The sequence below is a fragment of the Vigna radiata genome, chromosome 5 (assembly GCF_000741045.1).
Source record: "Vigna radiata var. radiata cultivar VC1973A chromosome 5, Vradiata_ver6, whole genome shotgun sequence".
NCBI lineage: Eukaryota > Viridiplantae > Streptophyta > Magnoliopsida > Fabales > Fabaceae > Vigna > Vigna radiata.
In genome coordinates, this window is record NC_028355.1 from 30,407,161 (window position 1) to 30,479,249 (window position 72,089).

General features: G+C 32.3%; 6 protein-coding genes and 1 long non-coding RNA gene across 34 annotated transcripts; 4 read left to right on the top strand and 3 right to left on the bottom strand.

The window, feature by feature from the left end:
* Positions 1–5,795: 5,795 nt before the first annotated feature.
* LOC106762378 (BTB/POZ domain-containing protein At1g04390) lies at positions 5,796–16,113 on the bottom strand. Of its 17 annotated transcripts, none has more exons than XM_022781375.1 (10): positions 15,814–16,112; positions 15,509–15,647; positions 14,409–14,916; positions 14,179–14,312; positions 13,656–14,098; positions 12,820–13,461; positions 12,334–12,618; positions 11,776–11,928; positions 8,027–8,558; positions 5,796–7,129 (listed from the first exon to the last, which is right to left on the bottom strand). In XM_022781375.1, exons 1-9 carry the CDS (start codon positions 15,915–15,917, stop codon positions 8,138–8,140), a joined length of 2,829 nt encoding a protein of 942 aa, XP_022637096.1. In that variant the 5' UTR covers positions 15,918–16,112; the 3' UTR covers positions 5,796–7,129; positions 8,027–8,137. The 17 variants fall into 17 exon arrangements, with proteins under 17 accessions (XP_022637096.1, XP_022637094.1, XP_022637089.1 ...); XM_022781373.1 differs by having other exon boundaries at positions 5,796–6,208; positions 7,060–7,129; positions 8,032–8,558; positions 12,334–13,461; XM_022781368.1 differs by having other exon boundaries at positions 5,796–6,486; positions 7,060–7,129; positions 8,032–8,558; positions 12,334–13,461.
* Positions 16,114–23,639: 7,526 nt separating this feature from the next.
* LOC106761274 lies at positions 23,640–25,663 on the top strand. Its single transcript, XR_001375675.2, has 2 exons — positions 23,640–23,798; positions 25,261–25,663. It is a non-coding gene; the product is annotated as an uncharacterized LOC106761274 (long non-coding RNA).
* Positions 25,664–30,764: 5,101 nt separating this feature from the next.
* Positions 30,765–34,136, bottom strand: LOC106762890 (pentatricopeptide repeat-containing protein At1g79080, chloroplastic). Of its 4 annotated transcripts, none has more exons than XR_002668009.1 (3): positions 32,103–34,136; positions 31,206–31,365; positions 30,765–30,971 (listed from the first exon to the last, which is right to left on the bottom strand). XR_002668009.1 is itself a non-coding variant. In XM_014647000.2 (1 exon), the coding sequence occupies exon 1, from the start codon at positions 33,875–33,877 to the stop codon at positions 32,162–32,164; it is 1,716 nt and encodes a 571-aa protein (XP_014502486.1). In that variant the 5' UTR covers positions 33,878–34,136; the 3' UTR covers positions 31,851–32,161. The 4 variants fall into 4 exon arrangements, 1 of the variants encoding a protein (XP_014502486.1); XR_001375843.2 differs by having other exon boundaries at positions 30,969–31,086; XR_001375844.2 differs by lacking the exon at positions 31,206–31,365 and having other exon boundaries at positions 30,766–30,971.
* A 1,462-nt stretch (positions 34,137–35,598) lies between these two features.
* On the top strand, positions 35,599–38,065 carry LOC106760587 (pentatricopeptide repeat-containing protein At5g04780, mitochondrial; the record flags this gene model as incomplete). The annotated part of the gene is made up of 1 exon (XM_022780262.1): positions 35,599–38,065. A coding segment is annotated over one exon (2,160 nt), but the record flags the coding sequence as incomplete, so codon positions are not given.
* Positions 38,066–40,503: 2,438 nt separating this feature from the next.
* On the top strand, positions 40,504–41,007 carry LOC106761813. Its single transcript, XM_014645380.2, has one exon. The coding sequence runs from the start codon at positions 40,565–40,567 to the stop codon at positions 40,823–40,825; it is 261 nt and encodes an 86-aa protein (XP_014500866.1). The 5' UTR covers positions 40,504–40,564; the 3' UTR covers positions 40,826–41,007.
* Positions 41,008–41,614: 607 nt separating this feature from the next.
* On the top strand, positions 41,615–49,410 carry LOC106762145. 8 transcript variants are annotated; one of them, XR_002668015.1, is made up of 6 exons: positions 41,615–42,031; positions 45,756–45,920; positions 46,875–47,035; positions 47,472–47,927; positions 48,004–48,070; positions 48,166–48,273. XR_002668015.1 is itself a non-coding variant. In XM_014645885.2 (3 exons), the coding sequence occupies exons 1-3, from the start codon at positions 41,815–41,817 to the stop codon at positions 47,486–47,488; spliced, it is 387 nt and encodes a 128-aa protein (XP_014501371.1). In that variant the 5' UTR covers positions 41,615–41,814; the 3' UTR covers positions 47,489–48,273. The 8 variants fall into 8 exon arrangements, 2 of the variants coding, with proteins under 2 accessions (XP_014501371.1, XP_022637103.1); XR_002668010.1 differs by adding an exon at positions 49,232–49,410 and having other exon boundaries at positions 47,472–48,617; XR_002668011.1 differs by adding an exon at positions 48,434–49,410 and having other exon boundaries at positions 47,472–48,314.
* Positions 48,443–53,436, bottom strand: LOC106762144 (uncharacterized protein DDB_G0271670). 2 transcript variants are annotated; one of them, XM_022781381.1, is made up of 2 exons: positions 52,079–53,436; positions 48,443–48,576 (listed from the first exon to the last, which is right to left on the bottom strand). In XM_022781381.1, the coding sequence occupies exon 1, from the start codon at positions 53,240–53,242 to the stop codon at positions 52,112–52,114; it is 1,131 nt and encodes a 376-aa protein (XP_022637102.1). In that variant the 5' UTR covers positions 53,243–53,436; the 3' UTR covers positions 48,443–48,576; positions 52,079–52,111. The 2 variants fall into 2 exon arrangements, with proteins under 2 accessions (XP_022637102.1, XP_014501370.1); XM_014645884.2 differs by lacking the exon at positions 48,443–48,576 and adding an exon at positions 50,831–51,964 and having other exon boundaries at positions 52,079–53,435.
* Between the last annotated feature and the right edge of the window lie 18,653 nt (positions 53,437–72,089).

Here is a 72,089-nt window from a genome sequence, read left to right on the forward strand (position 1 = left end):
AGGAAGATTGTTGATAGGGAGAACTTAGCTTCTTTACATATTGGTTTTTAATGATGAATAGGTTAAATGATTGATAATGGTTTTAATCATTCTTGCACAACAAAATGGCATAACAAATGTTTATATCTTTAACATGTTAGAACTAGATTTTTGAATCAATTCATGATGAGTCAATCAAGCCTTAAACAGATCAGAAATCTAGTTTCTGGTATAAATAATCGATTATATAAGTTGTATAATTTGTTAGATTTAGCCAGAATGCTTAGAAAGCTAAATAGGAGCAAATCAGTATGTTATAATAGATTACATAAGTTACATAACCGATTAAAACAGAGAGGAAGCCATAATTTGTTATATAAATAACATAATATGTTAAGAAAGGTAAATGGATGACTAATATGGCTATGTGTCAATATAATCGATTATATAAGTTGGATAATCAATTAAAACTGAAAACATAGTCTAATCCATTACACAGGAAACCTAATCTGTTAAGATTGTTAGAAGAAATAATTATAGGTATAGGAGTTCAAATAATCGATTATATACATGAGATAATCTGTTAAAACTAAGGTGAAATCATAATAGATTACACAAATAATACAATCAATTAAACTGTGTCAGGATTTAAATTTTCTATATAAACCTGACTGGAGACTTGATTCATTAACGTTCTAATTTTCATATACTAATAGATTTTCTGAGTTTTGAATACAAGTGCTCTTAAAGAATAATTCTTGGAGAAATCAAGCCTTATTGGTGATTACACAATAAGATTTCATTAGAGACTAGTTGGACTTCAAAGTTTCTGATTCCATTATATTTTGGGAGTGTGATTTGATCAGGTTCTTCATTAATTTGTGATATTGGATACCTATGCGAGGATAGCCAGGGTTGAGAGTTGGTATTGCTCTTGTGATTTGTAAGAGATTGAGTAATTCATCTCTTGTACTTGTTATTTTGATTTGAGTGATGTGAGGAGTGCAATTGAGAGACTAATAATTGTATTCTTGTAAACTCAAATCTTTATTAGTGGATTCCCTTCAACTAAGGTTGTTGAAGTAGGACTGAATGTAGGCTTGTGATTGCCAAACCAATATAGATTGTTTTTCGCTCTTCTTTATTTAGTTGATTCATATATATTTGATTATTGATTTCAAGATCCAAAACTCATAACGATTTGAAAAATATTTCGAAAAAGGGTTACTCCAATTCAGCCCCTCTTAGATTGAGATATAAGGCCTCTCATTTCTAACAAAAGGGATTAGTAATGCTTAACTTTTCAAGGAATCCTTAATCAGTGGTTGTGAATGATTTATTTTTCTCAATCTTTATGATTTGTTTCTATAGAATCGAGAACCAGAATATCATCTTAGGGTGATCCTTTTTTTTTACGAATGTTCCTATTATACTTGTAGCTTTTAAAGGACGAGAACCAACTATGTAGCATCTACATCGAAAATTCAAATATTGTATATGTCATTAGTTTAATTCTTTATAGGAACCATTTGTAATAATAAACTTAGAAAATGAATATGTTTATCAGCAATTCATTGTTCCTAACTCTTACATATTTATTTATTGTTTCGGTTTGTGGGGTTGAGGCTAACAGTCCTCCAAACTCTGTTCATCCAATTCCTTACCTAGGTCATTGTTCGTCGTTGAATACCCAAAAATCAGACGTCATATGTTAATGAATTCAATAAATATTTGGGTGGGAGGTTGAAAATTTATTCACTTTATTTTAGCGTGAAACCCTCTTCTCCGGTCAAACTTTTCTCGAATGAAGCTTGGCGACCAGCAGATGTAATCTTTTTTCATATTTTCATTTGTTTTGACCGATTGTTTTGGTGTTCTTCTTCATAGGTGCGTTCTGGTTTCTCTCTCACTGGCAACAATACTTTATCCCAACGAACCCACCTTCAAGAAGGTTAGTTTTAGTTTTTGTTTTCAAGAACTTGTTTGTTGTATTGTTGAACTTGTTAAAGTTGTTGAACTTGTTGGTTGTTCATATTACACTACATGTTATACATCCAAGCTTTAGAGTAAAATTGAGAATATACTCAAAACAACTCCAAATGACATGAAAATTTGTTCAAAGCACCAAAATATATGAGAAGCCCCCACAAAAAAGTTTATATGAAAATTCAAAGTCTAAGTATTAAAGTATTTTTGCAAAGTTTGGAAAAAAAGAATTGACGAAAAATAGAAAATGACATTTTTTTAAAATCTAGAAGGAACATCCAACTATGCCAGCTGCCTTATGATTGAAATCTTTTCTACCATAAATTCATATATAATTGTAGTAAATCGGTCAACCAGAGTAAATGTTATGGCTGTTTAAAGATCTATTGCAGTTGATATTTCAAATAATTTTTATACATCATAGAGACCCAAAGTAAGAGCTCCTGGTGTTTTTGCATGAACTAGAGGTTCTAAGGAGTGGTAAAAGAAATCCAACCAAAACCAATAGCCATAGCTATCAAAATCAAAAATCACAAGTTAATACTACTATTGCCATACCTTTTGTGCTTTTACTTATAGTTCATAGTTCATAGTTCATGCTGTATAAAATACCAAAAACTGGATTACATTTGGTGTTTTTCTGTTTTTCAAGTCTTCTAGAATTGTAAAAATAGATCACAATTAAAAAAAAAAACAAAAAAAGTTGATTAATGTCAGACAATGGCAAAATCCGATGTTAATTGACGTCAGAAATATAACAATATCCGACGTTAATTAACGTGAATTTTTTAAATTTGACGTCAATTTAACATCTTCCGATATGATGTCGGTATTTTTTAGACATTAAAGGCCAAAAAACATAGACGTCAAAACCCTTTTTTGCATTAGTGTTGGACACGTACGATCAACCGAATAGGGTACGGATAGTGAAAAAGCAAACCACTGTGTCGGGAGGCAGGGTATTGAACCACGCCAATGCTTCCCCCTTCAGGGACAAAGATAAGGTTCTACACCAAACTGGATTGCTCGCTAATTAGAATGCCATGGTGTTGATGAGCGATCATAGATGCTCGTCATGGTCAATCGACCCATCATACTTCTCGAACATGAAGTACCTGGAAAAACACTAGAAAGGGGTTGAGGTTGAATAGTGTTATAGCAAAACTTTTTACAATGGAGATAATTTAATAGTTATGTCGAGGATTGAAAAGTTTGCGTAAGTTGTTAAACACTCAACTTGTAAGTTCAATTCAAACTATAAGTTCTTTAAGCAAATACTTTTCAAACATTTAGATATGTTTGTTGCATCGTTTTGATAAAACTAGCTCTTAATAGAAAGACATTTGGTGATAAGAGCTTTTGTGGCAGTTAAAGTAATGTGCAACTATAGGATTTGTAAGAGAAGTGTTTAGAAAGAATAAAACAATTATTTTTACACTGGTTCACTCCATTGAGCTATGTCCAGTCTCCTTTAACACCTTAGAGGGTTCCACTATAATCTTCAACAAGATTACAATAGAGTATTCTCACCACTTTTGGTATCCCTAGTCATTCCATGTAACCACCATTATTCTGACTAATACCGAGTTCCATCCACTTCTAGTTGCGCAATATTCTTCACCACTCCTGGTATCCCTAAACACTCCCTGTATCTTCCCGGTACATTTGTCTAGTTGAGTTTCACCCACTTCTTTCCACTAGACAAGCCCTTCTAGCTACCGTTTAACTCCACCAAGTTAAATGTCAGAGCTTCACCCACTCTTGGTTTCCACTAGACAGACTTGTCTAGCTACCATTTAACTCCACAAAGTTAAAAGTAAAGTGTTTAATTCTTTTCAGAATTTACAATCAAAAGATTAGTTACAAGTCCTAAGAGGATAACTCTCGCAGAGGGAATGTGTGCAATACAATTCAATCTAACAGACTCACTAAATATTTCTCTCTTCTCTCTTCTTACAATAGTAAGCTTATATATCAATGAAGCTTAAGAGTGTTTCTTTTCTTGAGCTTTTCTCTCTCAAATATTTTCTTCTAAGTTCACGCGTTTTTGAGCTTTCTCTTGACGTTGTTCTCTTGAGCCTTTTCTTTCTATATGTTACTCTCTTAATTCTCTTTTTGAATAATCTTTTATTTAAAAGCTTCTGAAAAAAAAATCCGTTAGACAGAGCTTTACTTTGACAATTATGTTTGTTAAAGTTAACTTTTGAGAACAAGCTTGTTTTTTCAATACTTTGACAAACGTAGGCAACAAGATTTTTTTGGCATGACTTTCAATAAAGAGAACATTTTATGAATATATTCTTTGTTTCTAACATCCATTTTTGATTTATATAGGATGGAGCATGTGGATGCGTGTAATAGACAATCTACACAAAGTATAGTAGATATGCATTGAGTAGATAAGTCTTTTCTCTTATCACTTTTGTTGTTTTTAAATGTTAAGCATTTACTGACATTTAATGCCTGTTCAGAATAACAAAATGCTTTTTGGTAGGATTTGATCATTTAAATTTTTCACTAAGACTCCAAGCAATTGATGAAGACTTCACCGTTGGATGAAGTAGATTATTTGGCACATGGTATCATCTAGCCTATGTAAACACTTCTTTAAGTTTTTCTCTATTTCATTCAAAGATGTGTTTAGTAAGGTGTCTTTCAACACAAGTTTTGGAAAATCATTTGATACTTTTAGCATGCTTTTCAAAAACGTTGTTTGACACCTTTATCTATCCAAATATATCGAGAGTTCGTTTGATCATCATCTAGCGATGTATAACATTCGTTGCATTTCAACTAGACTTTCATTGACGCATTAATTAAGAAAAATGTTTAATGTTGCGTTTATTCATACCTAGGTGTTTTTACTAAAGCTTTCCTTAAGATGTTTGAACTTTTCAAAGCATTTTCACAAACCTTTTGTATTTTAGTTGTATTGTTATTTTAATGATAACAATGTCATATGCTCATTTTATTTTTGATGTTTTTTAAACTTCAAAACATATGATAACATTAGACAATTAAGTATAGACAATCTTGTCTTAACAAAATATTAGATCCAAACTCCATTTGTCCAACTCTTTGATCATTGTTCGTCTTTCACTTTGTTCGATCATACATATTACCTATAAAAGATACTCTGATACTAAAGTCAATAAAAATTCAACATAAATGTGTATTGAATGAAATTAGCCTACCATAATACTTCAAATCTATATTTATAAATTTTGAAATAAATTTTAAATTAATGTGGACCTAATTACAGCCAAATAGTAATCAGCATACTTTGATTTAAGATAATGATCATCCGTTCTAATTTTTGTTTAAATCTAACCACTTAGTTTGTATTACTCAACTAACCAGTTTCTTAAATGAGAAGTCCAACCCTAGACTGGTAAGACGATCATACAAATTTATATTTTTTTTCCTATATAATTTGTCTCTATTATGAAATATAATGAGTTTATAGTGTGTAGTATATCTTATTATATATATATTTTTAATTTAAATAATTTTTTATATAATATAAATAATTAATGGATTTCATAGTATGAACATCATTTAAATGTCAAAGTTCATAGTGATATTTTAGAAAAAAACTTATTAAAATGTAATATTTATTTTTCATAAAATAAAATAAATGTTACCGTGATTTAGTGAAAAAAACGTTTTATATATTTCAAAAATATTTTGTACATAAGAATATAAGTAAAACTATTGAAAATATGATGTATAATCAATTAGAAAAATAATCTCTAAAAGCAATCCAATCCAATACATACTTGATATAATCTAAAGCCACAAAAGGGGAAGCTATATAGCATCTCGAAAACTATGAAAAATATTTCAACTGCAAATCAATAAAATAAGAGGGATATCTCAGAAGAAGTTCAAAAACCCCTACATACAAATTCAACAATGATACTACTGGTACAGCGCTGAAATACAAAGGATCCCTGAAGCTATGGTGTTGGGATATACTATCATACAAGCTGGAGCAACTAATACGCTAAGGAGACAATGCCTCCAGCAATCTTGGACGTGGTCACAGAGTAGGGCTCCATCATACATGCCACAAAGAAGATCACTTTCAAGTTTTGATGTGTCTACTACAACGTGGCACCTTGGCAGAATTTAATGATGATGAATTTGATGCAATTTTCTGTGAACTTTGCTCATTTTAAGAATACCCTGTTGATGCTTGGTCTGTTTGTTCAAGCCAAGAACCATGACAGAAGCTCAAAGTCTGGCACATATATGCAAGAAATCACATTTCAGAGAAAAGCTGAGAGGAAAATGTTGAGTAGGAATGTTATTACATGGCTGCTGCCAAGAATGTCAGTCAACTGGAAAAGCCAAGAATGTACCCTTTTGCTCCCAAAAACTCTTCGAAAGTGTCAAGAGCTTTAATGGCAGAAGAAGCAGCTAAAGACAGGTCCCAAAATTGTTTTTACTGCCTAGGAAAAGACACTATTTGTTTCGGTCATCATTGATTGTATGAACAAGTATGCCCATTTTGGGACCCTGTATAGGCATAACACTTGCTTAGCACCTCATGTATAAAATTTATAGACTACATGGAACACTGGTAGAGATGATTATGAGAGGGATCCTCTTTAGTGTGAGCAAGTTTTGGAAAGAGTTCATGAAAAGCAAAATAATTTCTTGTCAGTTGTTAAATGACAAGTTACAAAGTAATAATTTACTTGGACCGGGATGGAAAATTTCTCAAAGCAGATAGTTTGCACTACGAATAACTACGAGTACGACAAAAACACTATTAGTTAGAATGTGTTTTCAAAATAAAACACAGAAAATCCTATGAATACAGATGGAGGAAATAATGAATGTGTTTTCAAAATAAAAGAGAGAAATGAGCTTTGAACTAAAGGTTTGTGGACATAAATCAAAGGGCATGCATGGCATGGCATCTTCAACTGCAATTTAAATCCAAGAAAGCACCTCAATAAGAGCAAAAAGGAGGGAACAAATATAAATTGACTATTGTGAATTATTTTTAAGGAACTACTAAGTTATAAGAGCATTCTAAATTGACCAAACATTAGAATTTTTCACGAGCAAAAAGTTTTCTCTAACCTCCACCACAACAAATTGTTTTACTTGCTTTGAATCATGGAGCAAGCCACATCCCAGGTCCTTCTGACGCCTACAATCAATATATAGAAGAGACCAACAGGTATTAACAAATCACCTGATCATAAACATTTCTTCCACTATAGCTTATTTTTGAATTTAAAATACCATATAAATGAAATCCTACTAACACATCATTTGAAAACAAAGCAAATTTTCCCTAATAATTAAGGTACTAAAACCGATGCACTTAGTGACTATGCAAATGAATCCCCACAACCTCTCTTCAACCTCCCACCTCCCTACTTTGTTTTTCTTATCTACTCACCCAGATAATTTACTGGTTCCTTTCACTTGCCATGGGATAATACTATAATTATGCTTCTGTCCATGATTTCTACAAGGACTTTCCCATCAGTGATGTGTAAAAGAGATTAATCAATTTTGTGCCCTGTTTGAGCTACTTTAGGTCATTATTTTCTCTTTTTCCTTTTTTCTTCTTTTGACAAGGAAAACCCTAGACCAGATGTATCTTCTTCCTTTCTATCAATTTTTATTATCCAAAAATGTTATCAAATAAGAAAATTGAGATTAGGAAAATGCCTTAGAGTATTATGAGTTTGATGAATTACAGAACTTAAAAAATGTTTGAATAAAGTAATCAAGAAGTTACATAAAATGGGAGTACTTTTGCTTTTCTTTCAATCGTTTTAATAAAGAGGGTATAGACCTGTCAGCTCAGAAAAACCAATTAACAAGGACAAAAGGAAAAATAAATATTTTCAAGGAAAAGGAAGAAAGAATAGCACATGGTATAGAAAATCTTTAATGTCCCTAATCAAGCAGAATTTTCCTTTCAGATTTTAATGAAAAAGCAGAAAATAAAAAGTTAAAGGATTCATATCAAAATTCTAGAAGTAATTTTAAAACCTTGAAAATTAAAAGTAATGTGACAGAAAGATCAGCATACCATACTTGACAAAGTTTGTAGCTCCCAAAAAAGTTAGTATATGCCTCCAGAATCTCTTGCACTATGAACCATCTTGAAGAGTGTTGATTCACCAAAAGCAATTTTTGCTTCTTAGTTAAGTTGGATAGAAGCAGAATAAATCAAGTCCACTAGTGCATCATCAAATTCTTCTAGTTCACCGGAATCTCGTAATTGACGATATGAAGGAGCCATGAGATTTGCCGCAATATCAACTAACTTCCACAGAGAGAGATTATAAGCCATTTTGATTATTCTAATGGACAACCGCCAGGAAGAATCAAGACAAGACATAATAACATTAAAGCAAGCTTTCTGAATATTTTCCAAAATCCAGAACTCAGCAAGCCAATAAAGCTCCACATATGGTTGTAGATTAAATAGCTTTTCTTGATCATCCATATTATCCCACAAGCATCCAGATGGAGGACCAGGCAGCTCATCAGAATAAAACCACTGCACTAGTTTAATCAATGCTTGCCAGCTAATATCAACTTTTATTACTTGTGAATGACTGCAACAATGAATAAATAACATTTAAGAGAGACCCATAAGAGGCAGACTCCAAGTATAGAAGGAAACAAAAATTAAAGCAAAGAGGCTTGCAAAGTGTCCCATTAGAAATGAAAAATTCTCACACCTGATTTGCAAGTATATCCTAGACTAACTTGAGAATTGAAATGAAGTTAACATAGAAGAACATAACAAGGTACACCATCATGACAACAGACATGATTCCACGTTACTTCCAACCAAGGGATCAAGAACACCATTAGTGAGTTTCCAACGTAAAGTTACAATATGCTTGTGAAGAGAAACATATCAATCTCTTTTAATTCTTCAAAGTTTGAAACATTAGGGTTTAGTTTTAGAACCTATATTAAAGGCTAATTCTGCAGAAATAAATAGACAAAAATTAATTGCAGAGTTTTTAGGGTTTTAATTTTCCTCCTTTTCTTTCTATTTTCGTCTTTGATGTTGAATAATTGAGAACTAAATCTCTCATCAAGATCAAACAATACGAATTGAGTTCTTGCACCGATCGTTCTTCACTCTGAGTTTGTTCTTCTCTTCTCTAATTTCAATTTTGTTCTTTGTGATATAATTTGCATTTCTGAAATTAGAATTCAAATTAGGAATTTATTGAATCTTGATTTGATAACTAAATATGAATTGGATTGAATGATATTGAGATTTAATTAGTATAATCAATTTAGTCGATTGATTGAATTGGGTTAATTGTTCAAACTTGAATTGTATTAAGAAGTGAACTTTAAGCTTAACTTAACCTCACAAAACTAGCTTGTAAGATGAGATTTGAATCTATTATTATATTGTAATTTGACCTTATCTCTAGTAGATATGGAACTTCCAATAGATTGAATCTTTAGGGAACTATGATTTTCAAAATGCTTGGTTATTTGAATTTGTGGATTGATCGGTTTCCTATCTCTTGATTTTGCTTCAAATCTCCTAATTTGTTTTCCAATTTTCATTTTGCATTTTAAATCCTTAAACCCCCAATTTTAATTTGTACAAGAAAAATATTAAAGATTGAATACAATTTAATATGTGTCCTTAGGGAATCAACCTAGGTTGTGCTCTATACTACAGAATTACATAATTTAGAGAACCCTAGTATCTTTATTTCACCTACAACAAGTGAACTCATACCCTTACAAGAAGATCCTATAATAACATGTAAAACCCAAAAACCCTATTACACCTTTGACATTATGAAGGATTGGTCACTCCACCACAGTTCCCACCTTAGCAAGATCCATGGTCACAAATACTACCTATTGTTTCCTCACAAAGGTCTATTTCTTCTTGTTGGCTACAAAGTAATTATTCTGCAACAATTGTAACAATTGGTGAATGTGCAATAAACACACTTGTCATTCCTCGCTGTACACAGATGTCATAAACAAAATGAACACACGAACCTTCTCAAATAAGTTTTAAAAATTTGTATGTTGAAAAGTAGTTGGAGCATTCATCAAGTCAGATTCATAAGTTCTAAATGCCATTTTATGCATGTCATGTTCTCACACTCGAGATGATAACCAGATTTGAGATCCAAAGTTGAGAAATAACAAGTTTCATTTAATTCATCTAAAAGTTCACCCACTACAAGAATCAGATACTTATCAGAATTATTACCTTATTAAAACACACACAACCAAGAAGTGTCTTTTTTCTTAAGGAATATCACTAGGCTGGAGAAAGAATTTGAGCTATGTCAAATTGCTCCAGGTTGTGGTAAATCAGTAACCTGTTTATCGATATCATTTTGTGAAGAAGCAGAAAATGGTACAAGCTAACATTCACTGGCCAAGTACCGACTTCCCTTTCAATCACATGCTCAGTATCCCTTTTTGGGGTAACCCATCACCTCCTTCAAAAACCCCGGAAATTCTTCTAAAACATCCAGGAGTTCTTTCTGCTGAAATGAATTTTAGTTTGGATCAATAATTGCCATAGGTACATTTACAACTCATCCCCCATTTTCAAATTTCCATCATTGAGTTCCTTCAACAGCCTATGGAAAGATTTTGGACCCCTACACCATTAGTAGAAACCCTAGCAGTAAAAGTTGACTTTCATGGTGCACAAATTTCAAAGTCATTTTCCCCCAATTTCAAAGTGGACTCTGGTCACATCCAAATCTAGCACTAAGCCTTTATAGTGATGTCAATTCCTTGCAATTGAATGCTAAGATTGAAACAAATACCTTTAGTAGTAACCCTGTTATCACCCAACCAAATTCCCATTGTATGAGTTGAAACAACAAGGATCTTGAGAAAAATCGTTACTTATGGAGAAATGAAGTTATGCAATGCCCCACCATCCACCATCATCATTACTATGATTCCCTTCAATATTCCTTTTCAATCCACATAATTGTTACATCATCGAGGATACCATGAAACAACCCACATTGATTCAAAGTTCTACACTCAAAATCTTTCTCTACTTGATGATCATTCCCCCCAATAGCCAAAATTTCTGATGTATTTGTGACCTCTCGTCATCTCCCAAAATTAAATGAAATTGCATCTTAGGCCACTGGTGTAAGGGGTGAAACTTCTCACCACAACTTGCCCAATTCAGTGAGTAAAGACTTTCTAAAATCCTATGTTGATGTTTTGAGTGAATTCTCTAGAGTTTACCTAAGCCTCCAAAAACTCAACTTTGTTTGTCACTTTTGGGGGCAATGGGAAATTGAATCCAGTAGGTTGGACCAATTAATAGAACTTCTTAGAAAATATAATGAAAAGGGAATATTATTCAATGAAAAACAGAGCCTAAGCTCCTTACAGCAAGACCAAAGTGTAAGCTCCTGACAGAAGAAGAATCTTCTCTCCCAACACAATCACCCAAAAGCGTAACTAACTCCCACTATCCCACATTCTCCTATATTCCAATGCTACACTCCCTGAACAGAAATTGCCAACTCAGCATACTTCTATTCCACTCTATATTTCACCTACATTATAGTCAAGTGTTCTATCAGCCTTGAGCAGAGTTTAACCAAGAACAGGTTACATAGATGTTGGTCAACAAAGAAAGTAATAGACAACCATGCACGTCTGCCTTTTGAGTTTATACCATGTACACGTTCAATTTTCATGAGCTAAAGTTTGAATAAATAGTAAAGCTTTTCATTATGCATAACATAAATCAGAAAAACTGTAAGATCAATTATCAGTATCTTGATCAATAATTACCTTTCTTGCATTCCTGACCGGAACAAACCTTGTAGATAATCACAACCAGACTGCAATATAACTTTGTGAACATGCATATGGGGTACTGTGTCAGAACAAATATCGCATGTCCACCCAACAAGCTCATTTGATTTAGCTCCCAATATTATATCCCTGAAAATAGATTGAAAAATCAGAATTCCTCTCCCAAACTTTGAAAACAAATGTTGGCAATCTCACTGTTACTATTCCTCATTGTATAGAAAGTATAAACATTTCAATTACCCAAAAATCACAGTCAACAAATATTAATCAATAAGAAATCTCCAATTAGTAAATTTAATTGCCTCGCTATATTTGATAATACAATTGCATTTCGCAACTGTATCCAACTTCAACAGTTTTCGGAAAAGTTAACTCATTTTAAAAGCATTGAATGAACCTAACAAACTATTAAATTGAAAGACTGCTATATAAGTATGTGAGTTAAAGCACAGAATTTTGTTAGAATGCAAGATTACAACAATCATGTGCAATTTCAAGATATTTATAAGAAGTTTATCAAGAAGCAAACCATACGAAAAACAACTTCCAGCTAAACCAAAAGCTGACGTAAGATTAAAGTTGGGGAAAGGTAAGCCCCATTTAGGACGCTGTCTGTCAAGCATTTGGAACAAAGGCTGTAGACTGCAGCGCTTAGCAAGAATTTTTAGCTTCTTTGCTGTTTCTTCACTGGCATGTAAGCATCCCGAGTATACATATTCCAACAACAACACCAATGCTTCATAATCAACATGAGAAGATAATCGAACTTCTCTCACGGTCCCTCTGACAAACTCATCTGCTATCTCTTTAGAACTCTTCCTACAGAGCAACAATTGAGGAGGCACTAGTGATGGACATCGAACAGCAAGAATAGCAACATGAACACTCAGAGATTCCCCATTTGCTAAGACAAGCTTCATATCTGAGTATTCTTCCTTATTGAGAGATTTTCCGATCCTTTTGGCTAATTCAGTTGGGAAACCATAATATCCAAAATAAGTTAGAATATAAGAAACATACCATCTCACACCATGACTGAAAGAGTTGCTTTTATAGATCTCTTGAAGTTTGCTAACAAACTGTGGTGTAATGTTTGTCACCTCTCCAGAAAATTGCTGAGGATTCTCTTGTAAAAGGTCACACTGATGAAGAATTTCTGTTAAGGCCAACAAACTATAAAACAAGAGAATGTTGGAGCCTTCCCAATCTTCTTTATCAAAACAGCAACAAGACCTTTCATGTGTATGCAAATGAGGAGTAAAGCTTTGCCTTTCGATATGAATGTCATTATTTAAGCATCGTTTCAGAAGAAGAACAATCACCTTTATCCCTTTGCTCTCAATGATACATCTTCGGTATTGTGGTAAACTTGAAAGACAAGTAAACCCAATTAAATTAATAACCAGTTGAAGTTTATCAAATGAACCATAGCTTTCTAGGGATGATGTATAATCTAGAGTATGTAATAAGCTTTTCAAGCATGGCATGCCTTTCACCTTCAGTACATCTGATAATAAGAATTTAGTGTGTGAGGAGATGGAATTACATGGAGAATGAATCATCATTAGAACAGTCCTTGATACTGGTTCACTTTGAAAATGATCATCAATATCCTTTTGACAAATTCTGCACCATTTTTCAAGTGTATCCACAAAACTCAAGCTATAGAGAAAGGGAAAATTAGAATTAGTGAATTTGGAGCACATCAACCGGTTAAATAAAAGGTCAGCTGAAAATTTTCAGAAATATAATCAACAGCAATAGCAAGAAACTGAGACATAGGATATGTTATTATATTGATGTTTATACACATGTTAAATCCATCAAGAAATGATAATGGAAGGAATACAATTTACCATGCACATGTAATTAGTAACTTGATGCAGAGCTCACTACCACGAGTATAAGGGTATAAATTTTCTCCACAGTGAATTGTAAGCCACCCAAGAATGTCCCACAGATAACTCCTACGACCAAGATGATAATTGGCTTTTAATCCCTCTTTTGCCATATATATTTGTTTTTCCAAAGCCAGGACGGGTTCAAACAATTGGTCTTCAATATTTTCAATCAGAAGACTAAGAAGGACTCTATCAATTCCTTGTTTCCAAAAGTTGGTATGATGATCACCTGCCCAGCGAGTTATTAGAGCCAACTGGCATGCTTCCACTGACAAAGACCCATGGTTGTTTCCAAACTTTTTAGAAGTCAGCCTAGTTTCTGTCATTCCACAAATTATGGCCTCAACAAGAGCATCACCACACAAACCAACCACTTTTAAACAATTATCTTGGGATCTCTGGACAGATAAAAACCAATCTTTGTTAGGAGCAATAATTTATATTACAGTGGTCATCTTGTAGAACAATAAAATGTTACCAATAGGCACTGAGCAAGCCTAAACCCTTCTATCCGAATAGCATGAGGGTTTGATTTTCCCATTGCCTGCACAAACATTTGTGGAAATATTTCTTCATCCTCTATAAGTCTTCTTGCTGCAGAATCACATAAAGCTGGTAACAACAATAGAAATTAGTTGGTCCAGAGAATAGATGATAACAAGGAAAAGTGTTTTGGTTGTAATGGACAATAGAGTGGTATTTTAATACCTATTGACGTGTACAACTTTAGAAGTGCAAGTTTAATAGAACTATCTGTCTTTGTATGGATGTTTGCTAAACCTTTCATAAGTATTACATCATTACAAACAGAGAACCTAGACGGAGGCCAGCGCCATAGTATAGTGCTCAAAAGTAAAGTCATCTCTTCGAAATACTCAATTTTCTTTACACCTTCAGCAAAATCCTTTATATTTCCAACAATCCGAAGGGAAGCCTCCGTTTCTTTCAGTGCTTCCATAACATCCTTCTCATTTGTAGCACTCAGATTTGAGATTACAAAATTCAAAGTGGTAGCACAGGGTATAGCAACTTCTACTTGATGTGAAGATAGCAAGGATGATAGACAATAAACAAGATCCAACATATGTGATTGCAACAACGGATTAGGCAGAACACTAACCAACTTCACTGCAACATTTGACGCCATGCTTAATAAAACCTCATTTTTGCATTGAAGAATCCATAATAATGCTCCTAAAATATCAGGAAGAGATTCCTGAGGAAGTAAAGCAATGCAGGAAAACACATTTCATTGTTATTGAATGAAAATACAGACCAATTTATCTATAACAAATCATTCTACTCAAATTTACCAGTAGGAATTTACATTAGTAACTATTTCCAAAAAGTATCAGTTTGGCTTGTGAAAACATTATCTGTTTTCACTGTGTCTACTGTTTTCAAAATGCAGGATACGTAAAAACAACTTTTAAATTATTTTTTGTTCTTTTCGCCTTTCCTTGTATAAAGATCAGAAAAGTTAAAATAAATATGAAAACAGAATTCTGTTTTTCTCAGACCAAACTGCCCGTGTGAAATCCTTTCTTCGATTAATATATTTGTTTATGCTAGTAATAATTCATTGTAATTAATTTTCCGACGTACATATAATCCTAACTTCGTAAGTATGCTGAGTGAAATTGACTCAAGCAAATTCATAAAACGATCTATAAATTCCACAATCTCCACAGGTATGCACATTTCATTTAGAAAGTCCGATGAACAAGCACAGAAACTTCTAATTCAGGTTCGTAGGTGCTACTTACAAGACTTAAAATCCCGAAAACAAAAGGAAGAAAACTATACACCTTAACAACAGCATGACGTGCTGCACGTGCATCGCCCGATAAGGAATCAAGAAAGGCACCAATTGATCGTAGTACATTTTTCTGCACTTCAATGTTGGCGCACTGCCACCTCCACCTATTTGTCTTCTCATCAAAATGTCTGTATTCACAAAGAATAAAATCACAACCAGAACAACAACCCCCAACATGAAAAATACAATTCAATGACTTTGGGCCCCACTTCGTCAAAAACCAAAAAGATAGAAAATTTAATGAGAAAAATGACGGAATAAAAAATTAGAGGCAACTGGGGTGCGAGTTAAGACCTGGTGCCAAGGTTTAGGGCGTGGAGAAGACGGCGATGGAGGTTCTGCATATGCGAACTGATGTAGCGATCGTTCTCTTTCTCTTTGTCTCTGCCGGATTTCATGGTCTCTTCCTACTATGAGAGAATTCGGAAAAAATAGAGAGAAAACGAGGATCAAAGTGAAAGAAGAAATTGAATTGTGTTGTGTGTGTTGCAGAAAGAAGGTGTAAGTTCAGCTCTGAAGTTTGAACACCGCCACAAACTCTCCTTCTTTACAAACTCTGTTACAAACTAGAAAGATGAGAAAAATAAATAAATAAAATCCTAAAATGTCACAGTAGAACAAATATATTTTCGTAAAATATATAAAATGCCTTTTAAATAAATAACAGATGAAAAAGCATATAAATGGAAATGAAAAGTAAATATTTTTAGGAGTGTTCCTCCCTGCACCTCCCCCTCTTCTTCCTGCACCTCCAAAATTACTTTTTTACCCTTTTATCATTTAATAAAGTCAAACATAATTAATGAATAATAAATGATATTCTAACTCCTAACTGTCAACCTCCCTAATCCTTGTCTGATCAGTATAAACCTTACACCCCTTTACCCTCTTCCTGATCCACATTTGAGTTCTACAGAGCATTTGAGCATTTGAGCTGTTACCTTCACTTGAGTTACTTGAGTTACTGTTTTATTGAGAACAAAATAGTATTTTGTGTTTCTACTGGTGATTGTGCTTGTTATTGATCGTGGTGGTGGTGTTGTTTGCTGCTGGTTCGGCTTTGGACATATAGGAGAGGAAGAAGGAGCTCCCAGGTGAGTGCATTTTTTAATTTTGCCGCATTTGGAGTTGCCGCATTTCGAGTTGCGGCAGATGCAAACCGCATTTCGAGTTGCGGCAGATGCTAACCGCATTTCGAGTTGTGGCATATGCTAACCGCATTTCGAGTTGCGGTTCTGAAGAATTCATTTTTACATAGCCGCATAACGAGTTGCGGTTTTCACATAGTCGCAGAACGAGTGGCTGTCCTAAATTCATAAACAAAAATAAAAAAAATCAACTAAAATTATATATATAATAAATAATATACAAAAATTATTTAAAAATTATATACATAATAAATAATATACTAAAATATAATTTTGTGATAATAAAAATTAACTAAAATTATATACATAATAAATAATATACTAAAATTATTTACGAAAATATAGTTTAGAATAATAAAAATTATTTCACTCAATAAATTAATTAATAGTTAATCTAAAATTTTATAAACTTAAAAAAAAAATTAACAAACAACCTAAAAATTAAAAAAACAACGTTTTCAAAAAAAAAAATAGGAAAAAAAAAGCACCAACTGCTAAACCGCAGTCTCAGCTGCTTTTGCCCCAAACGCAGTTTGAAGTACGTTTCCCACCCAACGCTGTTCGAAGAGCGTCTTTGCACACCGCAGTCTGATCTGCGTCTCTGCCCTGCACCCCCCAAAACCAAACCAACCGCAAATCGAACGGCGGTTGGTTTCAGACGCGGTTTGAACTGCGACACTTCTTAACCGCTGTTCCATTTGCGGTTCTATAACCGACACCCCCAAAATGCAGCCGCCCTTCGTACTGCGGCTTTTCTTAACCGCACTTCCATTTGCGGTTCTATAGCACGGTTTCACAAGCAAAGCAAAAGAACAGATCAAGAAGATGATTGCAACTTGCAGCGAGATAACAGCGAGATTGCAGCGAGATTGGCAACAGCGACACAGCAACGAAATAGCATAGGCAACAATGCACAGGAGAGCAAGAGGAACAAAGGGGTGTAGGGTTTTCTGTGTGAGATGCGGCAGACTTATGGGGGATAAGAAACAGAGATAATTAAAGTGTTTGACTAAATTAAATGAGGGATAAAAAGGTAAATTAAATGAGGGATAAAAAGGTAATTTGGGAGGTGCAGGGAGAAAGGGGTGAGGTGCAGGGAGAAGCACTCTATTTTTAGAATGTTCATGAACGAATCATCTTGAAAGCAGATGTGTGAACTACTTGTAATCATTGCAATCATATTATAAATAATAAAAATTTAAAATATTTAAAAAATAATAATTAGAATTTGATGCAATGAATAATCTATAAGATTAATATATTTGGAGGTATTATTTGTATAGTTTTACGTCAATTAGGTCCCTCTATTTTTAAGTATTTTAATTTAATTTCTGTTTATGAAAAATTAAAACAATAAAATCTGTGTCGTTAAATTCTTTAGATCGTGTTAAAATTTAAGTTTGATGGCTAGGTGAACTGACATTTGAAAACATGTGATACATAATACGTGGACTTAAATTGACATAATGCGCAGCCACATGTCAGCACTCTTTTCTCCCAATTAGGGTTTCAGATGGGGTGAACACTCCTGCTCTAGCACCTAGTCTGTCTTCGCGAAAGGGTTTTGCCTCTTCTCCTCTGTGGCACTACGAACAATTTGATGGTGTTTCAGGCGAATTGAACTCGTCCTGGTTCTTGGTTTGATTCTTGCAGGTTTCTGGATTTCAATGTGGAGGCGCGAGAGGAAAACGTGAGAGAAGATGAACTGATGAAATTGATTTGGTGCTCCTCTTTGCAAGTGCGACACAGAAACGAATGGATTTCATGGATGAAGGTGTTGTTGTTCGATGCTGGTGCGAGCTGGTGGTGGTTCGCTAATGGCGGAGTGGTGCAATGAAGGTGGGTGTTGCAATGGCTTCGAGTTCTTGCGTGAGAAGTAATGCGATTCTGAGTTTTTGGTTTGGCTTTGCAGGTCCAAAAGCGATGTCGACACTGACGCGTTTTTGCTTCGCGATGGAAGAGAAGAGTTGTGATTTTGTTCCTTTGATTTCCAGGTGGAGAAGATGAAGATGGTGACGGTGGCGCATCTATTACCAGCGGCGGCGCATGTGTTAGCGGTGACGCATGTGTTAGCGGCGGCGACTTGCGCTATGGAGATGGTTGGCTATCAGTGAGAATGGCATGCGAGGAAGATGTTAGTGTCCGTGGAAGAAGGTCGCAAGAAGCATGGTGGCTTGAGGTTGCTCATGGTGCTGGCACTTGTGGTGACCCGTTCTGCAATGGCGTTGATGGTCGTGAATGGTGATGACGGTGAGATCGTGGCAGTGCTGGATGATGCAGTGACTAAGGTTTCTTGAAGAGAAATTAAGGTTTGTCTAGAGATGATGATGATGATGACATGGTAGGGTGGTGATGTGGCAGAGACTTTTTTAAACTTTTTTAAATTAAAAAATCATTTAAGTCTACCTCAGACAACATTTTTGACGCCCTTCAGAGAATTTAATAGGAGAGACTTTGTTGTTTCAATTTCTCATAATCAGGAACCAAATCGAGTTACTTAAAAATAGAGAGACCTAATTGATACAAAATTGCATAAATAGAAATCTCTAAATCTATTAAACCATGTACTAACTAAAATAAATAAATCTGCATGATCATTGTTTGTATCACTGTATAAATCAAAACAATGTAGTATGTTATTTAAGCATGTAAGAACAATCTAGAATTTGACGTTGTCATAAAACCCTTCTAAACTATTATTTTTAAATAAAGAGAGTGAAATGTATAAATTTTTTAAAAATACTTAAAAACATTATAAATTTTTTTAGAAATATACTAATTTAGAAAATTAATTATTTTTTAGAAGTAATTAATTGTTTTAAAAACTAACCATTGAGAAAACTAATTATTTTAAGAAATAATTAACCCTTTAAAAAATATTTTATTTTAGAAAAATAAAGATTTGAAAACGTAATATATATTTTTAAAAAAATTCTTAGAGAAAAAATATGTTTTTAAAATAAATTTAAGAGAAAAATGTATTCTGATGAATATTTTGTTAAAACAATAATATTTAGACAAGTGATTAATTATTTAGTTTTGTGTTCTTAATATTAATTTATTTATTTTATAAATAATTAAATAAATTCGGTAGCTCCCAAACTGTACTGTAAGGTATAAAATATGTAATATTAATGTTGATATTAATGTTGATTTTTCTAGTTAAAAAACAGAAAATTTTGAAATAAATAAAATAAAAAATTAAAATGAAAAAACAGATAGTTAAAAGATTTTTTAAATGATTCCTAAAAATTTATACTTTACAAAAAGTAATACTAAAATTAATTTCTTATCTTAGGTAATACCCGAATTTCTCTGCATAGCGTATGGCCAACTCTATTCCACGTAAAACTATACTACTAAATCGTAAAACAATAAAAATTCTCATATATTTAAACATCAATTTGTTAAAATTTACGTAAAAATTGAAACAACATTGTTTAGATCAAAAACTCTCTTTTACTACGACTAAAGCTACAAAAATAATACTCTCAAAAGAAATCTCACATATAGTCGAACCACCGTTCACTCTGATGCATTTTGATTGTGATTTCTTTGTTGCTTTCATTTCTCAAAGTGCTATGATACAAGTTCAAGTTAATTTTGTATGAGAAATAGGTTATAAAAAATCTTTTATGATTATTATGCATTGATATTTCCTGTGGGAAATAGTTTATAAAAAATCTTACATGGTTATTGTCCATTTTAATTGATATTTTCTACCAATAGGATTTCAATACCCATAGACAGCGGTTTCAGAATCGAGACATATACAGACGAGGCAAAAAGGGATAGGATTTTGTCTCCGTTCAATAGTAACCGAAGCAGTAGTGTTTTTGTTTTTTTTTAGGACTTTACGCCTCGGTTCCTTCAGAACCGAGGTAGTATCTTCCACCTCCCTTAATGGCCTCCACCACCACGGACCTTCCCTTCATAAGCATTCCATCGAAAAACTTCACCAATTCATTATTAAGTATAGTAAGTTTCACATAGTTTGGTTGTGTTCTTTTAGATTTGAGAGGCATGCATATGATTGGTGGTATCAAAGGCAAGGTGATGTTAAAAATGGTATCAAATCACTAATTAGAGATTGGAATGATCTAAGAATTGCATGAGAAGAAAATCTGTTCAACCTACTTTCAAGAGAAATCAAGAGCATAAATATGAAAATAGAGAACTCTTGGAGAAAGATAAAGAATCTATTAGAGGTGAAAAAAAAGTTCTTTCTTAAAGAGAAGAAGTTTGAAGGGAAACATGAGAAGCTCTTAAAAGATAAGGAAAGTAGAGAAATTGAAAGGAAGAAAGAGGAACAGATACAACTGCAGAAAAAGTTAAAGAGGAGGAAGCTAGAAGAGAAAGGGAGGAGAGAGAAAAGAAAGCTAAAGAAGAAAATAAGAGAAGAGAAATGGAGGAAAGAGAAAAGAAAGAGAAAGAAGAAAATGAGAGAAGAGAGAGGGAGGAGAAACAAAAGAAAGAGAAAAAAGAGACTGAGAGGAGAGAAAAGGTGATGGAAGAACTCCTACTTAAAGATGAAGTATTACTCAAAGCACCTCCTACTCCCCTAATCATAATTGATTTAAGAATTTTAAAGGGAGTTTTCCAAACTTTGAGTTCTTATCTTTTCATTAATGATTATCATTTCTTAATTTCAACCTTTACTTTTAAAAGTCTTTTTACCTCCACTTTCACTCCCTATTATTTTTAACTCTTCAATAACCTTTGAAAAATCACTTTTTGAGTTGTTGTTACCTCACAAGTTACAAATAACTTAAGGTGAACAAAACGATTTTTATAAATTAGGTCTTATAACTTTTGAACAAACTAAAACAAGAGATGTCCAATACTTCAAGTGTTTTGAGAGAAGGAACAATTCTTTTGAATGTTCTCCCGAAAGAACATTGGTTTTAGAAGATCAACACACTGGAAGCTTGATAACTCTCATTCTTCACCTAGTGAAGAAAAGGTTTTAGATTCTGCAGAAAAAACAAATTTTCCTAAGGAAAATCTTTTAAAAAATAAAAGGCCTTATTTATTTCTTCTTTTGTATATGCTTTTATCACTAGAACAACTTTTTGAAATAAAGGCCAACAATCTTCTTCATAAAACCTTTTCCAAAAACAAAAGGCCTTATTTCTTTGTTCTTTTGTTTAGGTCTATTCTTTTAATAATACTCCTATTTTTCATTTGTTGTAAGTACATTTTTCATCAAGGAGGAGATCATTAAACCAAAGTTATGCTTCCTCAAATATCTTTTCGATCTGAGGGCAGATCGTTTCCAACAGGGGGTATGATGGAATTCGTTTTGGGAACTATTTGGAGATCCATGAAGGGAGCATCAACTTAAGCTAAGGCTAGGAGATTGGAAGAAGAAAATGGAATTTCAAGCTTGTTCTTGCTTTCCCTTAAGCCTTAGAAGACATTGGACCTCTCATAAAGAGCCATGGTCGAAGAAGATTGAAGAAGAAGATGGAGCTTCAAGGATTCTACTCCTGTGGAAGATTACATTTTGGTTTTCTTCTATATCATAAAACACTTTTTGTAAACATGTAATATAGCTCATTTTTAGGCCTTGTATTTGGCCAAGACACTTTGTTTAAACTTTGTTTAGAAGGTTTGATGGCTTTAAGAGTTAAAAATGGATTAAAAATGGGTTTTGGAGGGAGTTAGTTGTAAGGAGCCTTTGCATTAAATGTTTTGACCAAGTTAGTTACAAAGCATAAGGCTCCTCACATTTAATGCTTAGGCTCCTCATTTAATGTTTAGGCTCCTCATTTAATGATGAGACTCCTCATTAAATGATGGAAAGGCTCCTACATACTCTATGTACTATAGCATTCTCCTTCACTTATAAAAGGAGACACACCCTTTTGTAATCCTTAGAACTTGATTGAATGTAAAGTCCATTTGCCAAAATTTCGAGACCTATCTTCTTGAGTTCTCACCTTATCAAATTGTCTTTTTCTAGGCTTTTTCATACCTTCTCCTTCATGGTTGGCCTAACTTCGTAGAAGGACATATCTATCAAGACCATACAACACCAACATCTTCATCTCTTCATCTCTGTTTTCTTCCACTACTTTCATTGATCATCATGGAGTCCACCCTTTTGAAGAAGCTTCCTCAACTCATCATAGACATCATCTTATGTTGAAGGAGCCTTTTCAAAGCAATCTTCATCAAGTCTACTTGTTGTACCTAGTAAATCGTGGTTCTATTTGCATATAGATGTTTCCTATGGCATTAGTTGTTGAAAAGAGAGTGGTGACTCTCTTTGGTATTGGTTGTTTAAAAGAGAATGTCCTCTCTTTGTCAAATAGTTGTAGAAAAAAGAACCGTATTCAAGTGGTGAATCTTCTATACTGAAGGAATAAATGTTTGTCTTATGTGATAGGAAAACATGTCCGAAATTAGAAAAAAGATGACTGGAATCTATCTATAAAAACTTTAAAACATAAGAAGATAAATATTATTTTTTATCAAATAAGTTGCGTGAAGAGAAAATATCGATTAATGTTGCATGAAATACATGTAGTCCTTCACGTCAAAGCTCGACAAACAAAAGCAAAACAAAGAAAAAAAACATTGATTTAAGTTCTAAGCTACTTAATAAGTAGAAAAGGATAACAATAGTACCCGTGTTCCATACCTTGATGATAGTGTTCTATCTATTGACATTCTTTGTTATTTCTTAGTTTTATTTGACTCAAGAACGATTTATTATTAATCTATTATTTGTTTAACATTTAATGTAATCCTGTTTATGAATTGTGTAATAATAATAGTAAAAACAAGTTACAATTATTTACTTTTTATTATTCGTGAAAGGATTTTATTATTTACTTTTTATTATTTTTATCATACGAAAAAATTGAGGAAATTCTCAACTCATCTCATCCAATATCTTTTTTCTTTTTTTCACTTTGCCTAGAATATATTTTTATTATTACAATTATGCCCTCACATAACCCGACCCTAGCCTAAAGAGAGTTAGGGTTTCGCGCTTTTCGCTATAAATACCAAAACAGGGGTTTTTATCGCCACAGGTTTACATTCAGGGATCATCTTCTGGAAAAAATCGACATTGTTGATAGAAAAGCGTGAGAGTTTCTGTTGTTCAGGATGAGAGCTAAGGTTAAACGCATTTCCTTTCATTATTCATGTCTATGTAATGGTTATTTTATTTATAATTTACGTGCACTGAGCGTTTTAGGATCCGAGTATAATCATGAATTTGTCTTTGTTCTCAGGAATTAGGATGTTTCTTTCGGTTATCTGATGTTTGATGTGTTTTTTTGTTCGATATTGATTTTGCATCGTCTTTCTTTTTTCCTTTCTGAATTGCTCATGTATTCCTTCTAAATGGACTAATATGATATATGCAGTTTGTTGTTGGGAATTCGATGCACTGTTTGATTCTCGAAATTGAGAAGAGCATATCGTTCGTTGGTTTTGGTTTTCGCAAGTGCCTTGTTGGATATAAAATGAATTGCATCAAGTATCTCATTTGAAATTAATTAGATTAGTTTTGAATTTTGATTCGATTGGACTTGGTGTTTTTCGATACATGGGTACTGTTTCCTGTGTTCCCTTGTGTTACAACTTCTGAATGCTTGTCTAATTGCACAACTGACAGGAATTTTGTGTAGTGAGTCATTAAGAGGCCGATGAAGTTATGTTAATTTCATGAGGAACACATTTAGGTTAAGCAATGGTTCTTGAATTAACTAGTGAACTTTGTTTTATGCATTTGCTGTCAAAAGCACCTGATTCTTTTACATGTTTGCTTCAAATTTCAAAGCAGGGTAAGGGAGTGTTAGAGAAGGTATCATTTTAGTTAGCAAAGGGAGGGGAAAGAAAATAATAGTATATACTGTAATACAGTAATTCCTTTTAACAAAGGGGAGAATGATAGTTTTGTCAACAAATTTTGTGAACACAGTTTAGTAATGTGTAGATCTTTCTTTTTTTTCCCCGTAAATACGGATGTGGAGGGATTCTAGCTAGGATGTCAAAAAAATATAATAAAAAGAAAATTTTTATGGTTAAAATATCTTGATAAATATTTTTTGTAAATATCTGCGGATGCATGCACGGATTTGGAAACATGTATGGAGCTGGATATTGGATATTTATCCAGCCGGAGGTAGCGGGGGACTATCCGTCAATTCTAGCCCCCCCCCCCCCCCCCCCCCCCCCCCCCCCCCCCCTTTTTTCTTCCATCTACAAACATTTTAAGCCAAACCATGTAAAACTAATAGTTCTTCTACTCTCCATTTTCACTTCCACGGAAAAGTGATTTGTCATTTTGTGAGTGATAAAGGAAGGAATTTAACTCTTCTAAATTGTGTGAAATCATCACCTTTTTTTTTTTTCTTTAAGTTGATTCTGTGACTGCAGAGGAGTTATAAATCCTGAAGGGGATACTGCGTTTATATTGGGTAAAGGCCTATAGACATTGCTTCATATGTACTGTAAAAAATTGATCCGTATCATTCTGCACAGGATATATATGTACTTCATCTACTATGGCTGTTGCAACAAGTTTCTGTTTTGCCCATTTGTATCAGACTAACATAATGTTGCTATGTATCAGTGGAAGAAGAAGCGCATGAGGAGGTTGAAGAGGAAGCGCCGAAAGATGAGACAGAGATCTAAGTAGGTGCTTGAGCAGGAGTCAGATGAGCTTTCCTTCCTATACCTAGTTCATGGCATTTTGGGTTTTTATGGCTCCAATGATCTCGAGGTCTAGTTGGGAGGGGAGGCATATCTCACGACTCAGTTAGCATTACTGCATTAAGACTATTGAGTGGATTAAGTTGTTATGATGAGTGTTTTATCGTACCTAATTATGTACTGATTTTGTATACTTCTTGGTTTATCCGAATAGCTTATATATCGTAAGAGTTTCCTGAAATTTGATCATTTTATAGAGATGTTAAAATAGAGTTGACTGTTCAGGCAACATAATTTACCTATAATTTTTAGCTTTTATTTTATTACCAGGTTTTTTTTTCCTGGTCCATTGAACTTTTCTCTTCTATAAAATAGTTGTTATATTTTTTAAAAGTAAGAAGTAGCTTTTTTTTACATGTATTGATGTATTGCTTATATATCGAATTATCGTATTTAAAATTAAAATTAATTTTAATAATATGATTTAAATTCTGACTAAAATGCCAAAATTTTGCAGCTGGTTCCAGCACTATAAGCTTTGCACCTGCTAATTTTTCACACATGTGTCGTATTTATAGGTTACTTAAAAGATGGTCGTTTTTAGTTTTAATTTATTTATTATTTTGAAATTTCTTAAACTTTTATTTTAATAGAAGAGTATATATGGTCAGGGTTGCTTTGGACTACTTCTATGGCTTGGCATAATTCAGTACTCTGTATTAAAATTACAGATAACCATACTATATTATTCTTAAAAAAACTAAACTGGTTTTGACTTAAAAACTAATTAACTAATAGTTTAGTTTAAAAAAATTAAACTTTACATCATTTCAGTACAGATAACTGAGTGAACCATTGAATTTTTTTTTCATAGTTTTCCTCTTCTCTGATCATGACACTTTCAGTTGTCTCAGTAATACTTTTATTTGATTATCTAACTTGTCAACTATGGTTGCATCATTATATTAGAGTGAAAACAAATGTGTGTATTCCACCTTTTTGTTCGTGTTAGCACCCTTTTATCTGTTTCTTGAATATTGGTATGTTGGAAGGTAATTTGAATGTGTGTAATACTTCTAAAACACTGTACTTAAACATGGTCGTTCGTGCAACGAGCACTTAAAAGGAAGACTTTAAAAGGATTGAGCAGAAACAGGAGCATATGATGAATTTCTTGACTAGGGCAGTTAATTTTTTTTTTATTTGTTATCTGCCCTATTTTGATTTGTGATTGAAAACTTCAGTTGAATTTATACTTTAGTTTAATATAATACAATTTGATAGGATAAAACATAGTTTAGTTCAGTATAGACTAACTATGTTTTGGTTCAGTATAGTTTTTAACATTCAGTGCAGTTTATTTTGTCCAGTCTTAATATTTCAATCAACTTCTCTAATGGAGTAGAGTAGTCTTATGTAAGACTTTAAAATTATTATAAAAACAAATTTGTAAATTGTTTAAAATTCTTTAGAGTATGCTCTGATTAAGCAAAATTTATCAAGTTGCTTAGCAATGATGTTATACAATATGGATTATAAATTGCATTTTTTTTCTGAAAGTAACTCAAATGAGAAATGTACTAAAATAATATTTTATTTAGTTGATACTTTTAAGATAGAAAAAATATTTATTTTTTCATATTATCTAAGATTATATTAAGATTAGGTGTTATGTTTTTTCATGTGAATTTACTCTAAAGAAAAAAAAATCTTATAAGACGCATGACATAAACTAGGATATGTATATATATAACTCCTGAAATAGAATTAAACTTATATATAATTATAATTGTTTTGTCGATAAATTATCTTTTTTAGTATTTTATTTAAAAAATATCAATTTGGTATCTTTATTTCTAAGGACTTTAATTTAATTTTTTATAATTTACTAAAAAAATGTGCTGTATTTTATTTTATTGAAAAAAATCAATATAATAAAAGTATATGCAACCCAAGAAAGGTTATATGCAAAGCAAAAACAGAGACCGAAATTTCGATTTATCCGAATGGAGAATCTAGTCGGTCACCCAGGCTTGACGAGAACTTCACAACTATTGAAAATTAAGGAATTTAGATGAGATATTGAAGAAAACAGAATATACATTGCGCGTTAACCTTTTCAGCTTAAATGTGTTTCTTTTAACTTTTAATAAAAATTAGAATTAGTCATCTTCAAAATTTTTGTCTAATTTAGTCCCATAACTTTAAAAATGTATAAATTTAGTTTTTTTAACCAAATTTTGTTAACTTTATTTGATATTTTAAACGTATTTTTCAGTTAACATTGAAACAAAAATGGATCAAACAGTGTAAACAATCCAAATACTATACTTAAAACATCAAATAAACCTAATAAAATTTAGTTAAAAGAACTAAATTTATATATTTCTAAAATTGGAGGATTAAATTAGGTCAAAATTTTAAAAAGAAACTAATTCTAATTTTAACTGAGAGTTAAGGAGCAAAACCATATTTAACCTTTTCAATTTAAAGATAAAAGGCGTGTAAAACTTGAACATGTTTCTAATGAAGCTGAACAACGAAAGGATTGAGCTTAAGAATGGTACCATTACAGGAGAGAGAGAGAGAGGGTTTATACATTTCAGAAAAAGTAACTTGATTGAATTAAAATCAAGACTAAAAATATATTTAATTTTATTTTTAAATATTTATAGCAATATTTTTTTATATTTCTCACTTAGTAATTGCTTGCATCAGGTATAAAAGGACATTCTCAGAAAACATTTGATTCCTAACTATGTCATTTAGAAAAACACATGAAAATAAAAATAATTTCAATTTCAGATTCCTAAAGTTTTTATTTGTAGTAAAAACACCCATCTAAGTACTACTTTTCCAGACTTAAATAAGACCAGGATCTATTCCTTTACAATTCAACATGAAGAAAACACATTTCCAAGGTTTATATTCTCAAATATTTGAAATCCTTAAAATAAACAGTAATGATATTTATAGTAATTTTTTTCTGTTGACAAAAATAAGCCGATGAAAACAATTCTAACAATCCTAAATTTGTGTTTTGCTTTGAAAAGTTTAAGTTCTCAAAAGACATTTAATGATATATTTTACATAACCTTTAACTTTTTTCATGATATATTGATATCTATAGTGTCAGGGAGGAACATAAGGACAATGCGTAGTACTCCTTCAACAAACTGAAAGTTCCAAAGGATTCATATAGAGAAAATAGGAGCAAGAAAGATATGTTCGAATCGATCATTTCATTATTTACGATGCCAAAAGGAAAATTCATAAGCACCGGCAAATAATGGAAAGTAATAAATAGTGTATTCTATATATCATCAGATGCTATCCAAGCTGGCCTGTTTCTATTTAGTTATAAAATGGTTTGTCACACTTTAAAACTAAGCTATTTTTTAATTTAATATATTTTGAATCAAACAATTCAGTTATCAGAAAATAGGTTATGACCCACCCAATCCCATATAAGTGAGAGTTAATAAATTTATAATTATCTTATAAATAGTATACTTATCAAGGTAAATAATTCACATTTATTTTTTACACATCAATTGTTATCTAACGTACTTTACTAACTTAAGTGTCAGATTATTATTTGTAGGCACACCACCATCCATCCAGGGAGGACGAGCACCTATGAGAGAGCGGAAGGAAACTTACTTTATGTATAGAAAATTGAGGAAGTTCATGAAGATCGTCTTCATAGGGTACATTCGGTTCTGTAAGTACAACTCACGCCCATGTGGGGTTGATATTCTGTGAAGAAAGAGAGACCTCGACATATGCTCCCTTCACTAGAACTAGTTGTTGAGACAAAATCGTTTATACGTCTAAAAACTCTCATGTTTTAAAGTTTAACCAAATAACATTAAACGAAATAAAAATATGAAAATACCATAGGATGAAACATAAGACTTAGGCTCAAGATCCCCAACATAGAAAAACCTTAAGAAAACACTTAGGATTGTAGAAAAAAAAAAAACTAAATCAAAACACCCAGATGCAACGCTAAATGACTATCACGTCAAAATCACAAAACATTTACATCAATCCAAACGGTACCATGAGTTAAACTGTTACTTCGTCTAACGATGAAATTCCTACTCAATGGTTGGTATTTTTAGAAGAAAAGCTAAATTGTTAAACGCTACCTCTGGTAGAAAATTGAAAAGCACTTGTTGTTTTGAGCAAACATTAAATGACATTAAATGTTCAACGTTCAAAAACAACAAAAAGTGATAAGAGATAAGACATATTTGTTACATGCATAATCTATTCTATTCTTTGTAGATAACCTACTCTACACGCATCTACAAGCTTCAATTAAAATATCAAAAGTATACGTTAAAGATAAAAGAGATATTCACAGAATGTTCTTCACTTGAAGCGGTGTATGAAAGAAAGTACAACCTACTTTAAGCAATGATTGTTGTACATGAAGAAAAAGAAGAAACAAGAATCAAGGCCAAGAGCTTAGTCTAACAGACATTTATTCAAAGAGCCTTTAAATAAAAGATAATTCAGATGAAAAATCAAGAGGATAACATACAACGTAAATATTCATCCTTTGAGAAGCGTTCAAAAAGAAAAGCATAGAAAGAGCTCAAGAAAAATAAAATATCTAAGCAGAAAAAAAAGAAGAAGAAGAAAAAAAACAATACTCTTGAGTTTCATTGTAATATTTGCTTAGTGATTGTAAGAAAGAGAGAAAGAGAAAACACACAAACACCTGCGACTGTTTAGACTGCATTGTATTGTAATCATATCCTCTCTGCAAGAGTAATAGTATGAACGACTTGTAAGCAATCGTTGATTGCAATTATGAAGAGAATTAAAACACTTGTTGAACTCGGTTGAGTTAAGGAAATCTTTTGTGTAAATGAAATCTTATGTTTGATTGATCATAAATATAATTTACGACTCTTCCCCTTTATTTAGATTTGAATTAGAACATTTTTGTTATTTTTTTAGTAGAAAGAGAAAAATTTGTAATTAAGTAAGCGAGTGAGCCAACCCGTTTAACCTATCAACTCGTGGTAGGCCGGGTTGGATTCAAATTTTTTTAACTCACTAATAAGTGAGTCAAGTTGAATTGACTCACTAATTGGCCAATCCGTGGTGAGTCGAGTCGGCCGGATGATCCATTTTGACAATTACTTGAAATGGTATATTAATTTTTTTTCCTATATGTAGTGAAGTTGGAGTATTACTGAGCAACCAAAAGAAGCTTTATATGTTATTGATCAATGTTGCTTTTGATGGGTCAGGTTAGGTCATAACCTCTTGTTTTTGTTGGCAACAAAAACTTAATTGTTCCTTTCATTTTTTATTAGATTCACTTGTCTCCTTATGTCCATGTCTATAATGTTTGTAACATTACGGACCTTCTTTTTTGCTTTAGGGCTTAACGTTTGTCCCAAATTAAACTAACACTTTATGTTTATTAAAAAGATGTTCCAGAGCATTTACAATGTTCGACTAAAAATAGAGTTAATATGGCATCAGTAGAAGTTAATTCATATGACAACTACAGGTTCTAAGCCCCAACAAACACAATTCTCGTTGTCTGACCACTGTGAATCTTTACGAAATCCACCAGGTTTGAAGCCACAACGAACCACCACGAGCCTGCATCGTTGTTAACCATCAGTCTCTTACCACCGCGAACAACGCCTGATAACTCTTTTGACAAGTATACCAAATCGCTCCAAGTAATGAAAAGAAAGTTTAGATTATCATTCTCCTAAAAAAATTGAGTTACGTTATCTAATTGAAATTATTTATCAAAATCAATTTAATAACAATGGAACTTTGATTCATGCAAACTAAAAGTAATTAAATTAACAAAATATTAAAACTTACTAGTTTGTAAATTACTGATGAGATGTATTTCAAACTCTCTTAACAATTGTCTGATATGGAACCCACACAGGGTATTGTACAGTTCAGTTTCTTGTAGATCAAAGGAGATAGCCGAAGAATGATAGAGATGGTTACGTGTTCTAACATTCAAGCTTGTTAACTGTAAAACAGATATTAACCATCAACATAGTGTGAAATGATGGTTTATTGGTTTCCAATATGCATTGACAGAAAGCATTTGAAGTTTTTAAATTTTAATGTGTTCGGAGAATGTATCTAAAGAAAGGGGAGAAAAAAGTATAAAGTAGTAACATTTCTTTTGTCCTTGCTGATATGACAGCTTATTCATCTTTTAAGCAAGTTCTCTCTATATTCATCTTTGTTGGTACAGACATTTTTTTAATGCTTCCTTGTAGCGCTATCATTCTTCTAACTGGTTCTTTGAACAACAAAACCTGCTCTACGAATGTTTTTTTTCACATTAGTTATTTCAATGAAAGGGGTAAGAATTTGGATTACTTTTTATGTGTTATTTCTCGACTATGTCTTCAAAATATAGTGATGAACACTAATTTTGATGTTTTATAAAATATATTAAAGAATTTTAATATATGTGTATTTTTAATGCTTGTAACAAAAACTCCAGCAGGAAAAGGGGTAATCATATATTCATATGGCAATAAAAATGGCATGGAAAGTAATTTGTAACCAAGAAACAAACCTACAAATGGATAATACAAATCATTCGAAGAACTCAAATTGCTAAAATATGTTAAATCTAAAGCAAGGGAGAGAATGCAATCAGCATTATATTATCTGCTTGAGCCTTTTCATTATTCATCTCTAGACACTATGTTCAATCAAAATTTCAAGCATTTGGTAACTTGTTTTACTTACCTAATTAACATCTGAAGGCAGTCATAGGCCTACCTACTTTCTGTTAGGGGTATATGTCACTATTCTGCTGCTATTAATTCCTTGAAGTCGAATTGCATACAAAGCCTTTCAACAGTACTTTGGCTCAGAACCTCCTTCCCACACAACTCTTTCAACAGGTCTGCAGCTATATCTGTCTTCTCTTCAAAAGCAAGTCCTTCCACAAGAATGGTATAGGTATTCTCATTAGGCACACATCCTTTGTTAACCATCATCAGAAATATCTCTATTGACATGTCTGTTCTCCGAGCTTTGCAAAATCCAAGTATAAGTGCGTTGTAGTTATCAATATTAGGAACGTGTTCATTTTCTTCCAAAATACTGAATACCTTAAGAGCCTCATCTAGCATTCCCTCCCTACACATTCCTCTTATCATAGATGAATAAGTAAATGAATCTGGAGTAAATCCATATTTTGTCATTTCATATAACATCTGAAAAGCTGCATATGTGTTCCCTTTCCTACACAGGCTTGCAATCACGTTTTTGTAAAAATCATGGATAGGGTTGCTTTGTTTATTACTCATGCTTTGGATTATAAAAAAAGCCTCCTGCACTTTACCTTGCTCACACAGCATTGCAACAGCGCAATACGTTCCATCATTAGGATTACAACGCCTGTGAATCATTTGGTCTATGCATTGAACAACAAGATCCACTTTCCCTTCCTTGCAGAGTCGTGCAACAATCGGATTATAGCTAGTAGCACTCACCTTGAATCCACTCCTTGTCATTTCATCCAAAACCTGAAAAGCTTGTTCTGTTCTTCCGTGAAATGAAAGTGAAGTAATCAATATGTTGTAAGTGACCACCGAGGGAGACTGGTCCCTTTTATCCATCTCTGCAAGAAGTTCGTTAGCTTCCTCCCATCGCCCTTCATAGCACAAACTCCTCAGCAAAATGTTGTAACTCACAACACTAGGACTGAACCCTTTTGCAGGCAATTCCCTGAAAAGCCTGATAGCTTCTTCAGTTCTCTCTTCCTTGCACAACCCAGTTAACAGCACATTGTAACTAACCAAATTAGGCTCTCCACCCTTGGCAATTATCTCATCAAGAAGCTTCATGGCCTCATCCACTCCCCTTTCCTTGTAAGCCGCTTGGAGAAGGAAAGAAAATGTGAATGCATTTGGAACCAAGCCCTTCTTTCTCAACTTATCCAAAAGCTGCAAGCTCTGCTTCAAGTTACCATGCATGCAAAGGCCTTTAACAAGAGTGTTATAGGTAACAGTATTAGTTGGAAGACCATGCCCCTCCATCTTCTCAACCAACTGAAGAGCATACCCAACATTGCCTCTCCTGCATAAAAAATTGACCAAGTATGTATAAGAGGCTGCATCAGGTATAATACCTGAATCAACCATCATATCCATCACCTTAACAGCCTTTCTAGCTTTGTTAAACTTGCAAAGATCATACAAAAGCTGAGTTGCTTGAGTCACCTCTGGCTTTTGGCCCTTACCCACCAAATACTCTAAATGGAGAAATGCATCATAGACCTTTAGCTCTTTGCCCCTAGGGTCATTCCTCCCACCTCTCCAATTGGGGAGATTAAAAACCGCATCTTTTGGGGTAATGGCAATCTGGGTCGAAGCCGAAACCCTAGAAAAACCCTTGTTCATGGAAAAAGTGTGGAGATTCGGAACCTGGGAGTGCAAGAAACCGCCACAAGTGGGTCGTTTTGTTTTGGGGGATAAATTTGCAGCTGGTGACACAGTATTCAGAAGTGAAGCCATGATTGAAGTAGGAAAATGAAGTATAACGATGGTGAATGAGTCCTAGTTGATCATGTTTTGCAGATAGAACAAAAACTAAGAAACATTGTGGACAGGTTCTGCTTGCAATAGGTATGTTGAAACTAGTTACAGTGGATACACAGTGATGTGTGAAGATTGATTCTTCGCGAGAATTAACAAGTGAGAAAGTGAGTGTGAAAGGGAAAGAGAGAAAGGTACCAACAACTGAAGATTTTCATTCAATAGCGTCAGCTACGTTCCCACCACACCTACGTTTTATCGTGTTATCCTAACACAAATAGTTATATGTTTTTCTTTGATAATGTTAATTTGAGAATAATATTTTAGAAAATATTTTAAGTTTTGGTTCAAATTATTTTAACATCAATAATAATAATTATTATAAATATTAATATAAACTAATAACAAAATAACACTAATATTAAAATTAAAATGTTGTTAAAATATCAATATTTTTTTCAGATAAAAATAATTGTTTTATTTTCACATTCGACTTACTAACTTTTTTTCATGGTCAATTATAAAAAAAACGAAATACTTTTATATTTATTTAACACATGATATAAAATTAAAATAGTTATAAAATATAAATTTTTTATATTAAAAAAATAAGTAAAAAGTTAGAATAATATTAAACGAGTATGAAAATTTTAGATATACGAGAGAATAGTTTTGAAGAGAAAATAAATGGATTGTATGAAAATAGAACAAATATAAAAAAAATACTAAAAGAAAAACATAGAAAGAATATATAAATATATTAAACATATATTTTATTTACGAAACCAATATTTAAATACATATATAGAATAAACTAGTCTCTAAGTCACTAAATTATTTTATTACTAGTGATTAGGCTTTTAAATTAAAAAAAATGCAGTAAAATTATTAGTTTACGGGAGTTAATTTAGTTGGATTAAGGTTACTTGAAACGATGATTAGTAGCCAATGTAATATTTGACAAGTGTTTATTTAAATCATTAGTTTTTTAAATATTTGTTATATCCATTGAATATAATTTTTTTCAAAGATTGACTAGTAGATGTAAACTTTTAAAGCTTCTTTTAGATTATGTTAAGTTAATTTTTAATTAAAATTCATTCTCTTTTTTATTTATATGTTGATTTAAAAAAGCAATTTTAATAATTTAAAGCAAGTTAAATAGACTTGGAAACTTGTATAATTATTCTTAACAGAAATCAACATATTATTTACTAATGCTGTAAGAGGTGTATCTTTTTTAATTTATTATATTTCTAATAAAATAGTTAACCTTTTTAACGTTTAATTTTTTTAATTTTTCATGCGCCAATGTCAAGTTTGAGACAATTTAAAAAAGAAATCCAATCAATTTCAATTTTTAATAATTTTAAAATTATCATTTTAACATACGAAAACTTATTAGCTTATTCTTTTTATATTTAACCTCATAATTATATACCAAAAAAAGGATATGCAGTATTTTAAGGAGACCCTAATTCTCACTTATGTCTTTATATTTATTTATTCATTTTAAAAATAATCTTTTCTTAATTTTTTTCTCTACAAATTCTTTTAACAAAAAGCAATTTACCTTTTCAAAAGAAAAAAAGGGAGCTTAATAATAGAAGAATATTAGAAACCATTAAAATTTACCCGACCCGATAGAGCTGAATCCGAATACAAAAAATGGATCCAAATGAATGAAATGAAGATTGTGACTGTGTCATGTGTGTAGGCTCTGTTTTGCTACCTTTGTCACTTCTCGCTCTCGTAAAACACTTAATCCTTCCTTGCGGAAGCAGCCACCTTCAACAAAGGTGGCTCCCTCTGTGCGCACTAACCTCCCATCTCACTTGGGTCACAGTCTTGTTAAGGCAGCTTTGAATGTCGGTGATTTAAGGCGTGCCCAACAACTGTTTGATAATATTCCTCAACCAGACCCCACCACTTGTTATACATTAATTTCAACTCTCACTACTTATGGATTTCCACATGAGGCTTTAAGGATCTATGCTTCGCTTCGGGCACGTAGGATCAAACCCCAGAACTCTGTGTTTCTGGCTGTTGCCAAGGCCTCTGGTGCCTCTGGTGATCTCTTGAGAGTCAAGGAGATTCATGATGATTCCATTCGATGTGGGATGATTTCTGATGTTTTCTTAGGAAATGCATTGATTCATGCCTATGGGAAGTGTAGATGCATTGAAGGTGCAAGACAGGTTTTTGATGATTTGGTTGTGAAAGATGTGGTTTCTTGGACCTCCATGTCTTCATGCTATGTCAATTGTGGATTGCCCAGACAAGGCCTAGCTGTTTTTCACGAGATGGGACGGAATGGGGTGAAGCCTAATTCAGTGACAGTGTCTAGCATTTTGCCTGCGTGCTCGGAATTGAAAGATCTGAAGTCTGGAAGGGCTATTCATGGATTTGCAATGAGAAATGGGATGATGGAAAATGTGTATGTCTGCAGTGCTCTTGTGAGCATGTATGCTAGATGTTTGAGTGTTAAACCGGCTAGACTAGTTTTTGATTTGATGCCTCATCGAGATGTTGTGTCTTGGAATGGAGTTTTATCGGCATACTTCACAAACAAAGAATATGAGAAGGGTCTTGCCCTGTTTTCCCAAATGAGGAGCAAAGGAGTCAAAGCAGATGAAGCTACATGGAATGCTGTTATTGGGGGTTGCATGGAAAACGGGAAAATAGAGGAGGCAGTGGAGATGCTTAGGAAGATGCAAAACATGGGATTTAAACCTAATCAAATTACAATTAGTAGTTTTTTACCGGCTTGCTCTCTTTTAGAAAGCTTGAGGATGGGCAAGGAGGTACATTGCTATGTCGTTAGGCATTGGTTAATTTGGGACTTGACAACCATGACTGCGGTGGTATACATGTATGCTAAATGTGGTGACTTGAATCTTTCAAAGAATGTGTTTGATATGATGCACAGGAAAGATGTTGTTGCTTGGAACACGATGATAATTGCCAATGCAATGCATGGAAATGGAAAAGAAGTACTTTTGCTGTTCGAGAGCATGCTTCAGTCAGGGATGAAGCCCAATTCTGTTACTTTTACTGGTGTTCTGTCTGGTTGTAGCCACTCAAGGTTGGTAGAGGAAGGACTCCAGATCTTTAATTCAATGGGTAGGGATCATCAAGTGGAACCTGATGCTAATCACTATGCATGCATGGTTGATGTCTTCAGCCGTGCTGGTCAGCTTGATGAGGCATACGAGTTTATACAGGGAATGCCTATGGAGCCAACTGCCAGTGCTTGGGGAGCACTTCTTGGTGCTTGTAGAGTTTATAAGAATGTGGAATTGGCAAAAATTTCAGCCAATAAATTATTTGAGATTGAACCCAACAACCCTGGAAATTATGTTTTATTATTCAACATCCTTGTCACAGCCAAATTGTGGAGTGAAGCTTCAAAAGCGAGAATATTGATGAAAGAGAGAGGAGTTACAAAAACTCCAGGCTGTAGTTGGCTTGAAGTGGGAAATAGAGTTTACACTTTTGTTGTTGGAGACAAAAATAACATGGAGAGTGATAAAATCTATGACTTTTTGAATGAGTTAGATGAGAAAATGAAATTGGCCGGATATAAGCCTGACACTGATTATGTTCTGCAAGATGTTGACCAAGAGGAAAAAGCTGCTAGTCTTTGTAGCCACAGTGAGAGGCTCGCTGTTGCATTTGGGATTCTTCATTTGAATGGACAGTCATCTCTACGGGTTTTCAAGAATTTGAGAATTTGTGGTGACTGTCACAATGTCATTAAGTACATTTCTAAAATTGTTGGCGTGACAATCATCGTTAGAGACTCCTTGAGGTTTCATCATTTCAGAAATGGAAATTGTTCTTGTCAAGACTTGTGGTGATTATTTGAATCAGGCTGTTGTTCTTCTCAGAACTTGTTGGATATGATCTTTAAATTCTTTTAGGTTCAACAGCGGTTTGGTCCGCCATTATGCCCATGTCAGATTCTTAGCAAAAAATCAAATTCCTCTCAAGAAAATGCTTCGATGAGGTTGCTTGCACTGTGCATTCATCATGCAGTTAAAACAATATCGGAGGACCTTTTTCTGATTATTCTCCGTATTTTGTGATGAAATATGCTGATTGCTTCAGTTATATATGGATAGAATCGAATAGACTGAATGAATATAAGTTGATTGCTTGTTGAAATAAGTTCTGTGCCTGAACTTCCACTTCATTGAAAGCCACCTTAGAGTTGCCTCTATGGACGGATGGCGTGCAGTGAGTACTCTCACCATTGAAAACTGCAATATTTTTCTTTTGCTAGTTGCAACTTGCAACACCTCTTCCCAGCTTCATAATCTTCATGCAGAGTGGATGATATTTTCAGAGTGCTTCCAAACCAAAAAATCCCTCCTTCAATCAACTTCTTTTCATCTAGAAGCATCATACTAATTGCTCTCTGATCCTCACTTACCAAATTTAATAGGGGTCAACTGCTAGCCTCAGCAACAGTTTCTTGACGCCTTTCTTGCTCCACCTCATATTTACCCATATCTGCAAGACATATATCACTTCTTGGTTACAAAAAATATCCAGCAAGAGAAGCATACCAACACTTAATTAGTGGAAAATTCAAGAGTTCAATTTGCAGTGATTTATAAACCCAATGAAAAGATCTTTCACAAATTTGTCATAGTTGGAGGCTTACAAGGAGCCAAACTGGAAAAATTTAGACACATTTGTTTGATTGTCTGTGCCACTTCTATAAAATAATGCAGTAATATATATACAGAACTAGTGCAGAAAAGACATATTATGACAGGTAAAATGGACGTATTATGACAAGTGTTCTAGCATTGCCTGAACTTTGTTTTTGAGTGATTTTTCAATTTTTTTCCTTGGATGAGCAAGTTTTCTCATCATTGGTGGTGTTTAGTCCTTAGACGAGTGACTTTGCTCATCATTGGTGATGTTTAGTACACTAAAAGACACCTTTATTCTTCAATATTAGAGGCTAAAGCCTAGACATGTGGTTTGAACAAAGGTGGGTCAAAACCATGAGCATTGATGCCCAAGTTATGCACTAGACACCACCAATGATCAGGAAACTCACTCATCCAAGGAAAAACTTTGAAGAAAATCACTCAAAAACAAAGTCTAAGAAACCTTGAAGAGTCTAGTTTTCCTAGCTGGGGAGCCACGTTCAACTTTTTGTACAACTTTCCAAAATGTCTCTGATAATTGATTATAAGGACCTTGTAATCGATTATCACGGCCTAAGTTGGACACTAATGCTCATGGTTATGACCCACCTTGGTTCAAACCACCTATTTGGGCTTTGGCCTCCACAATTGAATGAAGTAAGGTATCTTTTGATTCATAAACACCACCAATGATGAGGAAACTTACTCATCCAAGGACTAAACACCAATGAAATTTAGTACCGAGAGAGAAAATAAAAATGCTAAACATTGTTAGATTATAGAGTATACCCTTGTTATTTAGGAATTCTCTTTTAGACTTTACTGTTATTGTATTTTGATCTTGAAATTGGAATATTTGATTTGGATTTCTGAGATTTTTTGTTCTTCGCAATTGGAAACCTTTGATGATGGTGGTGTGAGATGGAGCGGTGAGCATTGATGGGTTGCGGCCCAACTGACATAACAATGGTGAAAACAAAAACAAAAAAACACAAAAAGAAAAGAAAAACTCTTCTAGTGTCTCGGAGGCAAAAGCACACACTTTTTTACCTCCGTTCATAACTCATTGTATATGAAAATAACCACTAACGGTTTTTTTACTGCTGATAATTGATTCAAAATTAAAATTTAAGGTTTTAAATTTGAGAAATTATTACTGTTATTTAAAAACTAAAAAAAAAATATTTTTACTTTTAGAATAAATTAATTTAAAAACAAATCAAATGGATAAAAGAATAAAAGAATTGTTTAGATAGACGAATTTTTAGGTGAGTGTTTAAATGTTTTTATTATTAATAGCTATATATATTTATATATATATATATATATATATATATATATATATATATATATTTTAAATAATATTATTTTAAAAACTGATTAAGTTTGACTTGATTGTATATATTTTATCTTTTTATGTTTTTATTTTATATATATATATATATATATATATATCTAGGGNTATATATATATATATATATATATATATATATATATATATATTTTAAATAATATTATTTTAAAAGATAATTTTAAATTTAATTTAATTTGTATTTGTAAATATATTTTTAAATTTAATTTTATTATATAATCAAATAATTAAAAATTAAAAAATGATAAAATTAAGAATAAAAAGTAAGTTAAAATTTAACTTTTAAAATAGTAAAATAAATATAAATAATAAAGTAAATTAATACTAAACAGTTTTTTTTTTCATAATAATTTTACCTCTGGCTAAAGTTTTCCTAAACAAGGTTAACCTAACATCTCTGGGTTTTCTAGTTGGAGAAAAAACTCACTAACATTCTAGTTTTGTCCTTCATCCACCACATGTCACCATTCACTACATCCTCAACCTTTGTCACACACACTTGTCGCATAACCATGCAAAGAGAAAGCCACGTATCACAGCAATAAGGCAATAAAGCCACCCAATTCACCATCATCATCTCTCATCATGCAAATCTTCAACTGAATAACAACAGAGTTGAGTAAAGCAATAATGGCGAAGAGCAAAGATGACATAAAGTATGCAACAGCACAGGCAAGGCTTTCAGAAGATGAAGCAGTAAGGGTGGCGTATGTCAACGGCACTCCCCTTGAAGGGGGAAAGATCTCTGATTCTCAACCAGTTGATATGTTTGCAAGTGCACGCAATGTTGCACCAAAAGATTCAAACGCTGATAATAATCAATCTCAGATGCAGAAAAGTCGCAGACCAGAAGAAGCTTCTTCTGCAGAATTCACCAGGGATAAACTCTGAACGCCATTAACGACACAACAACCTTAAAACTTTACGTGTGTGTGGTTTTGTAGTCTTTCTTGATCCTTTGTTTCTTTCTTTTTGGTTTTGATTTTTCCCAGTGACGTGCATGGCATGTTATCAACAAAGAATGTGATGACTTCCTAAGTTTTTCTAATAAAATAGAGGTTTTTTTCAGACTATTCCATTTTTTTTCTTTCATATGATGTTTTGCATGCTTGTTTGAAAGCTTTCTACATATTGAAGAAGAGTGAAAAGTCATCATATATGGTGAATTCAAGAAGAGTGCATCAATTTTTATATAGTGTTATATATAGTGTTACTTTGATAATGTTATGGGACGATTTTAAATTAAAAAAATATTAAATTAAAAGATTTTTTTTTAAAAGAAAATTAAATATTTTTTTAATTTGAAATCGGGTATAATTGTTACATGTGAATTATCAAAATGGTATTAAAAAATTAATATTAAAATATCATTTTCCGTGAATTTAAGTCTGCACTCGGGCTTTGAAGAGAAAAAACAACAAAAAGAAAAAGCTAGAAAAAAAGCTAGGAAGGATACGACTTATCGCGTCAACTATATATTTCTTTTATTATAATAATTAAAAATAATGTTTATCACAATTATTAAAAAATGAGATCTAAAGTAAATAATTATTATAATTTTATTATATTTTTTTATTATAGATAATAAACTTGAATTTATAAAAATATATAAAGAAAAGATAGTAAAAAGTTTATATTAATAAAAATAAAATCAGTGAATAGAAAAAAACTAACACTATTAATAAATCAATAATTTTTATTGATAAATATAGATTATAGATAATAAATAAATAAATTTATTTTGGTTTACTCGAAAACCTTGTTTATTTTCTCTTTATTAATGCACACCGAGACTTGAAAAAGGAGAATAATCAGATACAGGCTTTTCTCACTCCTCCCTCTCCGTCACACCATCACTTACCTCCGTTAATCGAATCACAATGGAAACTCACGAAAACGACAGCGTCGTCATCGAGGCGGAGCCTTCCACTTCCCACGCTCCCGACGGCGAAGATCCCCTCCGTCAGAGCTCCGAAGTGTTGGCGAGAGGCTTGTCTTCCATGCTCTCTTCCGTGATTACTGATTTCGATTGCAGAGCTAACCAAACTCTCCGAAGCCAGGACCACCTCTCTTCCGTCCTCGATCGTCTCACTGGAGGTTTATCTTTGTTTCTTCTTCTTCTTCTTGTTTTTTTTTTTTTTACAACATTGTGCCAGGTTTGTTATTTGTCTTTGCCAACGATTCAATTTACAAGCAGTGCATTGCAAGTAGTTTTATTTTTTCCCTTTATTTTATTATCTCTATAGTTATCTGTTGAATTGGTTGAAAATTGGAGTTAGTTCTATGGTTGGTTATAGTTAGTTGAATATGAGGCTCTTGTGTATCAACAGGGTCTTGCGTTCCCTTAAACACGTAAGTTTTGGTATGCACATTTGAAATATATTTGTTATACAAAATGGTCAACCTCTTAAAGTGATCTCAGTTTTTCCAGAGATTAGTCCTTAGCCCCTGCACGAGGATGCCCTGGTTCACCCAAACAAAATTATCATATAAGGCTCTTCTGTGTAATTGTAGTTTTCTTTATCTTTTCAATTCATAATACTTTTATGATATTGCCATTGCTTTTCTGATTATTATTATTATTTTTTATTTGGGCGTATTAGTTTGAGAGTGAGTTTTGTTATGGCTTTTGGAAATTTAACAAACTTTGTTTGTGATTGGGGACATAGGCCTAGAGCATGCTTGTAACAGGTTCTTTAGGGTTCGGGCAGTCCATAAAATAAGCTAATCTAATCCAAACGTTAAGTCAGCTTACTTGGTGAATTGAGGTCCATGTCAAATTGCATGTATATTGTTAGTGAACTGATCAAGTGAATTGCTCATGCGAAGAAATTCCTTGTGTTCTACTTACTATATGAAATTGTGAAGTAGTAGCTCTAGTACTAAACTGTAACACTATTGTGTTCAACTTACTAGTGTCCCAAAGAAGCTCATTATTGTACGGATGGAACTAATACCAGAATATGCACTTTTGTGGATATACAACAAACACAGGTGAGGTTTTTCTCATGGTTATCGATATCAAATAGCAGCACATAACAACCATCCTCACAAACACTGTATTGAGATAGTGGATTGCAGGATCCCAATATTGATTCAAGGTAAATAATTTATACCACACATATATTAATACTAAAAAACAAAAGATTAAAAATTCAAAGATATTTATATTTAATAATCGAAAAACACATTCTTAAGCTAAGCACATTAGTTAATCAGAACAAAAATCAAGAAATCAAGTGTGATTTTCTAAGCAGATGATACTATTATTGCTTCAGGGTGAAATTGAAGTTTTAATAAAACAGAATAATTAGGCACAAAACACAGATAGAACAGAAGGGGTGATCAGTAGACTAAGGAGTACTTAGGAGGAGGACACAAGAGAAAAAATAAACAGGGTTGAGTGACAAAACAGAAGCAAAAAAGGGCAAGAACCTTAAGACTTTTGTGAGAACTGAAAGCAATAAAGGAAGTGCACACGATTGATGAAACAGAGTATGTATAAAACAGAAAAGTGGGTAAGCCTAGTCTTTGCTGAAAAATGCTTGGCCTGAAATTAGGGATGTAAAAAATGGAGCCAAACAGATTTTAAACGTCAAACCTGAACCAAAAAAAAGTTAAAACTTGATCAAACCAAAACCGTAAAAGGAACAACTTTTATTGTGGTTTACATTGGTTTTTTCACTTGCTGTTAAAACTAAACTAAACCAAACCACTCCAATAATGTGCTTATATTATTTGTAGCATTATGTAATGGTATTTTGAAATTATGAATGATAATATGTGGGTTGGAGAATAACATTGACTATATATGACTAATTGATTGTGAATGGTTCATTACATACTTCTTCATATTTATAATGGGTGTTGAGGATCTTACATTGTCCTGAGATATGGTCAAATTATGTCAAATTATAATATACAACTGAGGTGCAATATTCACCTTTCAAACAATTTTGAGAAGTTAAATTAAGCTTAAAGTCCACTTTTTAAGAATAGGTTTGTGATGCAATTATTATCATATGTTTCCTTCTACTTCTCTATTACTTATGGTTATGTAAATAAAATGTTCAAGGGTTAATCATGATTCAATTAGTTATCAGATTCCACACTAATTTGTTGGTTGTTATATTGAAGATATTTCAAAAGTCAATTTGTACCTATTTGAACCGCAAGAGATTAGTTTGTTTTAGTTTGGATTCAAAACTGCCTTCAAATCAAACCATATTGAACCCTATATACTTTTATGTTTGGTTCAAATCATTTTTTGTCTAAAAACCAAACCATGAATGACCCCGCTAAATCCAGCAAGCGCTTGTTGATTTGTGTCAAAACAGGCAAGAAAGCAATTCATGTTGCATGAATAAAGCTTTGAACAAGGTTTCTGAATACCATCCCTGACGCACAGTGAAATAATGGAACTCTGTAATCGGTTTCAGCTCTTACAGCCACTACGGAGAACTGCTCCACTATTTTGATTCTGTAGTGACCAAGGCTGCTCCATATTGCCACTGCAGTGAACTACTGACTATTACTTTGCTATACGGTCAAGAGAGAGAACAGTTGATCACATTATTTTTCTTGTGGTTCTTAGGTTTGTCTCTCCAGATGCTTTGGAAACGTTGGAAACAATTTAAACCTGAGTCTTGAGCGAGAAAAGTAGGCACCTTTAGTACTTGATCATAACTTTTAGCCTCAATCTCTCTAACCTTTATATTTTGGAAACTTGGAAAAGCCTTGAAGAGAAGAAAGTATTGCTTGTTATTATAAGTATACTGGAAGATGGAAGAATGTGCAATTCATGAAGATGCATTGTCTAGTGTACTGGAGGTGCATGGGATTTTGATTTCTGTGGTTAGACTTAGAGTTTTTGTTTGTCGCATAGTATCTAAAGTTGCACAATAGTTATAGTCTAATTTTATGCATTTGCTTGCTTTAGTTGCTATTGGAAGAAGAATTTATCTGATGCAGCTGCTAGATACAATTATTGGACACTCTCAAATAATGTTTGCATTACGATTCTGTTATTAATTTAGCATGATGCATATACTGAAATAAGCAAGTTAAGCCGGAAAGTTATATGCTCCTGATGGGCTAATTGATTCCAGTTTTTTCTTTCTTAAATTACTGTTTGCAACTGACAATTCTGTTGTTAATTGGGTTTGATACCTTTGTTTAACCCTCTTATAAAATTCTTATGTTGGAAACAGTTATGCCAATGAACTATGTGGTCCATATGGGCAAAATTCTGTAGAGGGTTGATTTCATAGCCGGGGGGGGGGACGTTTTACACAGAAAAGTTGAGATCTATTTAAATTAATGTCTTGGTTTGAACATTTATTTTAAAACTCTAGAGAAGACTTCATTCCATGTCAGTGAAAACATCTATGGTATAGTGTAGCATACTTTTTGAAAGATGCTTTGCTTAACCTCCATAAAAGAGTGTTTTACTATCAAGTGTTGAAAACAGAGCGTGAAAGTTATATGTGTATAAAGCCAATTAGATATTCCACTGACTTTAAAATGTAAAATAAACTACACTCCTCCCAAGATAACTAACCTATATACTTGTCTGCATTATGACAAAATTCTAGTGCTCTTGTAGTCTCCCTCCATGTTGTCTTCATTAGCATGTCAAACTTGTGGCTATGGTATACAAGTTTTTCCTTTGCTAACATGCTATAATTTCTGTTCAGTCCTTCAGTCACGCTTAATCTTAATGCCCTAACTAAAGATTCTCCTATTACTTTAAGATGTCTTAATTTCTTATTACCCTAGGTGTCCAGTTTGCTGACCTGAAATTCATCTTTTTCTTTGGCAGAACTTGATCAGTTGCTTGAAGATGCACCTTTGCCATTCATAATGCAGCATGCTGCCAAGATTTCCAGTGTTAGGAAAAGAGTTTCATCCCTGAATTCACTTCTAAAGTCCATACAAGGGCGGATTGATAATATAGATCGCATGATATCTTTTGGTACTGCTCATGGTATAGACATATCTCCAGAGACTTTATTTCATGGTTGTTTTCTAATAATTAGTAACTTAGTATTGGATTTTTTTTTTGCTTTTGCTGGTCTCCGCCCCTGTGTATGCTCTCTCCCTTTAGTCAGTTTACAGTTTTATATCTCTGTGCAAAGTTTAAATAAAATTTGCACTCAAACTTTAAATAAAATTTGCACTCAAACTTTCTGACCATTTTTGTCAACAATCTATATCCGAAAGGTTCTAGATGAATTTACCAGTCATTGTTACATATTTCATCATGACAAAATCAAAAAATAAAATTTGCACTCAAACTTTCTGACCATTTTTGTCAACAATGTATATCCGAAAGGTTCTAGATGAATTTACCAGTCATTGTTACATATTTCATCATGACAAAATCAAAAACTGAAGCATGTGAGATTATAATTTTCTTCCTTAGTAGGGGCAAGTGACTCTGGTCAAATGATTTCAAATATGTGCTATTGTACTGCAGGAATTTTGTTTTGCTTTATTTAAATTTCCTTATTATTGTTATTAATATAATTGTTATATTTGCTTTTATAATCTCAAATAGCTTGTGCCTCTGTGCTTGTGTTAAGTTGTCCGAGAGTCCAGGTTTAGCTTGTCAACTGTCAAAGTGTAATCTTCTCGGCTATATTTAAACCTTGGCTGCAAATTTTTCCTCTATTAAATGAATTAGTAAAAGCTCTCTTCCACGTAAACACCACCGAAAACTAATACTTTGTGCTATATATATTTGAAGTTAATAGTTCGTGTCTTTCACCACTTTCATGCAAACAAGTTATAAGCTGAACTACATCAGTTTACATCACTGTGTACGACTTAAGGATTCCTCTTCTTAGCCTAGCTCATAGCTCTGACCTGGTTTCCTCTTTGTTGGAGAAAGCTCCCTGACAACTTTTTCTTTACTTTACAATCGAGTTTTATCCTTTAGGCTTTAAGAGGAACTGTTGAATCCACATACACTTGCCATGAGAGAACTGGAATCAATCACTCTAGCTGGCATTTTCCAGATCAATCATGGAGTCATTGTGATAGTTATCTTATCGAGCAGACCACAAGCATCACGGCTGTTCTGGCCTGATAAGGAAAGTGGTCAGTATCCACTGTATGCTTAAATCTGCTTCTAGGGCCACTGAAGATTTTGACAACCTTCTTAGTGATGATATCTACTGTAGCTTGAGCTGATTAGGATTGACTACTACTAGACAAATGATCAGAAGTCCTAGCATGTGACAATCTGAATTGATAACTTGCCAAAGTGAGCGCTTTGCCTTTTTAGTTGACAGGAAGGTCGAGCTTGCATTTTGCATAAGATTTTTCGCAACAAGCAGACAAGATAGTGATTTTTTTTTTTATTTACAGTGGCTAGTAGTTGGATAAATAGTTGTCAAAGAACTCCGAAGACTAAAACGAGGATGAATGATTTGTACTCCATTAGTTAGCCTTGACTTAATTAATAATATGCATACTTCAACCTTCTTTTGAATTCCCATTCTTATACCAACTTATTTTGTGTGCAATTTTGCAGAGAAAAACAACCAATGAAGTTCTTGGTTAAATGTCGTCAGAATAAGCAGCTTCCATTCTTCCCTCATGTACTTAATATGTAATGTATCCTTGAATTGAATTCTTATTGTCAAGCACATACCAGCTTAGTGCCAGTTAAGGAGTAAGGATTTTAGAATAGGAATCCAGTAACAAGCTGTATTTGGGTTACTTTTGACACTTCGTGTTCAAAGTCTCTAGTAAAAATTCATTTCATTCATTAAGGAATTCTTATTTTAAACTGAAAACCTGTCTTAAATGATAAATTTTATATTAACAAATATAAGAATTGGAATATTCTATTACCTTCGATAGTATTTACAAGTAGTCATTTTATTTCAATTTTATGCTTGTCTATACCTATCCCATTCCCTGCTTTTAGGAAATGGGGGAAAATGAAGAAAGCAGGAAGCCATAGCATGGTGGGGCTACTTAACAGGTTCCTCATCTAAATTAGCATACGTTGTTTCTTGGTAATAAATCGGGCCGTTTGATTCATTGAACGTGTGAGACAGAGTCTGCAAATGCAACCCAATTCCATCGAACTATTGGCACCTTCTAGACCATCTAGATGCCTAGAAGGTGATATATAGTTGTAATATTTTCAAGACGTGCATTGTTTATATATAAATACTGAAGATTGGAACGATATGGTGACACATGCAAAATTTGCCTAGCATTACCAGATCTTATTTCCCGAAGCAAGTGGCCAGAATCATGCCTTTGTTTGCTGTTGTCGTTTTGCTGCACCACTGAGTGAAGTAGAAAAGGAAAGAAAGGAAATAACATAACATCTCAGCTCCAACCAAAGGTTCTTCTGATTGAGGTACAGTAAAACCGTAAAAAGTTGTCCAATGCATGCAGTACTAAATTCCAAAGGGACCCAAGCCCATTGCAGTTTTTATGACATGCGCTAACATAACAACAACAAATTATCCTTGACAGTCCAGCTCATGAAGATACTGTGATGTAACTCCAGTAGTTCACATGCCCCCACACTGTAGTACGGACTTCACAGGTGGTGGTAGCATTATTCTATTTCTAAAACATCCATCCTCTCACCTGCTCTTCAATCTTACAAGGGGGACCTGCAATGTTGATGAAGATGAGGACAGAGATATGTTCCCAAGTCAGTCATCTCTTCCTTCAAATTTCTTTCATGTCAAAAAGTAGAAGGACTAATACTAATAATTGAAATGAAGTGATGAATGGAGTGATTAATTTAATCATATGTTCCTTCTTTTTTAACTGTTTTATCTTTCACTATACAGAAATTATTTGTTATTTGTGTCTGCCCTTCTCATCTTTAGATTCTCATCCTTTTTAGCCGTTAGCATTTTAGCAACAGCACCCTCCTTTTCTCATCCCTTTTGTGCACTGACCCAGTGACCCACTCCCTATGCAAGAGAGAGGGGAGGGACGGGGGAGGGGGTTGGGGTTGGCAGTGATGCATATGATAGGGTAAAAGGGATTGGATGAGGGGGAATCTGTGCAGAGACCCAACTGTACATAAGCACGTTCTCTCTTTGATGCCCCAAAACTCTCCCATCAGCCTTTTGCAGGCTCCCTTATTATTCAACAAACATATTGTTTTCTTTATGAGACACAGAAAATCAGAGGAAGGAGATCATGCTTTAAATACACTCCCTCCCTCCTATTAAATAATACTACTAGGTCTACTAGTATTTAATTAATGTATTTAATGGTAGGGCTTTCATTAATTAACCTGAGGTTGCTTTTCAGCTGATTTAGCTCGCAAGATAGAGATGATTGCACCTATCCATCCTCATCTCCATATAAAGCAAAAGAGAGAAAGTAATGACAAAGTTGAGCTCAGTAACCAAAACAACCAAACTATTATAAGTCACGTCATACAATCCTGACCTCGCTGGCTGGCTTGCTGGCTTTCGTAATGAAATTAATTAAGAATACGAATAAACTAGCAAAATTGGCAAGAATCTAGGGGTTATTTGGACTTAGGGAATACTACTAAAATTACAACCACATGCACTTCCCTCCACATGAGAAAAGACACAAGTAGCCTTGCGATGCTGCATTGGGACACAGTAAACAGACACCGGCAGCGTGACTATAAAAAGAAGTGTTGGTAGGTGCATCCATTTTCACGTTGTCACAAAGCCCAAACTCTAATGGGAACAAATGTGGTATTATAATGGGGACTACTCGCTTAGGACTGGTCAACACAGCTCACCCATATCATATCATATCAGATGCATCAAAATCCGAGTATGGACGAAAAAGCCTATAAATATATAAAAAGAAAAAGAAAAGATGAGCAAGATGGCTCATCATGCCTGCAATACTGCCTAGGTAGGGTTTTCAGGTTTTCACGCTTTTCTTCATTTCTACACACTATGGGGTGCAATAAATTGCTCCACTCTCCACCATTGCATGCCATGCACCCTCTATTGTCACATTAGTTTTATGTATCAAAAAGCAATATAGTATCAAACCTTATAAGTTATATTATAACCACTAAGATTTTTTTTTAATTTCTTTGTTGATGAGAATTAATTATTTATATGGATATGGACGAAGAATATTCTTGGAGCACTGTGTTATATGGGGGTGGAATAGGTATAGCATGATGTGCAACGGCTTGAATGGGAAAGTGTCGAATCAATACAGAACCCCAAACCCCCAGGGCATGCGCTCATGTAAAAGATAGAACACCACTTCCACAACTACAATTGAATTTTGTGAAAAAGCCAACACAAGTCTATTGTTTACCCAATTAATAACATCGAATTAATTATGCCAACAACAATTATTTTTCTTTCAATTTTGAAAGGAAAACATCTATACCTCACCCATCGCTTTACTCATTCCTAGTTGAACGTAAGAGGTCTTGGTATTATTTTGTTATAAGGACAACAGAAGTTGTGAAGCGAATTATATAGAGTTTAACAAATAAAAGTTGCCTCCACCATTATAGACAGTGATGCAGACAAGATTCATTTTACTTATTTATTTATTTAGAGAATTAAAAGTGATCACGCTCTCTTCACATGGGTTTTGGCTTTTATGGTGGCTAATATAGCCTGAGAGTATGACAACATGTTAGCCACGTGATTATAGACCATTCCTAACTACTAAAAAATTTAAACAAGCATCATTATTTTATATCTCCTTGGTTGGTGCACTTTTGGTTGCCGTTGCTGAAGAGTTGTTTGTTTGATCGCAGCTTGGTACTAGTGGAGTACAAGATGCGTGTGCAAAGGATACAGATGTATATATATGGATCATGAAGTTTGGGATTCGGAAATGGGAATAAATGGATCATGAACCGAGGCAACTAAACCGACAGAGGGTCCAATCTAATTAGGAGTTTAATCCCCAAGAATATAATTTGAATATGACCAAGACCCGTGATAGTACCACGGAACTAGAACCATTTACTAACATCATAAAGGATGGATGGAAAAGGCGAAGGGGTCCAAAGCCATTCAACTTTTCAACATATCCCTTCCCTCAATTATGCACTTTGCTTATACCAAATATCAAATTGCTTCTAGCAAACAGGAAATGGTCCTACCATATCTAATTAACAACGGACCCCATCACCTCCATGACTCATATCGTTTCATCCATCATCAAGTGAACAAAAAACTTCATCCAACAACAAACATAGATCACCCAATTTGAGGGTGTTCTGTTCCACCCCTCCATCAATATCTCGGACGCACACAAAGGGCAAATTTAATAGTGAAATCATGTTAGATTATTCATTCAAGCATCATAATCCCTTCTGGGAAACTCATTTCATCTCCATGATCAAAGTACACACATCTTGATTAAAAGAATTAAAAAGATAGTGAGAACAACACTGCCCCCACCCTATTGAATCTTCCATAAAGGTCACACACTCAGCTTCAGGTGTGGACCACCCCCAAACTAATTCCACCTAAGAAAAATAAAACACAATATCCGTACACCACACATCATAGATTTAAAAATAGACCATAATTGGTCACTTAGATTTAATTAAAACTTCACTGTAATAAGGATTGGGATCAGACTGACGTGCAAATAATAATTCAGCAGAGCTGGCGCCTCTGTTTGAATTTTTGGCATCATTTCCCAAAACCCTTTACAACATAGAAAAAAATAACCACAAAACAAAATCCACAAACAGACACGAGATAAACTCAACATGTTACCCCAACAGATCTCCAAATATTTTAATTAATACTACTAAAAAAATCACTTTTTACTTCCAACTATCAAATTCAGAAAAACAAAATAACAGCGCCGTAAAAAACCAAAGAGCTCACTGTTTCAAACACAGTAACGGGATCTTTTATCAATTATCATCATGCTGAGAAAACAACAAAGGGCATCTAAAAATCCATCGAACCCCACCTCGCGTATTTACATTAATCATCCTAAAACTTTAACAAAATCAAATTAAATGAACCAACCAACCAAACCCCCAAATCAACACCGTGCCTCTTCCTGCAATATTTCCATTCCGGGATTAGATAAAAACAAAACAGAGAGAGATATGGGTTGATCAAGTGGCAAAAAGGGTGAAAAAAAAACCAAAAAAAGCCTAGTCAATAATGTTACCCTTTTTTCTTCATCTAAAGAAGGGTATTTACGTCAATTCCGATTACTCCTACCACTTTGGTGATGCCCCCTGCTGTTACTCCCCGTCGTTTCTTTCTTCTGCGGCGAAGAAAACAGTTGCCCGAACCCGAAAACAGAACCGGATTTGGACGCGCCGCGGAGGGAGCAAACGGGGACGTTGAGAACGGGCGTGACTCTGACGTTAGCGGAATAAGAACGTTCCATGCCACGGTGCTTGAAGCGGGGCCCACCGTTGAAGGTGCTGGGAGAACTCGAGCTTCGTTCCAAGCTCTGGAACACGATTTTGCCCGAAGAGTTCATTCTAGGGCTGTCCACAGAAACGCCCCTACACCCCACCGTTTCCGGTTCTCTCCGGATCGGACTCCTCCCAGGGCGGGAAGGCTGATCCAAAACGGTTTTGTTGGAGTCAAAGGACCCAGCGCGCGGTTTGACTAATCGGATTCTAGGGTTAGGGTTTCTGTGGATCGAGATCTGGCTGAGGTTAGGGTTTACATTTGAGGTCATATTGGTGTTAGGGTTTGATTTTTCGGAATCGAGCGAGAGGCGAGGGAGGTCGTCGTGGTCGTGGCTGGACGAGGAGGATGAGAGAGATAGACGAGAGGAGATCGATAGGGATTCGGCGTCACAGGAGTTGGTAAGAAGTGGGGCGTTTTCGGAGCTGGTAGAAGACGACACCGTTTTGCGGTGTAGGAGGTTTTTTAGAGATTTGGAAGTAGTGGAAGGGGAGGGTTTGGTAGGGGTGGTGGTGTGGTAGAGTTTTTTTAGGCCGAGGAGGTCTTTCCAGCGGGAGGAACAGCGTGGGGCTTTGGGGGAGAAGACATAGGGGTCAGTAGCCGTAGTGGCGGCAGTGGATGAAGGGGATTTGGGAGTTTGAGGGGAGATTGTTGCTGTTGCGGCGTTGGTTAGCGTTAGGGTTTGGAAGGTGGTGGTGGTGGTGGTTGTGATGGTTGGGGTTTTGAGGTGAAGAGGGACAAGTTTTCCGTCGGAGAAAAGCTGGTCGGCGGGGAGCATGGTGGCGGGGGAATCGAGGGGGAACTCGAAGTCCGGTTCGGGTTCGGATCCTCGAGGTGAGAGCCAGGGAGGGAGGTCGAGGAAGGTTGTTTCCGGCGAGATTGCTATGTTGTTGACGCAGGCAGAAGCCATTTTGAGAGGATCATGCAACGGAGTTTTTGTTTTGTGAGAAGTTGCAGAATGAATGAAAGAAGAAGAGGTTAAGGTTAAGGTTAAGGTTAACAATGGTGGGTGGCAGAAGAAGACGTATATATAACAGTTCTCTCAGCCTACATGGAAACTAGGGCCACGTGTCACCCTCTTTTTTCTCTCTCCCCTTTCACCACAAAATTAAAATATTCACTTCATCATTAATACTAAAGTTTCTCCTTTTATATTATTACAATCCAATTCCACACACTTCTCTTTGTTTACATAAATGAACCTATTTATTTATTATTTATTTGCAGAAATTATTTTGAGGTTGAAGCTTATCTCATGTTTTGTTTGATGAGTCAATTTTCATTTCCAAACCTTGTCCCATTGCTCTTATCCTCTTAAGCCCATTTCTTTTTAAATAAATATATTTCACACATATTAATTTTTTATATTTATTTAACATTATTTTTTTTACATCTTATTTTTTTCTTGAAAAAATATAAAAATTTATTTTTTTACTGTATTTTATCTTTATACTGTAAAATATGTTATTTTATCATTACTTTTCTTTTTTATATTTAATCAATTAATACAATATCATTTTCAAAGTTCTATCTAATATATTTTCTATAATTAAAAAAATATGTATAAATAATATTAATAATTTACAATTATCTTGAAGTCATGTTAATTTAAAATTAATTCAAATATTTAAAATACTAAAGGTTTTAATTAATATTTAATTTCAACATTTTAGTATTATTAAAAATGTTACAGCATTCATATTTATGACCAATCAGTAATAATAATAATTATTATTATTTCAACATTATTGTAGCATAACTATAACAAAGTAATGAACAATGATATTTAGGGTGAATATAAATTATTTTACTTAACACCTGTTATTATTATGGTATGTTAAAAATAATAATTTAATTATTATTAAATAAAAAATGTGTGATTGACTATTATTATTAATTTAACTTTATTTTGTTAATAAAATTATAAGTCTAGTATTAATTAAAAAATAGTATTTAAAAATATTCAATGTATATTAAAGTTATAAATAATATTATAAATATATGGATAAATATGGTATAACATTATAAATATATTGTTATTATTAAATGTAATTTATTATTGATAATAATGTAGATATAATATTTATTACATAAAATAAATATATTATCAAAGTTACATTAATAATATTAATTACATATATTTTAATAGTGTAAGAATTTAGAAAATAGAGTATTATAATATATAAGTGTATTAAAATTATGAAATCGAATATTTTATTTTAAAATAATATTATAATATGAATAGAATTTTCTAAAGCTCGATTCATTATCTAAAATATATGTATTTCTCTAATACATTATCCTCTTTGTTTTCTCTCACTTCTCTCCAATCTTTTTCACTCTTGGATCATTTGTTCGACAATAAAGAAGTTTCTAGGTGATCCTGGCGTTGAGGGTTACAATTCCTATCGATCAATTTCTTGATTTGAGTCGAAAAGTTCATTTCTCTTTTTCTTGGTGATTCTTGACTCTTGATCATGCAATGGATTCTGTTTGCATGTATCAACTAGTCTTCCTCTTTGATTCTTTACTCCATCTAGGTCCTAAGATTGGTTTGCTATCAATAATCAGTGAGTTATAGGCTTTCTTAGAGTTTCCTTGCGATGCAAGCATCGATCAGGGTTTTTGTAGAGTTATCCAAATTTCTCTGAGGTAAGGGAAGCTAGAGTTGCTTTGATTTAGAATTTGTTGTGTATGTATGATGAGTATGTGAGTAATGAGCTGGTTGAACTAAATTTCTGTTTTTAAGATATAGGTGATGTGTAATTTAAATGTTGTAGTGTGCCAATTGATGAACTGTAAAATTAAACTTGATTGGATGTTGTTTGATCTGTTATACGTGGTATGAAATGTTAGGAAGTTGTAATTATGTTGATTTTGTTATAAATAAATCCATATGGTTATGGTTATAATAAGTTTTAGGAAGTGGAAAAGTGAAAACGAGAATTTAGGGTTTAGTGTGCAATTGGTCCGTGGGGATGGTTTTGGTAAGTCTAAATTGGACTGGGTTGAGCTCATAAGTTGCTCAAAAATGTGTCAAAAGTAGTAGAATTTGATTTAGGTCCATAAGTTGATGAATTTGATGTTTTGAAGTAGAAATTTCTTAGGAAACACTTTAGAATGAGGTTAGAAAGGTTTAGACACACTTAGTCAAGTATAATTAGGTATATAACACAATATAGGAGGGTTAGAAGTTGGGAAAAATAATTGGAATAGGTAAATTTATGTAATTTACGTAATTCTGCAGATTTTGTGTTGCATATTATGCAGACTCATTGAGCGAGTAGAGTCACTCAACGAGTGGTTGTAGAGGTTGACTCACTGTCTGAGGATTCGCACAACGAGGAGGTGCGTTGAGTGAGTGGTTGAGGTCTGAGAGCACTGTCAATTTAATTTGATCAGCGAATGAGTATGCTCAGTGAGTGAGTTAGGGGTCTGGACCTCTATCTGGACCTTCGTATAGCGAGTTGGGGACGCTAAGCGAGGGGTTGAGGTCTGGTACCACTAGTATTTGAATTCGCTTAGTGAGATTCGCTTAGCGAGTTGGGTCGCTAAGCGATTAGTTTGGAGGTTGGGGCACTATTAGTGGATTTGCACAGCGAGCTGGGTGGCTGTGCGAGTAAAGTTTGTGGTCGCTCAACAAGTGTATGCATTGAGCGACTGTCCCAAATCATCATGTATTCTCTTCTTATTTGTTCTTTAATTGGTTGGAGTGATGAAATTGATTTGTTTGTGGATGATGTATGACTATGTACGAGTATTATAAAAGTATCAAAGTAATGTTTATTGTTCCAAATGGCGTGGAAGAGAATTCCAAGGAGGAATTTATCAATGATGTTTGTTAAAGTTTGTAAGTATGAATATGGGAAGCTCAGTCTTAGAGCTCATCCTGACATTCTAATGGTCACTTATTCTCAATTACAGAGGAGTGAGGCAAGTTGTGAGAATAGAATGAGGTCCTAGCCTAGGGGCATTTCCTTGGCCTAAGGTGAGTGATAACGGACTAACTTTGTGTGGTAGCTTGGGATGGGTCAACTGTTTTACCACAACAAGTGCACAAACTGTCATAACTACATATTCATACTAATCCGGATGGTTAAGTCAAAGGTTGGTTAAATACAAAGTTAACTTGGTGTGATATATTGTGTTTATCTTATTTGAACGTTTAATTGTATTCATATATCATTGAGTATTTTCTTCAAGCTTACCCTTCTATCTATGTTTGCGTTGTATGTTTTTCTTGTTTTCTCTCTTTGTTATGATCATCATGTGGGTGTGAGGAGAAGAGGACGAGGTGTCCCAAGAGCATGCTCTTGATGAAGATGGTGCTGCGGAGTAGCTATTTTTAAAATTATATTGTGTAAAAGAAAATAGTTTTGATATAGAACGTTTGTATATAATATTTAAATTTTATAGTTATTTTAGTAATAAAACTTTACTTTATACTTTAATCTCTAATTGTTTTATCATATCTTATTACGGTGACTCTTTGTATAGTATTATATTATATTTTTAAATGTTACAAATGAAATTTTTTAATAAGTTATAATGGCTGTCTAATTTTAAGCCTAATTATCTATCTATATATATTATTTTGTCGATATCTAGAATCGTGGATTGATGATTTTGGACATTCCAGTAGCATTGGAAATATACGATCCAGGCCTTTACATCCTACAATATATTATTTTAATGACGAAAAAATGGAGAAAATTAATTTTCTAGTTAGATTACAAAATTTCAATAGGGACAAAGTTGTTTTTTATATATTAGTGTTTTATGTACGATACTTGTTAATTAAGGCGAAACCTTCATTTTAATATGATTGGTTTAGGTTTTTAAAAGGAGATTGTAACTTTGTTTACCCTTTGAAAAAATTAATATGTGGATATGAAAATTTTAAAATCATTTTTTTTTCCTCTTTCTTCCCTCTCTTTTCTTATTATGTTTTCTCATTCATCTTTCCAAGAATAAGGATTGTGATTCACACAAGTAGTTTAATCCCTATATGTGATTTTCAATAATTAATTAATGATTAACTCATCTCTACCAAAAGACTTAAGATTTAATATTTCCTCGACTAATTATTGAATCAAATATGACAGCTAAAAATTAATTTGATTTATTTAATTATTTTATTTTGTTTATTTTTTTTAAATATTAGATATATTTTTATTTTATAATTATATTTTATTTTTAGTTAATTTGTTATTATTTTTTATTTAAATTTTAAATTTATTTTATATTTTTTCTATCATAAATAAAAATCCTATGAATATATTATTTTTACTGTATTCAATAATAATAAAAAACACAAAACAACCTTCTCGGCTTAGAAATTCTAAATTTACAATTGAATAATATATTATTTGAATAATATATTATTTAAGAGATAACTTTAGATTAATTCAATTATTCATATACTTTGAATAAAATTATATATTATTTAATTGAATACAATCTCAATTAAATTTAAAGTCATTGTTATATAATTTTATTCAAATTCTATCTTATTTTAATTTATTATTTTATTTTTTCTCTCTTAACTTTTATGCATTATATATTTAAGGTGCATGAAATACTTTCCACCATTTGATAAATAGTCAATAATTTATGTTCTATGATAATTTGTAATTAATTAATAATAACTTCTTCTTTTTATTTTCAATGTACATTTTATTTTCTCCTATCTTCAGTTTGATAGAGATTGGAAATGTGGTGGCCCTTAATCATTTGCATCATATAATGTAAATAGTGGTAGCACATTGGGATGATTAGTAGATTAGGAAAATAATGATATTATGCAAATATAACAAGTGATATATTCATTGGAAACTAAGAATTTGTAAATAAAAGGTATATTGAATTGTTACAATTTGAGGTGATGTTTGTCTGCTTTCATGTTATTTTCTTTTATGTGTTCTTGATTTTGTTTCCATGTATGATTTTTATCTACGTTTCTATAATGTCTAGTTTATATTAGTTTTGACTATTACTAGTAATGATTTTGAAAAATTCACCATAGAAATTGATTGTTGTGTCAATTATTTTGTGGTAATTTTTATTTGTATGTTTTTGTTTGTGGAGCTTTACATTGCATATACTAGTCATGAATTATGGTTTTTCAAAAATTTGGTGTCAAGTATTTTATCCCATTTTTCTACCTTTCACACATTTATTTCACTTTCTAATACTGTTTAAAAAATTCTAAATTTTTAGGATAATGATATTTTGACAACACTTTTTGACAACTTTTTTTATAACGGGACACGTGTCATTATTTTATTGGTCTATTTGAATTTATGTTTAAAAAATATTTAAAACGGATCAATCACAAGCTGCCATGTATGTGTTATAAAAAAATTGTTAAAAAAGTGTTGTTAAAAGAAGTTTTTTCAAATTTTTATTGATGTTTTCTAATTATAAATGGAGATTTTTCAATCTTTTACATTCTTCTTTTCTGGTGATTATATATATAACATTCATTCATATAGTGTTTTAGTCATATCTACTATTTTATTCATTTATTTGAAAAACCTTTGGATGAAAATTGTGTTTATTATGTAGAGAATTTCTCACTCTAATAGGAAAATTTATTTTGAATATTTTAAAAGAAAAATACTTTTTATAACAATTAAAGTTATAACCTTTGTAAAAAGTAGCACATTTTATGATAGGTCTTTTGATATGTCATAAAAAGTTCAGAGTTTCTATATCGCCTGTATATCGTCATTAAAAGTTTATTTTAACCATCATAGAAAGTATTTACTATATTAGTGTAGATTTTGAATATTGATGATAAACAAAATCGTTTTTGTGTCCTCATCTTTCAATAGTTTGGCTAGTTCAAATTTGAAAAGTTTTCTCAAATCTCACAAGATACTTTCTTTCTTATCGTATCCTTATTTATATATTATTTACTTTGTGCAATTTCCTTTCAGTGATGTAACAAATCGTTTATAGGACATATTTTTTTTTTATCATTTTTACTTCTTTTTAATATTTCAATTTATTATTATTTTATCATGTAAAATATTGTTTTAATAATTTTTAATATAATTATATTTATTTTCCAACTCATTCTCATAAATGTAATTTTATCACGACAGTTGTATAAAGATATTTCATTTACTATAGTATAATAATTTAATGTCATTTTTGATTAAGTTTAAAGTTTAAAATATGAAAGAACTATGTCTAATTTTGAATTATTATTAGTTTAGTATTTCTTTCATGTGTAATTTCTTTTTAAGTAGTGTATTATAATCATTATTAATGTATAAAAGTGATATTTCATTATAATTTAGAGAAAGAAAGTAAAGAGACTTGAAATGTTTTTAAACTAATATTTTTTTTTTACTTTTAAAAAATATTTTGTAATCTTATTGATTTTTTTATTAACATTTTCAAAATTAATGATGTTTTGGTTGTCATGAAATTTTATTTCTGTAATTGTGTAATATTTTATATAATTCTTTCACTTTTATCCAATTTTTATTTGGTACTTTGATTTAAAATTTATACCATTGTCATTTTTTATAAATATTTGACACTAAATATGTTCTTTTTGATATTGAATTTTTTTATAATATAATTTTTCCTTTTAAGTGATTTTTAATTTTCTAAATTAATTAATTAATTGATAGCAAGAAAACAAATATGAATATATCCATTATCTCGTGATGATTGGAATGAGACAAAAAAAAATTAAATCATTTAAGTATAAGAATGAAGATATGTATTCAATTTTACTTTTAGGATAAACATAGAATAATGAAACATGTCCCCTCCACCCAATTGGCATCCTTAATTTTGAGATCACTTAACTAGTTAAAAAAAAATAAAGATGCGTTGGTATGATAAATACTAATACTAAAAATTTTAGTGGTTTAAGATGCATATAGTAATAACATGTTTTATCTCTTCTTTTGTTCTTATTTTTCTCTTCTTCTTCTAAGATTGTTTTTCTTCTTGTTTTGGTGTTATCGTTCTATTTGGATGATCATTTCTTCATTAGCTTTAACTTAAGCTAGCACTCAGGTGAATATTGCAGATGCAGTTAAAAAAGCTTAGAGATGATGAGATACATACTGTGAGAATATTTTAGGGAATTTTTGTTAAAAGTATATTGTATCAGAAATATTATGTTGTGTAAAATTTAAATTTTAAACTTATTTTAAGAAGTGAAAACTATGATATTTAAAGTTTGGAACCGCATTTTTTGTTAAATCAAAATAAAGTTTTGATTATGGAAGTTAATTATAAAATTTAAATTTTGTTTTAGCATTCCTAATACTCTTTAAATTATTTGGGTGTTACATTGTGACATTAGAGTTATGATTTTCGAAGATCTTTGAGTGCTAGTATCCTCACTCATCTCGGATTGGTGAGCTTTTTGCATTTCTAAGGTCTTGTTCACTTGAGTGGATTTGAAAGAGAGTAATTGAGAGAATTTAAGAGGATTTGAAGATAATTTTTGTTGTTGTTTATTTGAATAGATTTGGAGATAAGTGAGAGTAGATTTGGAAGTAAAATTTGTAAGAATTAGTGTAAGATTTAATTTACATGACAGTTTAAAAAAATTTACTTCCAAATTCACTCTCACTTACTTTCAAATCTATTCAAATAAACAACAACAAAAATTTATCATCAAATTCTCTCAATTACTCTCCCTTAAATCTACTCAAGTAAACAAGGCCTAAATGATGTGCCATCTATAATCTCCCCTCCTCATTTTCATGTCTCATCATTTGTTTCACCTTTGCTAGCTTTATGATTCTTATGCTCTTTATATTCAATCATTCCTATGTTTTTACTTAAGTGAACTTCTTTTGTTCCTTAGAATTCCTTGAAGGACATCTTCACATCTAATTAACTTCATTATCTTAATGTTTAATGAGTATCTTTGTCAAATTTTTTTAATAACTATATAATACCATATAATGTTAAACTTTAAAATAATTTTTTTTATTAGTTTCATTTTTTAGGATTTGTTTTTATTAGATTTTTATTTTATTAGTTTTATTTTTTAAGATTTTTTTTTATTAGTTTCATTGATATTTAAATTTTTGTTTTTCTATAAACATTTAAAGTTGAGAAATTGTTAAATTAGCTGTCTTATCTTAATTTGGTTATCCTGATGTTCCACTTAATAGTTTTGTGTTAACTTAGTTAATATTTTAAATAAATTACAACCAAACTTGCTTCATAAAAATAATTTAAAAAATGAAATTAATATCATACAAATTAAATTAATATAAATGTAGATATATTAAGATTATGTATTGTTTCGTCCACTTCTACACTCCACTCTTATCATTAACCTTTCTGTTATGCTTTGTATCTTGAATGCCTTAGCTTCTCTGAACTATTTATCATTGACTGGTGGATGACCTGAAAAAATAACTGCAAAAAATACTCTAAGTTAGATATGTTTCTCAATTGAAAAAAGCAATCTAAGTCCATTAACTATCCATAAACAAGGTATATTTTTAGACAATAAAATTCGTTAATTACTCATTAATTAATGTCATATTTATACTTGATATGGTTAATTAAGTCTATTAATTAACCTTTAATGTCTCTGCTTACAGATGTTGCTCGGCCAATCGATCATCTTAACCAATTGATGCTTGCTATCAAATGTCTCTCTGATCTGACCAGTACACTAGTACACTATATATTGTACATGTATAAATTTATATACATGTATAAATTTATATATATATATATATATATATATATATATATATATATATATATATATATATATTTAAATAATATTACTATTTTATAGAATATATCTAAGTTAATTTTTGCCACCCACAAAAATTTAATTTAATTTAAACAGCCTTTTTCGTCATAACCTAATTCGATTGATAGGTTTTTGAAATATTTTTCGGATTGAATTTATTTTGACAATTTTAGTCACTTTTCAAAGTCAAAAGTCTATTTAAATTGTAAAAGTGTAATAGGCTTTCAAATAATTTTAAAATTTTGTAACATAAATATAAAATCATATTTACTGAGAATTTTTTATTTAATTAACAATTGGATTAGTAAAAGCTAATATATACAGTAAAAAGTCAAGTCTCATTTTTAAATTCGGAGGAATTGATATGAGCAAATTTAGTACCACTAGTGTAAAAACGATGTTTAATGTCACCCAAAGACGTCAACTAGAGGGCAATCCGATGTATATTAATGGACGGTGGCATTACCGTAAATAAGTTGGTCATCAAAGACATTGGTTTCTAGGGATGATATAGTAGACGTCTGCTCTGCCCTAAACCGACGTCCAATGGCCTGAGGTAGGCGAGAAGACAGGCTTTTCTGCCCCATTGACGTCGGTTGTTCAGGGGGGCCGACGTCTACTTGCCTACAATTAATGCTCTTCACCTGATTCCCAAGCGCTTAGATGTCATGTAGTAAAAAATCGATGTCTATGGCCTGTCTGGAAGGTGGGAAGACATCAATTTCTGCAATATAGACGTCGGATTTCTCGGTGGGGACGTCTATGTGCCTGTAATTAATGATGTTTACCAAACTCGCAGGCACTTCGACATCCGATAACAGAGCCCCGACGTCATATTGTTATAGACGTCGGCGCCCTGGACAACTGTCATCTACTTCCCTGACAGGAAATGAAATGTCAATCGGTTCAGCGCAATAGACGTCGGCTCCCCTAGTGTCCGACATCTAATGTGCATTCAAAAAGTCAGATTAAAAGTTATCTTTGACATCATATTAGTTAGATAATCGACGTCTATGTGACTATAGACGTCAGTTTCTGTTGCAACCGACGCCCCATTTCATGTTAAATAAACCGCAAACTCTTCGCGACATTGCAGTTTCTGATATCATCGTCTTCCTCCTCTCCTTTTTCTCTCTTGCGGCTCCTCTCCTTTTTCTCTCTTGCGGCATTGCATTATTNTTTNTNATAACATCATCGTCTTCCTCCTCTCCTTTTTCTCTCTTGCGGCATTGCATCCCAGGTGCGTGTTTTTTTATGGTTACCGTTTAATCTTTGTTCAGTCTTTCATCGATTATCTTCTGGTTCAACTGATTAAAATTTGTTTTCTTTGTGTTGTGTTTTAGTGTAGTTTTGTTCCTTTCTTGGGGTAACGTAGTACCACATTCTTCCTTTGCTAGTTGCCTCCCAGAAAAAGCGGCATCTTTTGGATTTCTGGTGGCGTTTCAACCCAAAAACAACCCTGGGTCGTTGTCTAGTTATCGTTTTACCGTAATTTTTCCCTCTTGCAGTTGAAAAGGGAATTAAGCAAGAACCCAGGTTCAGTTTTGGGTTGAAATGTCATGAGAAATTCAAAAGACACAAGCTTTTTTTCGGGGGAAACTAGTAAAGGCAGAGTGTGCTACTAGGCTATCCAAAGACAAGAACAAAACTGCACTAAAACACAACGACTGTATTAGACGTCGGTTAATGCAAAGACCGACGTCTATAGTGACCTTAGACGTCGGTTAGTGACATGTTCGAAGTCTTTATGTGCTTTTAGACGTCGGTTAATGCGTAGTCCAACGTCTATATTGTCCCTTTAGATGTCGGGTTAGGCCTATACCGACGTCTAGTGACGTCGGACATGGCACTAACTGACGTCATTATAAACGTCTGTTATATGGATATCCGACGTCCCATTGACGTCATCGGTAATGAGTTCGGTTGGTTAATAGACGTTAAAAGCCCAAAATAACAAACGTCTAAAACCCTTTCTACACTAGTGTACGTTCTCTTCCAAGGATTTGAGTATAAAAAAGATGATAGATTTGTTGAATTTGCTTCATCTTTCATCTGCTTAGGAGAAGTATGTATTTACATTGATATCCCTATGTAAAACCTTTCTCTTTTTCAATTGTTTTTGTTGAGTGGGTATATATAAGAGAAAAGTGATTTAAAAAATAACCTTCATTTCCTTAGTTTTTTATTAAGAAAACGAAAAAGTAGTTTAATCTTGTTTTCTACATATCTTTATCTTTACAATTTAAATCCTCAAAAGGTAGACTTAATTAAGTCAATCCTATAAAATCGATTTAAAAAAAATGAAATTTAGACTCACTTATATATTATAAATTGGTTTTATCTCTAGTCGAGGTGAGACTTGCAACAACTCACTCTAATAATGTTATTTTAATAACTTAGAATCAAAATAGGAATAATTTTTTACAAAGCAACGTTAAGAGAATCTTATGCATTAAAATAAGCAGCATCACATGTTTTTGACAAGAAGAAGATTTAAAAAGAAAGATTGTGTTAGTATGGTTGAGAAATGGTTTAGACAGGTAAATATGAGCGACTATACATGTTTTGTTTGAAAGGTTGTTGATGGTACTATGCATTTGTCTTCATTTGTCAGTTAGAAACACTTTTAACACATCTTTGTTTTTTATCATTCACAACGCATATGATTCAGTTCTGATTATCGGAATGAGGAAAATAACATAAGATAGTGAATGTCAGTGTCGTGTCTCATGTCTCTTTGGTTGTAGCCATGGCAGAACACCTAATGGATTTTCCTCTCTTCTATCTTCATGCTCATCTTATTCTCACCAACTTCACACAATAATCAAAAAATTGCTGCATCCTGCTTCTTTCTTCTACAACCAGTTTTTCGGTTTTTCAAACATGTCTCATGTTGCTTGTTTAACATTTTTTAGTATATATATATATACACACACTTCTATATAAATAAAATAATGACTTAATTAAGTTTAAAGTCATTCATAAATTTATATATTTTTAGTTATATTTTTATTAAAAAAATTTAGTGTATTAAATCTTCAAAATTTTTATACTTTCAATTCAATTTATCTTTTCCTTGTTTTATTTCTTTTTTTTTTCTGTAAATACTAAAAACTGTGAAGTTTTGTGATTAATATAAAATAATATTAAATAAGATAACAATCAAGCTAATTAATTAAAAAAAATAAATGATATATACTCAATTAAAAAGTACAAAAAATTTAAATATTCAATTAACAGAAAAATTCAATAAAAACTCAATTAAAAAAACCAAAATTTATAAGTAATTTTAAACTTAGTTAAATAATACTTTTATTACTATTTAAAATTTAAATTCTCTAACTTTTTTATTACATTTTTTTATAATCTTTGGATATTTCTTTATCCTCTTATATGAAAACATGATATATTAAACCATTGAGATAAATCATGACTTAGCAAAACAAAATTTTGATTAGGGTTAAGTTTTATGTTCCTTGTAGATTTCAAATATTGTTTTCTCTTTCAGTTGATTCGTGTGGTTTAAAAATTCCCAATATATATCAGTTGAAAAATAATAAACTTGTATTTCTCTAAAACTATAACATTATTCTTATTTATTATATTTTGTTTCCTAAAATCAACTTAGAGAATATATAAACATCTTCAACTCATTCTCTTTTCAAAAACTATAATTCCTTGAAAAGTGAGGCATTTTACAAGAAAAACTAACTTTGGTCAAAATTTTCATATTTAAAATATTATGAAACAAGGGATGATTTTAGATTGTAGAAATGAGATGAGTGTTGAGAAATGAATTTTAAATCCAAGAAATAACAAATATTTCTGGTAGAGCTATCAAAACGGGTAACCTGACTTGACCCGGCCGGCCCACCACAGGTTGGTCACTTATTGAGCCAACTTGACCAACCTAACCCAGCTCATTTATTAGCGAGTCAGAAAAATTCGAACCCGGCTCGACCCATCAAGGGTTGGTAGGTAAATGGGTTGGCTCACTTAAATACAATTTTTTTTAAATAAAAAAAATTATAAACTTTTTATAATTTAAATATAAACAAATTTCACTTCTAAATTTCACTCCCAACGGGTGTTTAATTAATTTTGAAAATAGAGAACTTAAATAATTATTTCAAGCAAAAAATAATAATAAATATTTTTTTATAAAATTAAAATTAAATTTTAATAAAAGAAAATTAGGTAGGTGAGTTGGTGGGCTAATCCGACTCACCACGGGTTCAACCCGCATGAACTAGGTTTAAATGAGCCGGGTTGAAACCTGACCCGCATAAAAAAAATAAAAAGCGAACTGTGACCTATTTTGACAGCTCTAATTTCTGGGATAAACTCTAACCATAGCTCTGATACTATATGAAGAAGTAAACTTTAAAGTCTAAATCTCATAAAACCAACGTGTAAAGTGAGGTTCACATCTCTTTATATATTATAAATTGGTCTTATCTCTAGTCGACATGAGACTTCCTACACTAAAGATAATGTATTATTCAATGAATGAAAATTCACTCAATAGATTACATAATAGAGAAATTTTGGTTTAACAAATTTTAATTTTGTTGAGCAAATTTCAAATAAACACTTAATTTTAGCTATTTAATCTTAGAATTTAATGAGTTGTGTTGCATAAAGTTTTGTATTTATAAATATTATATATGATATACTTTAACATAATTAACACCTGGAGACATTAAATCATAAAGCACCACCCTCCAAAAATAGAAAACAGTTTTTTATTTTTGTGAGGAAGTGACAATTCAGAGAGCATAAATTAAAGACTTAAGAAAGTTGTGATGAAAATGAAGATGATCACACACAACACAATTCATTGCATAACATATGATGGTGATTTTGTGAGACAAGAAGTGAAAATAATGATGAAAAAGTGAACCCGACAAAGGAAACAGTAATAATGAAAAATAGTGATGCCTTTTAATCAACTTTTACAAGACAATATTCCGACATATATGGATAACTAAAGCTCCTTTTCTTTTATTTTTTTTATTTCATTATCTTCTCACATTTTTTCAGTTTATAATTCTTCAATTGTTTGTTTTAATAAGAAGCTATTTCTACAACTTTTCTGTTTGATGGTTTTGGAAAATTTTCATTCGATTTTTATTATATGTAAAAAATTTCTAAGTAATAAGTTGAATTGACTCTCTCATTCGGTTAATTGAAATAAAAAAAATTACAATTAAGCTAATATATATATATATATATATATATATATATATATATATATATATATATATTTATGAGAGAATAAGTTTTAGTATGTAAACCTAATCGACTTATTATGGAGTCGAGTGATGTTGAGTTAGAAACAATTAATTTTTTTTTTAAAATTTAAACTAAAATAACAATTCAATTGTTTTTTAAGAGTAAGTCATTTTTTAACGTGACTCAATATCAATTTATTCTTTTAACAACCCATTAACTATAGTAAAATAATAATATAATGTACCGATTATATACTATTATGTTCAAGCATTTTTATTGAATTCTATATTTAGTCAATAATTATGCGATTATTTTAATTTTATGTAAAACATATAAATGAAAAGAGTTTGGGATTTTGATTTTTAATTGAGTAGACCGAATAATATTTTAACAAAAATAAACGAAGGATTTATTATGTTGTTTAGTATTGGATTGTGCTATTCTCTTGTTTAATCTTTTCAATGTAAGAGATAGGTTGAACTTTCTTCTCAACTATAAATAAGACTAAAGCTAAATGATAACATGTAGGTGAGTACAAATTCACTTTATTAAATTAGTTTTGTAAAATTAATTTAGATTTAAAATTTCATTTTTTGAATATGATATTAAAATAATTAAGAATTTATTTTTTATTTTTGTTAGAACTATTGTGTCATATCTTTTGTGACACTTCTTATTTTTGAGTTTTATATTATTAATACGAATTATGAACGAGAAAATATCACTAGGGTAATAAGGGAAATAACAATGGTTATTTTCGTCCATAGACAACTGTTCCTAAACCGAGACATATAGAGGTGAGGCAAAAAGTCCAGCCTTTTTTGTTTTGATTCACAATCGAGACATAAAAGGGTGAGATTTTGTCTCGGTTCAAAGGTAATTAAAGCAATAAGGTTTTTGCTTTTTTTATTTTTTATTTCGAATGGCTTTACGCCTCGGTTCCTTATGAATCGAGGCAATATGTCGACCTCTACTACCTCAGTTGGGATTTGAACCGAGTCAATAGGATGTTTTTTATTTTTATTTTTTGTTTTTTCGTCAGACTTTCTGCCTCGGTTGTGGCCTGAACCGATGCCGTAAAGGGTTTTCTGTCTTGGTTATGGTCACAACTGAGACACATTTTTTTTTAAGAACATGTCTGTTTTTGCAACATTCCTAACTACAGAAATAGACTTGCATATATTTTACCGCTAGAACAGTCCAAAAGCATATATTTTCAACAAAAATGATATTAAAACATAATGCATTCAATTTAATCATAAATCAATTTCTTAGAAACATAAATCAATTCAATGTAATCATAAATAAACTTTAAAGCATAAATCAATTTAATGTACAAAATTAAAGTAATAATAATATATAAAAGCATAAATCAACTTAGAAGGATGAAATTCTATATATTATTTGTAAATATGATTAAATTATAATATATATAATTATAAATTTCACTTCATAAATTTAATTTTTTAAAATTGAATCAGACATATGTTTACTTTTATTACAATAATATATATATCTATATAAAAGCTTACTATAGCAACTTATATGATGGAAGAAAAGTTGAATATGGTTGTTTTTGAGATATTTAAAATCCCAATGGAAAATAGAGAGCTTGATGGATGATTAGAGAGTGGAGAACAGAAGAACGTGACAAGTCTTGAAAGTGGTAAGCAATTCGTTAATTGAATGACTTTAAAATGCGTTGTTTTGGAGCATTTCTGACTTTGCATTATTTTGTCTTCTGTTGTAATTGTTGGACTTATTGTAAATGTTTAGGATAATGAAGAAAAAGATGTTTCCAGACTCATAATAAGTGGTAGAGAAAAAACATACAACAATATTAAATTTTATTTTTCTTTAATTAAGTTTAGGAAAACAAATCTTTATCTTTTTCTGCGTATAAATGTTTGAGATCATATTTAGTGTCTTAAAAAACTGAAAGTTTTTTATTGTTAAAATAAACTATATTAATACATCTGAATGAGAAAATAACCAAAATTTATATTTATTTTTATTTGACATAAAATATGCATTCACTTTGTGAATGGTTATGTTGAAAAACTTAATTACCTATTTCTAATATAGTTTAAAGCGAATATGTGAGTTAGGTTGAATTTTGAAAAATCCATCATCCAATTCAATAAAAAATCTTAGATTGTGTTGAGACAAATTTACTTTCCTTTAAACCTGATCCTAATATAACCCAACCTTAATCAAATATAGGTTAAAGTGAATAACATTTTTTTTATTAAAATTTGTAATTTTCAAACTTTTTTTTTTATAATTAGAATAGTGTTCTTAAGAACATATACGAGTATCTAAACGTAAAGTCATAACTACAAATAGAACCTTAAAACTAAAACAAATTAAATATAACAGATAAATAAAGTTTGGTTAATATTGAATCCCAAATTCAACTGACGTAAGCTGTCACATCATTTATAAAAAGATTAACTCACTTTGAGATGAGATAGTAAAATTTGATTCAATCATAAAAAAATCAAGTCTAATTTTGTTAAGTTAAATATTATATGACGATTTGACTTGTTAAATATCTTTAATTTTTTCATCCTCAACATTTAATTTAAGTTGTTACTTAAAATAATTAAATCCAATACTAGATATTATTAGAAAGTGATTTTTAAACTTAACTCAACTCCACAAAATTGATATGTAAGGTGAGGTTTGCAACCCACTTATATATTATAAATGGGTCTTATCTCTAGTCGACGTGAGACTTCCAACACACGACGATGTATAGACATCTCGAGCATGAGAGTAAAATTAATGGATGGTCCGATAGTGACTCGATAACGAGTGGAACAAAATGTCACATAGATCTCATTAGGATAGAGTCTAATCATAATTTTGATATCATATTAGAAAGTAATTTTTAAATCTAATTCAATCCCACAAACTTCACCTTGATTTTGTGAAATTGGTTTAGACTTAAAAACCACTTTTTAATATATAGTAAAGTATGTTGCTTGAATTGAAAGAGTTTGGAATTAAACATTGATTGTGTTTTGTAAAGAAGTGATGAGAGATACGGAAACATGTGTTTGTTTGGGTTGGTCCATGATTATGTTTAGTTTGCATGGGAAGACCTAGCCACCATTTGTTCATATCAAAAAAGCTTCATTCAGAAGATGAAACCTTTTGTTGACCAGTCAAGTCTGGGTTGATGGAAGTAACTTTTGTACTTTGAAATGAAAAAAAAGAGTAGCTTTTGTACTTAATAAAAAATTATTATTATTTATGGATATGGTTGATGCAGTAAATTAGCGCAAAAAGTTCGCGTTGGAAAGGTTTGAAGACAGGCGTGACTACTGTTCATTAAAGAATACGCATATGAAAAAAATTCATAGACATGCAATGAAAGGTAAGAGATACACCTAAGTTAGGTTATGACAATCTACTGCATCATCATGTTGATGAACATAACTAACACATAAGGAATACTTTTTCCAATTCATAAGTTGTAATTTGGGACTAATTATTATCTTTTATAGTCTTAAGTATATAATTTATATAAATTTTAGTATTTAAGTTTAACTTTTAATTTTACATTATTTTTCATTTTTCATTTTGATGTGGGGATAATTTTACTCTATTGGTCTTCTAGTTGAGCTTGTTTTGAAAGTCATTATATAATAATAGGTTTTTCGACTTGTGTTGCATATTTTAGAAAAGTTTTATGCTTGGCTATCGATTTGGGTAGTCTCTGTTATGTGTTGTCGACTTTAGGTAGGTTTTGTTCAGTATTGTCAACTTCAGGCAGATTTTGCTTAGATGTTGTTGACTTGAAGCAAGCTTTGTTTTTTTGCGACCTATTTTAGGCGGGTTTCGCTTTTGATGTGGCCAACTTTAGGCAGGTTGTCGATTTAGGGCAGGTTTGGTTGAGCTTACTTGCTTATATACTAAATTCCTTTATCGATACTTCACTTTAAGAAATCCTAGTTGCTATTTGAGTTCTCTTTATTCTTGTCCTCATATTTCTTATGTTTTCTTTCGTATTCGCTTGTTATATATAAGGAAGTGAAGGTGACCGAGCTGAAGGCCGAGTGGGACTTCCTAGCCGGCTTGTGTTCTAGGGTTGATCGAGAGATAACGAATAGAGACATAAAGAGCCGTGTTGTTCATTTGACCTTTGGACTTCAAGCCAAGGGACGAGAAAATGACATTGATAACAAAGGCTGAGATGGTCGAGACAAGTGCTAGTGATCTACCTAAATATAAAGGTTTGCCAGTTTTGAGGCTGATGATGTTGGTCTGGATGAGGAGAGTACCAACTTTATGACTGGCAAGCTAGCGGCCTATGTTGAGAGTTTTAAGAAAGAGGTGGGTCGCCTTCTTTAGTCCCCGTTTGGACTTGGGGTAGTGGACAACTCATATACTCTATCATTGGAATGTTGATTGGTTCTTTCTTATGTACTTAGGTATTGTCACACCGAGTTGTTATCTACTCTTGTACTCTAGTCAAGTTACACATATACTAGAACGTCAAGTTGCTTTCGTACCTTAATAACTAGAAAAACTAAATAATTTTTTATGCTCATCTGATGTTTCTCCTTCTATTTTGTTTGAGTGACTTAATGACTTGCCTTGCTTGGAGGGATTTTAGTTGGTTATTTGGTGAAGTAACTCGATTTTCTTGTTGACGTAGCCTGGTGTCTCACCTAGAGGGCTTGTGGTGTCTTGTTTGGAGGGGTTTTGGTGCCTTATTTGGAGGGATTTCAGTGTCTCGCTTAGAGTACTTTTAATGACT

Excerpts from the sequence above, each read along its gene's own strand:
- LOC106762378 (XM_022781373.1), bottom strand. The coding sequence starts at position 15,917 with ATGAAATCCGGCAGAGACAAAGAGAAAGAGAACGATCGCTACATCAGT. Across the intron at positions 14,917-15,508 it reads CACGTCATGCTGTTGTTAAG|GAATCTCTTCCTGATATTTT; the intron begins GTGTATAGTTTT and ends TTACTTCCTCAG. Across the intron at positions 11,929-12,333 it reads TTAGCTGGAAGTTGTTTTTC|GGATATAATATTGGGAGCTA; the intron begins GTATGGTTTGCT and ends ATCTATTTTCAG.
- LOC106762144 (XM_022781381.1), bottom strand. The coding sequence starts at position 53,242 with ATGGCTTCTGCCTGCGTCAACAACATAGCAATCTCGCCGGAAACAACC.
- LOC106762145 (XM_022781382.1), top strand. The coding sequence starts at position 41,815 with ATGGAAACTCACGAAAACGACAGCGTCGTCATCGAGGCGGAGCCTTCC. Across the intron at positions 42,032-45,755 it reads CCTCGATCGTCTCACTGGAG|AACTTGATCAGTTGCTTGAA; the intron begins GTTTATCTTTGT and ends TTTCTTTGGCAG.
- LOC106761813 (XM_014645380.2), top strand. The coding sequence starts at position 40,565 with ATGGCGAAGAGCAAAGATGACATAAAGTATGCAACAGCACAGGCAAGG.
- LOC106762890 (XM_014647000.2), bottom strand. The coding sequence starts at position 33,877 with ATGGCTTCACTTCTGAATACTGTGTCACCAGCTGCAAATTTATCCCCC.